General features: G+C 41.2%; 1 protein-coding gene across 1 annotated transcript; it reads right to left on the bottom strand.

Moving 5' to 3' along the window:
• Positions 1-26778: 26778 nt before the first annotated feature.
• LOC143975994 (teratocarcinoma-derived growth factor-like) lies at positions 26779-50013 on the bottom strand. The gene is made up of 6 exons (XM_077478520.1): positions 49897-50013; positions 44593-44642; positions 41279-41425; positions 32523-32637; positions 32311-32411; positions 26779-28434 (listed from the first exon to the last, which is right to left on the bottom strand). Exons 1-6 carry the CDS (start codon positions 49908-49910, stop codon positions 28322-28324), a joined length of 540 nt encoding a protein of 179 aa, XP_077334646.1. The 5' UTR covers positions 49911-50013; the 3' UTR covers positions 26779-28321.
• Positions 50014-72089: the final 22076 nt, after the last annotated feature.

Below are 72089 nucleotides of genomic sequence, written 5' to 3'. Positions count from 1 at the left end.
TCAGTGCTTACAGAGATAGTTGCTCCAGTTAAAAACTGGGGTTGAGCTTCAGCTTCAGGCCAAACACAAGTTTGACTCAAATCCAAGCCATTAGCATTTTGAGAAAATGGCAAACAAATTTGTTCGTTAATGTCTATAGCAATCAATAACTAACAATGTACGTCCTGGTCTTTAAACTAAGGTCAGGTGGCTTAGAAGGGCCAATCATCTTTAAGTCTTAAGTCTTAACTTAAGACTTAAATTCAGCTGGTTCAGCAGAGACAGACTGAATTTCGATCCATGTATGGGCACTGTGTTTGTATAGAAGTTGATCTAATGGTCAACTTTTGTACAACTGTCCTGCAAGATTTTCCCCCGCTTGATCAGTGCTGCAGGCTATAGCCTACAATGCTGCTCAGTGTACTCTAAAGCCCTTTACACACGATCGGACATTCCGATGGGAATTGTTGGTTGTCAGGCTAATGGCGGAAAATCCAACCGTGTGTATGCTCCATTGGACAATTGTTGTCTGACTTTCCGCCAACAAATGTTGGCTAGCATGTCTTCAAATTTTCCACCAACAAATGCGTGTTGTCGGATTTTCCGATTGTGTGTACACAAGTCCGTCGGACAAAAGTATAAAGCACAAACACCCATACTCGGAAGCAGAAGCGGTCGATCTTGTAAACTAGCGTTTGTAATGGAGGATTAATATTTGTGACGTGGCAAATTATGAAATCACCAAATGCAGCACACATTCTCTTCTTCTTTAAGGGGATAATAATGAAGCTGTTTTGCTGGTGATACTCATGGAGTTATTGAAAATGAATTTTCAAAGGCTTTTTTTTCTAGTGATATCAAAAAAAATATTATTATATATTTTTTTTTTTTATTTGTGCAAGTTACCACAACACCATTATCCCATAGTTTTTAAGATCAAAGATACAATTACGTTCGTGTCCCTTGTCAATTGTATTTTTTCAAATGTAACTACTCCCAAACTGTCATTCGAAGTAAAACACATAGCCAAGTTTTATTCTATAATTTTTTTATTGTGCATTAAAAAAAAATAGAAATGCTATCTGCCAATAGAACTTAACCAAAAAGTGCATTCTATGCATCCAAAAATATAGAAAATATACCAAATCAAATCATTATTCAACCAAAAAAATAATGTTAAGCAATAACTCCAAGGCCAATAATAAATAACACGTTATTTCCTCTGATTCCTCAACATGTCTGGTTGAAAAACGGCCGTTTAGAAACGAACTGAAAAGCATGAAGTGAAAAGCTCAAACTGAAAAGCGCTAAATGAAAACCGCAAAAAGAAAAGCGCAGATCAACACTCACCAAACTTCTACTTACACATATTTGGCAGAAGGAGCCCAAAGGGTGGGGCTAAAGGGCTAAAAAACATGTAGTATGTCTAGTACGTCACTACATTCGTAATTGTTGGCCAACATTTGTGTGACCGAGTGTATGCAAGACAAGTTTGAGCCAACGCCCTTTGGACAAAATTCCACGGTTTTGTTGTCGGAAAGTCAGATCGTGCGTATGAGGCATTAGAGTGGTAAAGTCCCACCATTGTCAGAATACAATATTTCCGGGAGGAGGATTCTTCTATCTACATCGAGTGTGTGGATGAGGGAATAGAGTTAGGTTTTATCATTATAGCCGCTGGTTGAACAACAAAAACTGTATTATCTATGAACTACTTTAGAGGAAATAGGGACAAATTACAGTGTTTTCAGGGAGAGTTTATTGCTGCCACCCTATACAATAATGCTGATGTTTACAGTCGGTTTGTGTTAGAGAGATTTAGAGTAGATACGGCATAATCACACAGTGTTTGTAGGGAGAGATAGTTGCTGTCTATGTAGTGATGAACAGTTCTTACCCAGTTCTGTAGTGAAAAATTATTTTCGACTTCCACAATTCTCAATTTTCCAGGATGCCCAGAAATAATCAGACTTACTAGTTCTAAAACAATTTTGCTAAAACAGTTCCTTGCGGTTTGAACTTTTATATAGAAAGACTCACAACAAATGGTAATTCTTTTCATATTCTCAGCAATATTGCACTACCTTTTTTTTTATGTTCTAGCACAGTCTAATAATAAGGACGACAGTTGCATTGATTGTAACATATTGCATATACACATTTTATTGTAATGTAGTCTCTTAGATATTTATATTTACTTGTGATTTAACTCACATGCAACATGTTCTTTGTAGACAATAGCAGGAATCATGGCTCCTGTTGTTACTTAAACTTGAAGCTGTAGTTTTCTATTTCCAGACGTCGTTCTGTCTTTATTAAGGAGTCAATAAAGATAAGGGAATAGGAAATAACCCTAATTTAACAAGCTGTTGTATCAGGAAAAATACTTAAGAGGAAAAAACATTCCAATATTTCAAGATGCACTTGCAAATGCTACAGACTTAATTCCAAAGGCCATACAATTACTGAAGCAGTTCAATTTCTATGCATTTATTTAATTTATTTATACAGCTTCAAAAATTCTGTGCATGAAACTATTTTAACCCTGTGCTAAAGAAGCTTATGTTTTCATTGCAGCCATACAGATATGCAAAGAGGCACAGTTATTCTCCCAGTATAATTTTGAAATACGGGTGCAAAAGAATAGATATGCACATAGTGTATGTGGTAGAAAATGCACCAAGGTTCCCCGTGTTGCAAGAACTATGTTGTTATGTATAAAATAAAATATATATGTGCTATATATAAATGTTGCTTGTGGAAATCTTCAATTAGCATTTAACACACAACCTGCGAAAATATATGACCAATGTTTGCATGCTCATGAATAATGACGCGTACATGCGACCGTTTTTTCCATCAGAATAAACTCTGATGGTTTTTCTGATGGAGTTCCGCTGAAACGGTCTTGCCTACACACGATCACACCAAAGTCCAATCGTCTAGAAGGCGGTGACGTAAAACACGTACGTCAGGACTAGAAAAGGGAAGTTCAAAAGCCAGTAGCCAATAGCTGCCCTTGCGTTGTTTTTGGTCTGTCAGAAACAGCATACAGGTGAACAGTTTAAAGATTAAAAAAACTGCTTTTACAGAAGATATAACCAAGCTGGATTTCTCCCGCTCAGTACTTATTTTCCATCACCAGATGTCCTCCATCTTCTGAATTCAGTGATATCATTCAGCCCACTTCCTCCGAGCACAGGCTGTGATGGACTTACCAACAGCCTGTGAATGGACAGTGAAGCCAATACAACACAGTGATAAACTCATCTATCTATCACTCTGCTTTCTTCAGCTATCATCATGCTTTTTGTCAGCACACAAACCGATTGGCTCCTGATGCTGCTTTTTCCTTTCGGAGTCTGAGCTCTGCACAGAGCCTGCATATCAATAAATTCAATTACACCGTTTGCATTTACAAAAAAGAATTTAAGGCCTCATACACACTGGACACCTTTCTGTCTCCCTAGACATCTTTCCTCCTAGCAAGGGCATTTTGACAGAAACAACACTTGACGCTTGTAAAAAAGTGTAATGCGTTTGGCATGTTTAGCTGCATCAAGCATTTGGGCATTAAAGTATATTAAAGTATAACTATTTTTTTTTTATTATGACTAGAGCAAGGGACTGTCAGATTTTGTCCCATTGTGGAGCATTCGCTTCCTGTCCCATAGCCAATTAAGGAAATTCCTTGGGGACCCCCAGGTCACCAGAACTAGTGTCCCCAGTGGAAGATTTCCCCTATATTACTTTTCTGGGGACAACGCAAAATTTGGGATTTTCTTTTACTTTCACCGGGGGGCACAGACAACAATAAAAACTGACAAGAATTCAAATCCCTCTGCATTCTATCCAAAACGAAAAAAAAAAAGTTTTGCCTTTAGTTATACTTTTAATTCATTTAATTTGCCAGGATAATAACTTATTATTAGGTGCTAAACGCACCTAGCATTAACATGCCATTAGATGCGTTCACTACGAGTTTAGACATGCCAAGAATTTTTTCTGGCAAAACTCTGCTTCTCCTGGATGCACTAGCAGGAGGGTTTTTTTCCTGTCTTTAAACGCGTCTGCCTTTAAACTCCTCTAAAAGCTTGGGTGTGTATGAACACATAGGTTAACATGCAAGGGTGTTTAGAGGCAGGTAAAAAAAAAATAAAAAGGTAAAAACGCCAGCTACCACTAGAGGAAGCTGGAAAAAAAACATCCAGTGTGTATGAGACCTAATGATGTATTATTAAATACAGAACTGCATTATTTTTTTTCTTTTATATCTGCCTAGAGTTTAGCTTTAACTTTGAAATGTGCTTGAAACAGTTGGTATCTTCATGATGTTGGTAAGTTTCCAGCATTCGTGTGGCTCTCCTTTGCTCCAGTTTTCTCCCACAATTCCTATTATGGAAATATAAAGTATTACTAAACCCAGGATCCTGCATTCACTATATCTGGTCTTCCACAGTACACAGAACATGAAAATGCAATTATCTTAGTCAATATCAACTGCCAAATACCTTTTCACATCAGCAGTATATAGTAGTCTTTTGACTTCTATCTGATGTCTGGCCGAGCACTGGTTAAAGCTTGTAGGAGGGGTTTCATTCTCCTCTCACTGTCCTATGAGGCTGCAGGATCCCTGACTTTCTGTCTGGACAGTGCTAATTGGCCCTGCGCTGATCACATGCTGCCCAAAAAAAAAACTGTAGATATAAAAGAGTGTAGATATAAGAGTTTATGACTTTCTCTGACACCTATTTGTTGCATGCCGGTATTCACATATATTCAGGCAACTAGAATTTTCAGAAGGCATCCAGGAAAGGTAGCCCCCATACTTTTCTCATGACAATTGCACTTGAAAAGAGTTGGGGATTCTGCAGATGCTGTAAAAATGAGCAGCCATCCATCCTGTTCATTAATCAGAGATAAAAAATAATTACAGCATTTGTATACAAATTAGATTTTTCTGAAGAGATCCAAATCAACTATGCATACCATAGGTTTATAAGAAGAAAAGCCTTAAAATTAACAAACAAAAAAAAAAAGAAAAGAAAAAAAAGAGAGAAAGAAAACGTAGCTCCTCACAGAGATAACTATATAGATCTCAAGATACGCTTGATTGAACAACACTGCAATACTATTAAATTGAATTTCCAATTAATCAATATCCACTAAAACAGGTCAAACACACAATATTGAATCAAGTCTTAAACCACATATATGAGTAAATCAAGATGCTAAGGTACCTCAGAAAATCTGAAATCCATTTTAATTAGCAAAACAATTTAGTGAAATATGGATTTTTGCCCCCTTTTTAAGTCTTTCCAATGGATTGGTTTGCAGTGGATTTAAGTCATCGCTATATGCATCAAAATTCCTTGTTGTGCTTCTGTACATATATACAATGTAGCAAAAACATGTTGCTCCTTTCCTTAGATGTCATTGTGTGGTTCAGTATAGATTTTGTGCCATGGGTTAATGAGGTAGAGAGCTATAGTCTGTTGCATAGTATAATTAAAACATGTAAAGCATTAAGAAAGTGATAACGTTCGTGTCAATAATTGTGGATATAACTGCATGAGGTAGTAGTGTTACAATCCCAATGAAAAATATACCTGTAAACTGAGACTAATCCTGAGTGTCTGGAAAAAAGGCTATGTATGTGTTAAGGAACCTGATTTCATACCACAAACATACCACACAATATTAATTTCTTAGGACTTGTTAACAGTGGGGAAATTGCCATATATTTGGCAGTTTTTCATGATGCAAAAAAAATACGTAAACAAATGAAAATTTCTATAGGGATGTCTTCTAAAGGACTCAATCCCACAAGATTTCGGCATTGTACTTGTTTGGAAAAAAATCGGTCATGCCACAGTTTTTAACAGTGTGGTTCCACTCAAATCTGCTCGAAGACATAGCCAAAGCCATGGAACAATCCATATCTAGAGAAATCCTATGCATGTTTGTGTGAGTGTAAAGCCTATGACACATAAGTGTCTTATAGAAACAGGTGAGTGTTTTTTTTTTGTTGCCCCTTATCTTATCACTGGTGGTGGCCTACTTCCTGAGGATGGCACACTACATTCTTGCTGATTGCTTACTCACTTTTCTTCCTGTAGACAGATTGCACCTGTCTACAGCTAGCTTCTTGACTAGGGCTCTGCCTGCTTCCTGTCTTGTACCACCTTCACCTCTTTCTCTTCATAACCACAACCTCAGCTACTACCCTGCACCTGTGTAATGCTAGCTGCTGACAGCAGCCAAGCTAAGTTTTGCATATCAGCTCCTCAGAGGTTCCCGATCTCAATCTTTCTGGCACTCCGAAGAAGCACTCCACAATCAAACTTCCATCTCAAGTGTTTCCTTAGGTCACCAGACCCTGTTACCTCTCCAGTGGTGTTTGGACTTGAGAGGCAAGGAAGGCACAATCACCACTTTGGTCTTCATATAGGTACTGTATGTGATAACACTTCTGGCTGGGGTGACCATGCCTTTTAAGAAGATATTTTTGGCAAGCAAAGTGGATTCATGCTTCACTTAATTTGCAGGACAAACTGTTGTGGGTGTTCATACCTCTCACTCAAATAATTCTCATAACACTTCCTAGACTAGAGTGCTGGTTTTTAGGTGACACAAGCCTGTGCAGTAGTCTTAGAGCTTATTCACACCATGGTGCACTAGTACACGCATGTTAATGGCCATTACGTTATGGCAGTCCATTCATTTGAAATAGTGCATGCCCCATTTTTGGCAACATATTGCACTGCATTTGATGCCAGTGTGTTATGCTGCTATGTAATGCATGTTTATCATATCACAGAAACCTATGCAGTGCTTGTTTCCATGCTTTGCGGTAATTAGCAAATTTCCACAATATGCTATGGTGTGAATGTGCCCTTACTGTTCTCGGACAGGTGTACACAAATCAGTTGACTGGCTGCTTTCTGCTACCATATGTGCTGCCATTAGTGATGGAGGAACGATTCGGCCTGAGCATCAGTTCGGGCCAAACATTTGCCCGTTTGACCATTCGCCGAGCACCCGAATTTGCAGGATGTTCGCTGGGTGTTCACCCCGACGAACACCCTGCAATGCACTGAGTACTGCACAGTGCATTCTGCGCCCTGATTGGACTAAGCTTTTCCCAATCAGGGCGCAGTGTGCACTGGTTGTTAAGGAGTGGGGCCAGGTAGCCCGCCACAGCATCCTTAACAACTGATGAGTCATCAGCTGTCAATGGATTTCCCCGCTGACAGCTAAACAATAAAAAGAAAGAAAAAAACGGCGTGGGGGCCCCCTCAGTCTAACAGGCCCTTTTATCGTCAATCACGTTGCCCGCCGACTCGAAAAAATAAATGAAAACGATTCCGCCTCCTGGGAGGCCTCCCACTGAATGCCTCCTCTGCGCTTTGACATTTCTTATATAGGTAAGGGATGGGCCCACTGGGTGACATCCTACCCCACCCATGTTGAGGGCATAGTGCCTGGTCTGGTTCAGGAGGGGGGCACTCGCTCATCTCCCCCTTTCCTGCCCTACCAAGCTGCATGCCCGGAAAAGGGTCCGGTATAGATTTTGGGGGGACCCTACAGAATTTTTTCAACAGTCAAAAAAAATTAATTTGTTAAAAAAACGAAAAACTACAAATACCTATCCGAAAACAGTGGTCTCAAGTTTTCTTTTCTCTAGACTGCATTGTGGGAGTCATTCTTTCTGTGCCAAGGCCACAGCATTCACACGTTTATGGGAAAACTCTAATGGGGGCACAAATGTACAAAGACAAATATATATGGGGAGATTTAATTTATATTTGTTCAACCTTTATTAAAGGTTCAAATTTATTTTGGCTGTGTTTACTTTGCTTTACTAAAGTTTTTCACTTTTGTTCAGAATCATATCACTCTGATTACAAAAAAGATCAACGTAAAACATATTCATTCATTTAAACTTTATTAACTAATTTAAAATAACTTATATTTTTAGCCTTCAAATATTTGTATTATTTTACAATATGGCCCTTGTGCTGAAAAGTTTGGAGGCCTCTGCTCTAAAGTAATCAAAAATGAAATGTGATTTGTGGTTGGTAGCTGAGGGACTCTGCAAGATTTTTTAAAATAACCATATTAATGCTTTCACTCGTGTTCTCTGTAAAAAGTCTTTAGCTACAATTGTAATAAAACAAGCAAACTGCGAAAATTAAAAATCACATGAAAAGGGATGTCTGTATTCAAAGCATAACACATATAAAATATTATAAGTTATGAAATAAAATACAAAAATAACCTCAGCAGAGATGCAAATTTTAGTCTCTTAAATGCAACCCAAAACCTAGCAATGGATCTACTAGAATACTGTATCAGCTACTAATTGCAAGGAGGGGGATAAACGGAGTCTGAGAAGTGTACTTGTGTCATCTCAGTGAAGACGCCAAGCTTCTCCAAAGCAATTTGCACTGAATCTGAGTGACTGATCAATAAATGTCAAGATAAGAAAAGCAATGCAATTGGATCAGCCACATTGATGATATAAGAAAGACAAGACAGTGCTGACCTCAGAATACAACACTCAATTGTTATCTTTAGTCTTGTGATAAAAAAAAAAAAAAATACCTGAAACTGGCAGGAAATCCAAACATGTCAGCATCCAGCTTATCCTTCAGCTACTCTCTTTTCAGTTTATTTTTATTTTAATTTGAAATCATCCTAGTCCTCTTTATTTCATGGTAACAAACTTATTTTAAAATTACATTTTTGACTGCTACTATTGAAAGGAGCAAATAATAACTACCAAGTACCCATCGAGAACTGTTCAAGCAACACAGATATTTATCATGTTGTCAGTGAAATGGTCCACGTCAAAGATTTTTTTTATCATGACACATTTCATCTAACACTGTTAGGTTTTATTTTTGTTTTCTTCTGATTGATATTAATCAGTCTTTTAAGAATATCTGTAGAATCTGGCACTGACTGAAACACATTTGATTGACCACTTTCATTATATAGATTTTTTTAAATATTTCTTCTCAAAGAAGCTAGCATAATTGAAAGTCTGAGTTCGCCTTTATAAAAAAATAATTAGCCATATAGCCATAATTGGCCATATAGACTAATATTTGTCAAATATTTTACAATGCATGGAGTTAATCGCTATGAGACGTTCATAGGTGTAGTTTCTATATACAGCTTTAGTTATGTTCAACATGTTTATGGCTGTGGAGGTTTTCCAGTTGCGTAGGATTAGTAAGCGTGTCTCTAACAATACGTGAGTTATTTGGTAAATGTTAGTTTATCCCATGTAATGTTGTAAAAGAAAAATATTCCTTCCATTTCTTGTTTGGCTGTTGAGTAGAATTGCCATAAGCATTTGCCTTAAGCATTTGAACGTCTCGTTATTCGGGAGGTGATATTGTTTCCTAATCTGTTCCACAGATTTATGTTGTGTATCGGTATAAAGGTCTGATATATGTGTAATTCCCTCATGCATCAGGTCTTTGACTATCAGCATTGGAATTTTTGATTCTAGAAGGGTCAAAGGCACTTTTATGTCCTGTATGTCCATGTGGTTCTGCCCCAATAGCAATCTCCATGCCTTTAATGATATTTGCATTAGGGGAGACATTTTGGATGTGTCCCATGGTGTCCATCTGTCACTCATAAGTAGTAACTTCAGATCTTTTGTCTGCGCTATTGTTTTTTCTATGTCCACCCACAGTGGTGCATCAATCTCATGGAACCAATATTTGATCTGGTCTAAACATACTGCCCATAGGTAGTCATATATGTCCACTAGTCCTGCCCCTCCTACTTTCCTGTGAGATGTGAGGTTATTTCGGGAACATCTGGCTTTTTTTCCACCTCAAATGTATCTCCAACTCAGAGTTGCTATACTTTTGATGTAGTGGTGTGGAATGTGGATCCGCATAGTGCGGCAACACTGGCAATTTGATGTATACTTTTTTTAGCCTTACTTATTCCTTGGGCTATCAGCAACACAGTTCTTCCTCAGCTGGATTGGTCATAGACTAGGGTTGTATGGCTCAACACAATACTACAGTGCTGCAGGGCAGATATGTAAGAGAGTCTGTTCTTTCTCTCATGTGAGTGGGTTAATGTTTACTGTTTGTTAATAAAGTGGACACATGTATTCCTTTCATTAGAACTCTGTGTTTTTTTCTGATTGGTGCACACCCCATTGGACTTATCTACATAGTGGATCCCTTTATCGGTGCTACTAACCACGGATTGTGTGTGCTAAAAGGACATATGTTGTCAAAATATAGGTTGATGCTGCCTTGTGTAATTTGAGAACAGTGATATTACTCATACTAAACAATGGGTTAATTTGGCACACTCTGGATATGGCTATACAATATAAACAGGGGTAGGAGTGGGGTCAAATGGAAAGGGCAATAATTCAAGTCCATAACAAAGTGTCCATGTGAGGATATTGAATGTGCTATTTCAGGAAGGCTGCCAGCTATCATAGCTTTAAGAGACTCTGGAAGATAAAACAAAACCAAAAGCAGTGTATTCTTAGTGTAGCAGTTCTGACATTTAATGAATTAAAATAATAATGGAAGCCCTCACAAACTAGCAGTTATTTCCAGCACAAAATAATGGAGTCATCCGCACTGTCACGGAAGCATTCCTGGTGTTGCTAGCTCTAGATAGCCAATGTGGCTGTCCATAATTCAGCCGCACTATTGGTTCCCAGTTCTCCTGGAAGTCTGGGACGGAGGTCAGTGATGCACGATGTACACTGCAGGGTGATATCACTTCCAGGTACAGGGTCAGCGGGAGGTACCCACATTCAGAGCATACGTGCTCCTTCCTCCAGGCTCTGCTGAGGACCATCGTTGAATTGGGTTTATATAAGCCACATTAACAAGGATGACAAAGCAGGTAACCATGAGAACATATAGACACAGGAGCACAATATGATTCCAAGAACTAAGAACAATACTTAGCAAACATAATATATATATATATATATATATATATATATATATATATATATATATTTTTTTTTTTTTTTTTAATAAAGCAAAAAATATAAAAAATATATATACTTTTTTTTAGAATAGCTTTTTTAAGTATTTACAAAGTGTATGCTTTGATTATTAGTATTGTATAATTAATCAGATAAGGACAAAAACTATAAAAATAAAAATGAAATTAGATGAATATAATTTATATTAAAGGTGTATATGTTAGTTATTTATTGATAGAGAGATTGTAATTCATCAATAATATAAATAGTGGGAAGGGGTGAAAACTGTAGTAGCCCTATTTATGAAACAGATACAGTTATAATAAAATATTCATTTCAATGTCTTCATTAAGGCCCCCAGGCGATAAGCTATCTAAAGTGTAGATGCAGTAGTTTTCCTTCTCGAATAACCGTTTATAACATTCAGCTTTGGGGAAATGATTGGGTATGGCCTCTATAACCCAAATGAAGATGACTGCTTGTAAAACTCCTTGAAATGCCTCAGAACACATATGTTTGTAGAAACCCTTTTCAACAAAATTACAACGCTCACCAAAAGTTTTACAAAGAGTACGTATAGTGCGATCTACATACAGCAGGCTGCATGGACAGGTCAAACAGTACACAACGTACTCTGATGAGCATGTAAAGAAATCCAGTATGATATACTGCTTTCCTTTACATTTGATGATATTTTTGCCTATGTGTCACTAGAGGTCGGTCAGTAAGTGTGGATTTTAAATGAGAATCCTCGTTCAATGTGGACCAGTGTTTTGAAAAGATCCTTTCCATATTCCTAAATTGGGTATGGACCTGTGTAACAAACCACACTAGTTGCGAATGTCCTTTGCTTTAGCTTCTCTATCCCTCTATACATCTGTGTGGCGATAATATTGAAAGGCATTTTCAACAATATCATCAGGATAGCCTTTTTCTTTAAATTTTGTCTTGAGTAGCTGACCATGAGTGTTGTAATCCTGTGTACGGGCACAGTTATGCTTGAGACAGCAGAACGGACTCCTCGGGATGTTATTCACCCAACGCGGATGGAGACAACTCTTATGATGCAAGTAAGAGTTGCCAGAGGTGGGTTTGGTGCAGTTCTGTGTGCAAATTGTGTTATGATGGAGCAGTTCCAGGTCCAAAAACACAAGCTTATTGCCATCAGATACTGAAATGACAAACCCATAGTATTCGTATTGCAATGTTCTAAGAATGCAAGGATAGAGGTTTCTGGACCATCCCAAATGATGACCATGACATCAATGTAACGTCCATAAAATACTAGGTGGGAGGCATAAGGGTTGTTCTGTCAGATATGAAGATGTTCTCAATAGCCCATAGTGAGATTCACATAGCTGGGGCAAAGTTTGCCCCCGTACCCGTGCCCTGGTTCTGAATATAAAAATCACCATTAGATTCAACATAGTTGTGTGTGAGATAATATTCCAAAATTTCCAAAAGAAAATGTACCTGGTGGGAATTGAGTTGTGGGTCCTCATTAAGTTAGTATTGTATAGCCTGTAACCCAACATTATGCGGAATGGAGGTGTAGAGGGAAACTACATCTAGTGAGAGCCAATGATAATCAAGCTCCCAACAGTATTGTTCTATCATATTCAATAGTTGGATACTATCCTTAACCACTTCAGCCCCGGAAAATTTGGCTGCTGAATGACCAAGCCATTTTTTGCAATTTGGCACTGCATCACTTTAGCTGACAATTGTGCAGTCATGCAGCACTGCACCCAAACAAAATTGACCTCCTTTTTTTCCCACAAATAGAGATTTCTTTTGGTGGCATTTGACCATGTCTGCTTTTTTTTTTTTTGCGCTATAAACAAAAAAAGAGCCCCAATTTTGAAAAAACAATATTTTGTACTTTTTGCTATAATAAATATTCATTTTTTTTAAAGCAAATTTTTTTCTCAGTTTAGGCAAATATGTATTCTTATACATATTTCTGGTAATAAAAATCGCAATACGAGTATATTGATTGTTTTTTACAAAATTTATAGCGTCTACAAAATAGGGGATAGATCTGTAGCATTTTTATTTATTTTTTACTAGCAATGGCGGCGATCTGCGTTTTTTTGTCATGACTGTGACATTATGGTGGACACCCAGACACTTCTGACACATTTTTGGGACACTATTGATGTTAGGCTAACTGGTCTGTAATTCCCAAGGATGTATTTTGGGCCCCTTTTAAATATTGGTGCTAGATTGGGTTTTCTCCAATCAGCTGGTACCATTCCAGTCAGTAGACTGTCAGTAAAAATTAGGAACAATGGTCTGGCAAATACTTGACTGAGTTGCCTAAGTACCCTCAGGTGCAAGCCATCTGGTCCCAGTGATTTATTAATGTTAAGTTTCCCCAAGTAATTTTAATTCTTTAATTTATCTGATCATGTTCTGTCCAAATCCGAGCAGTCACTTCTGGCACATGGTCTCACCTTTGCTCCCACAGCATCCCCCAATCCCTTCACTCTCTTTCTTGACCTCAATAGATTTATTAGGAATATAACTGTAAAACTTTAATACAACATTCAAGCCCAAAAGAATCTCAATGCTGAACCAGACCCCACCACCAGCCCCTTAGGCACCAGTCATCCAATAAAGGACCCTCCGAACCTCAAGGCTTCGGAAAAAAAGGGCTTTGGATCATCTGGAGCATCTGTATGCTGAGGATTCAGATGATTATGTTAAACTACTCACTCAGCACCTGTCTACATCCCTGCCCATTCAACATCCAAAATTTTAACCCAAATCTATATTCTACCCTACCTTTGCCAAAGGTCCCTATGTTCAAAGCTTTTATCAGGTGGTTTATGCGGATATCCTCGGCATGTGTCAGTAAACCTCCATACATACACAGCCATCATCCAATCTGACAGTGGCTGAAACCACAGCTCTTAAAACAACTCATAGACAATAGACAACTTATCATCAGATCAGCAGACAAAGGGGGAGATATAGTAATCCAAAATCATTTGGATTACCAGTTAGAATCCTCTATGCTCCTTTCAGATAGCGCCACACATATTGCAAACTTACCAGTGATTCATTGTACATTTTTCCTAAGGAAGCCCATAACCTTATCAATAGGGCTTCAACAATTTTTAAAAAGGCCTTATTTTTATCACCTCCCTAAGATTCATAAGGACCTAGTTAACCCACCTGGTAGACCGATTGTTTTGGCTATGGAAAGTTTTATGAGTTATTTTTCGATTTATATTGATCACTTCCTTCAGCCCATAGTACATAACCTTCCATTCTACATTAAGTATAGTAACCAACTATTAAATATGCTACAATAATACTTTTGGGAGCCCTCTTATTGTTGTCGCTTGTTAGATTTAGTTTCCCTCTACACCTCCATTCTGCATAATGTTGGATTACAGGCTATACAGTACTACCTAAATGAGAACCCACAACTCAATTCCTTCCAGGTACATTTTCTTTTGGAAATTTTGGAATATTGTATCACACACACACAACTATTTTGAATCTAATGGTGATTTTTATATTCAGACCCAGGGCACAGCTATGGGGAACTTATGCCCCCCACCTAGTATTTTATGGATGTGGTCATCATTTGGGATGGTCCAGAAACCTCTATCCCTGCATTCTTAGAACATTGCAATACTAAACACCATGGGTTTGTCATTGACCTCAGTATCTGATGACAAATTACAATAAGCTTGGGTTTTTGGACCTGGAACTGTTCCATAGCAAAATTTGCACACAGAACTACACCAAATCCCACTCTAACAACTCTTACTTGCATTATAAGAATTGTCACCATACGCGTTGGGTGCATAGCATCTCGAAGAGTCAGTTCTGCTGTTTCAAGCATAACTGAACCCGTACACAGGATTACCACACTCATGGTAAGCTACTCATGACAAAATAAAGAAAAAGGCTATCTTGATGATATTGTTGAAAATACCTTTCAACATTATCTCCACACAGATGTAAAGAGGGATAGAGAAGCTAAAGCAGAGGACAGTTCGCAACCAGTGTGGTTTGTCACACAGTTCCATACCTAATTTAGGAAGATGAAAAGGATCCTCTTAGGGGCGCATGCGCGCGATCGCGGAAGATGGCCGCTTAGTCTCCGCGCTCCGTGCCACCGGCCGCTAAATACTCGGTCCTCAGAGCACGTAGGCTACTCAGACACGCCGGACCGGCAGCCTCAGATTGCGGACAGCGGCGGGGACCCGCGGGAATGCATCGGTCGCACGGGGGAAAGCGGAGGTCTCCCAAACAGCGCAAGATGCAGCAAGCAGCAGGGACAGGCAAGATGGCGCCTGAGCCTCCGGAGCCAGACGACACCACGAGGCTCTCCGGGATGGGGGCAGCCTCTCCCCCTGACAGTCTGCAGCAGTTTCCCTCGGATCTGGTAAGCCCTGCACAACCTGCTTCCGAGGATATGCTAGCCAGATTCCGTTCTATAGTCAGTGATGAGATCTCAGCAGCCTCACGCAAGCTTTCCTCTGATCTCATGCGAGGCCTTAAGGAGCTAGGCCACCGCACGAACCAACTAGAGCAAAGGATGGACTTGTCCACCACAGTGCTGGAGGGCCATGAGGATGAACTTGAAAAGTTGCATGCGGAGCTGGAGGGATTAAAGGACAAGTTAGAGGACTCTGAGAACAGGGCCCGCAGGGATAATCTGAGAATCCGCGGTATCCCTGAGGCTGTTACAGACATCCAGGGTACAGCTACGGCTTTTTTTCAAGAACTTGCCCCTGAAATCCCCCTGGAGCGATTAGAGTTCGACCGTATACACAGATCCTTGGCTCCAAAGCCCTCGGAAGGCCCCCCCAGAGATGTTATTATAAAGCTGCATTTTTATCGCACTAAGGAAAGACTCCTACAGGCAGCGAGAGATCGCCAAGACCTCACTTTCCAAAATTATCCCCTACAGCTGTTCATGGATCTATCTCCGGTAACGATTGCTAAAAGACGACTTTTAAAACCCTACCTATTGATCTTGCAGAACCTGGGCATAAAATACAGGTGGGGGTTCCCCTTTAGATTGTCCTTCACCTATAGGGGACATCAAGTCCAAGCCTCCTCTGTCTCTGACCTGAGACGTCACTTTCAAGAGTTACAGCTAGACCTTCCACCATCTCAAGGGGACCCAGCTGCTCCATCCGCCCATGTCCGGCAAACACAGCCTTCCCGAAAGTCATCTCAAGCCTCCCTGCATGGATCTCAGGCCCTGCGATCGCTGCAAGCCCAACGCTACCAAGATGTCCCCACAGGCTGACGTTCTCCCCGTCCGAGTGCGGGTTATTATCCTTGTGAACGGTCTGCACGTTTTTTTTCAGTTTTTTTTTTGTTTTGTTGTTGTTTTGTCCCACTTTACCTGGAGTGGGTGAGGTACCGGTCCTGTCCCAAGCTCTAGCAGCTGTTCTGTGGGGACTTGATATCGGTATCGACATGTGCATATATATATAAATATATGTGTGTATGATTTTTTTTTTTTGGACTTTTCTAGTTGGCTGTGGCGGGCCTCCCCCGGCTCCCCTCCATGGTTTCCCGTGGGGGGGGGCCGGGGGTGGTCCGTCGGTCAATTGTACTGTTGTGTTGGTTTTAAGCTCATGTGCCCCTGCAGTTTATGGGGCTTTACCTTGTGTGACCTACTAGTTATCGAGCTTGTCTCGACCCGCTGGTGTTGTTTTAGTACCAGCATTCCATGTCTGACATTACCATAAGTATTCTGTTCTACTTACAGTCAATAGTTATGTAACTTAGTGCTCAAGTTCAATGTTTGTTTTATTGTAATTTTTTTAAGATAGACCGAGTGGGCTAGGTGGACTACTGCGCCCCCTAGAGTCGGTATTTGCGTGGGATTATGGTCCCTCTCAACTTCCGACTTCTTGGTAGGCCACCAGGCCTACGCTTACATGCGCAGTTGTGGTTCTTCTTATTTCTCTTCCGAGCTTTTTTAGATTCTTCTGTGCTTACTTTTTCTGGCTCTCTTAATATCTTTTCTTATGCTAATACTTCCTATTCTACTCTAACCCTTCTTCTTATTCCTGAGTCCATAGGGGATGCACGCGGAGCCTCTGATAAGCGGTTCTCTGCTTACTCGTCATGACCCTGCGTTGGCTGTCACTGAACGTCCAAGGTATGAATTCACCACCCAAGAGAGTTAAAGCGTTTAAATATCTCAGAAGGCAACGCGTTGATATCGCGTGTCTCCAAGAAACCCATTTTTCCTCTGCTTCACACCCTAACTATTTCGACTCCCAATATCCGCAGGTGTTTCAGGCCAATGGTCCGACCAAACAGAGGGGAGTTTTAATTGCCTTTCGCAAGACGGTCCCCTTTCGGTGCGACAAACAGATAGCAGATCCTGCAGGCAGATATCTTTTGCTTTTGGGTAGCATTCAAGATACGGAAGTTACTATCTTGACCTACTATGCTCCCAATTCTAATCCAGGTCCCTTCTTGTCACATATCTGCTCCCTCTTAGTGTCACATCAGAAGGGGACCCTATTGCTGGCGGGGGACTCCAATGTGGCCCTTAATCCCATATTAGACAAGTATCCATCCGATAAGAAGGCCATTCCCCCGCAGCTAAAATGTTTTCCTGTTCGTTACACACCCATGATTTGGTCGACCTCTGGCGTGAGTTACACCCGACAACCAAAGATTACACACATTATTCCCACCCGCATCATTTGCATTCCCGAATAGACCATGTTATAATGCATAGAAAACACCCCCCCCTAGTGGAATCTGTTTCTATTTTGGCAGCTCCCTGGACAGACCATGATCCCATTCTAGTGGTTTGTCGGTCCTTAATGCGTAATTCTCAACCCTCCCCTTGGGTTATGAATGACTCATTGTTATCTATACGAGACATCCATAATACCTTACTAGAGGCGTCATCTGAGTATTTCCGTTTTAATTCAACTTCAGTGTCCTCCCCAGTGACACTATGGGAGGCATATAAAGCGGTACTCAGGGGTCGTATTATTCAAATAGCGTCTAAACGCAAGCGGGAGAGGCAGGAGGCGCAGCGAAAGTTGGAGTCCCGTTTGGACTCCATTTCTGTGCTTTTTAAGCAAACTCCTTCTCTTGCTAATCGTAAGCTCCTAGACCAGGCCCGCATGGAACTAGACTTAAGTCTTACCGAACAAGCAGAACGCACTTTGCGCTGGTCTCGCCAACGCTGGTATATTAGGTCAAATAGACCCACTGCGGCCCTGGCTAGGAGGTTGCGAACGTTTAACCCTAAACTGGCCCCTATAACTCTGCGTACCAGACATAATAAGCTTACCAGTAATCCGGCACATATACTGGACGAATTTCGGTATAGACTCTCCTCCCTATACTCAGCCCACGATTCTAAGACAGAACAGGATAGGACGGAATTTCTCCAGCGAATGGCCCTGCCCACTTTAACAGAGGCCCAGATGACTCTTATGGACCGTGATATCCAGGAGACCGAGGTCAGAGAAAGTATTAAGGACCTCAAGGTCGGGAAGCGGCCAGGCCCGGATGGCTTCACGGCACTATATTATCGAAAAATGGTGGATGTAGTTGCGGCCCCCTTGGCGGCCATGTATAACTCCGTCAAGCAAGGGCAGAGCCTTTCATCAGACCTACTGACAGCTAATATAGTGATGTTGCCGAAGCCTGACCGCGACCATACTTCCTGGGCGAATTTCCGTCCTATATCTTTAATTAATATTGATATGAAAATCCTTACGAAAATTTTGGCCAACCGTTTAAATTCGTTTCTCCCTCGGCTCATTAAAAAGGACCAAGTAGGATTCGTTCCGATGAGACAGGCTGGAGATGCCATTCGTAGAATTATCCAATTACAGCATATTGCCCACAGTCAATCCATCGAAACCATGCTTTTGTCGCTGGATGTGAACAAGGCTTTCGATACGTTGTCTTGGCCATATCTTATGACCATTCTCCGCCATTACGGTTTCGGGGCCTCCTTCTTGCGTTGGTTGGCAGCCCTGTACGATGTTCCCCAAGCTAAGGTTAAATACTATGGGTTTGAATCCCATGTGTTCCCTATATGAAGGGGCACTCGTCAGGGCTGCCCGCTTTCGCCTCTTTTATTTGTATTGGCCATGGAGCCGCTGGCGGAGTCGATCCGTTCACATCCAGATATCAGAGGCGTGGAGGTAGCAGGTTTTCCGCATAAAATTTCGCTTTTTGCGGATGATATATTATTGACCATGACGTCACCTAGAATTTCGCTTCCCAATTTGTTTTCTCTCCTGGAGACATTTGCGTCCCTGTCCGGTCTACGTGTTAACCCCTCAAAGTCTAAAGCTATGTCAGTAAACCTTTCCCCATCGGAACTGTCAACCATAAAAGAAAGTTTCCCCTTTCAATGGCCTCCCTCACTACCCTACCTGGGAATTTGTATCACCCCCAAATATGATGGTTTGTACCAGTCTAATTCCCCCCCCCCCCTCTTTCGTAAGCTAGACACCCTGTTATCTTCTTGGTCTCATTACCCGATCTCCTGGTTCGGTAGAATCACTGCAATCCGTATGACTTATCTCCCAAAGTTGTTATATTTTTTTAGAGTTTTGCCCGTTCCAGTTCCCCCCCATATATTGCGTATCTATCAAACTTTTGAAATTTATTTGGGCTGCTTCTCGCCCCCGAATTATTAAGCAGATTATGTACGCGAGGCGGTCTGAAGGGGGTCTCTCGGTCCCCAACCTCCGAGCGTACTATATGGCGGCCAATCTTGCCCAAATCACTCGTTTCCATGACAACTATCAAATGCCTCTCTGGGCCACTATTGATCTGGTGGATTCGCACCCTATTCCCATTTCCTCTGTGCCATGGCTCCCTCCCTCGTAGCGGCCGACAGGCGTAGGGCCGTGTATGGCCCACTTGCTTCGCATCTGGGACTCGATAAAATATTTGACTGGGCTCATATCCCCTCACCTGCCTTTGCTACGCCTCTCCTATTGCCCATTATTCCCCCCTAGTAGAGACAATCCTGGTCAGTTTTCTTGGTGGGCCACTAATGGATTCACGGATGTCCATTCTTTGCTCACTCCCACGAGAGTAGTTACATTTGCTATGCTACGTTCTTCTCACGACATTCCCCTAAGGGAACATTACAGTTACCTACAATTCAAACATTTCATACAACAGCTCCTTCGGGCTCAGCCAACCCCGTACTCTCTAACTCCCTTCGAAAAGGTATGTAGGGCTACTCCTCATTCCCCGGGGACAATATCATTGATATATTCCTCCATTATTTCTACCAACAAACCCCCAACAACCAAATATCATCTCCAATGGGAAAAAGAATTAGGGACGCGGTTGGACCCGGCAGATTGGCAGATTATGACCACAAATCTCATGAAAAGTTCCAGGAATGTTCTCATATTAGAAAATGCATATAAGGTCTTTTATAGGTGGTACTACATGCCTGAGAGGGTGGCAAGATTCATTCCTTCACATTCCCCTAATTGTTTTAGGGGCTGCCCGGTACCAGGGTCCATGGCCCACATTTGGTGGACCTGCCCTAGAGCCTGCAGATTGTGGGTTCGGGTATACGCCCTGTTAAGAAATATGTTCCATACCAACCTGAGAAGAGACCCTTATGCAGCTCTATTATGTAAACCTATCCCGGAACTTCTCCGCCCAGAGCGTCAACTAGCCCAACACCTTTTTAATGCAACAAAATTGATCATTGCTAAGTCTTGGAAAACGCCCACACTCAGCTTCGAGGCAGTTAAAAACCGTATGAGCGACATCATGATAAATGAAAAACTTACCTCCTTGGCTTTCGATACCCATGACCAGTTTCTCAGAACCTGGGGGCCCTGGATATCCTCTGTCCAACCTTCCAGATTTAACAGCCAACTTTTGTCTATCTAGGGTCTCCGTGTGCACCCCCCGCTCCCTTTAGTGGAATGGACTCCTCCTCCCCTCCTCTGCTCTTTTCTTTTTACTCTTTCTGCTCTCTTTCTGTTTCCTACTTTCATTTATCTCTTCTTTTCTGCCTTAGTCTTTTTTTTTCTCTAAAGTCTTTGGCCGAGACCGAGCCAAGTTAATTCTGATGGTTATGGTGGACTGAAATATCCGAACCCGACGGGCTATATTGCACTTCTTAATTATCTTATTTTCCAATGTGTACTTATTATTTTTTTTTTATTTATTTTTTTTCATACGCTCTGTCTACATTGGATATATTTTTTTGCCAATGATTAAGTCATTCAGAATTGTTTAGGATTTTCATTTCCTCTTCATGAGCGTTATGTACACAGCTCACTATAGCCAACGTTTTGATGTCGGGTGTTTTTTGTTGTTTTGTTATTTCTATATAAATGATGCTGTTTGATGTCTACTGTAACCAGTAATTTTTTGTACACTTTTGTAATACTTCATTTGCAATAAAAACCTTTGTAAAAGAAAAGGATCCTCTTAAAACACTGGTCCATATTGAACAAGGATCCTCATCTAAAATCCACACTTACTGACCAACCTCTAATGACACATAGGCAAAAAGGTTTTCCATGTAAAGGAAAGCAATATATCATATTGGATTTCTTTACATGCTCATCAGAGTATTTTATGTACTGTTTGACCTGTCCATGGGGCCTGTTATATGTAGGTCGCACCATAAGTACTCTTTGTAAAAGGTTCATTTCAAGGAGTTTCACAAGCAGTCATCTTCAGGGCTACGCATTTGGGTTATAGAGGCCATACCCAATTATTTCCCCAAAGCTGAACATTATAAACAGTTATAGTCCTTAAGGCCTGGGGGCCTTAATGAATGCATTGAAATCAATATTTTATTATAACCGCATTGGTTTTATAAATAAGGCCGCTACAGTTTTCACCCTTTCAAATTATTTATATTATTCATGAATTACAATCCCTCTATAAACATATACACGTTTAATATAAATTATATTCATCTAATACATTTTTTATCCTCATCTGATTATACAACACTAATAATCAAAGCATATATATATATATATATATATATATATAGTTTAACACAATACAAATATATCTCTTAACATATTCCTCTTGAAAATCTAGTTGAATTATTTCATTATGTATTTCGGTCCCATATGGGTATCCTGTTTTGGAGCGTATACATCAATATATAAATATTAAAGCAAACTTAAACATTTTCCAAAACACTTAACTTTTTATAGATGTATAATTGTATATCAAGGACTTTACATTCATTGTAAGTATTGTAGCTGATCAATTCATTAATTTATATATCCATCAATTTTATTAGTAGTTTTATTCACATTTATATTTAATTGTTTGATACGCATTGTTCTTAGGTTTTGAAATCGTATTGTGCTCATGTGTCTATATGTTCCCATGGTTACCTGCCTTGTCAGTCACTTGGTATCCTTGCAAGAAAGGGGGTTAAGTTTGCGCTGTTGCCGATTGGAGACAGAAAAATATTGTCCACTAAAAATTAGATTTTTCAAAATAAGACTAGCTAGCTTGAGAAAGGTGCCCGCCTGTTCCACACAGAGCACATGCGCCAAAATGACGTCGATATTCGTAGTGATGTCACCCCGCTGGATGACTGTCATCCTGAGTTGACTGGAGCCAAGCCTTGTCTCCAGCCCACAAAAGCTGGAATTAGGATATCTTGCTGGACGGGACTGTATTCTCATTTATGAACGGATTCTATTACATCAAGTCATCATGATGGATAGACGCCACTATCGAGGAATTTATGTGCTTAACCTCTTATCTTTATGTAAGTGGACAAATGCTTATGTGTATCTATTAAAACTAACTGATCCTGACCCAGAGGTGCTTCTGTTTGTCTTTTGCTTGGTATCCTTGCAAATGTGGCTTTTATAAACCTAATTCAAAGATGGCCCCCAGCAGAGCCTGGAGGAAGGAGCACGCATGCGCTGAATGAGCGCACTTTCCGCTGACCCTGTACCCGGAAGTGACATCAACCTGCAGTGTCCCTGTACATCGTGCATTGCTGATCTCCATCTCATTCTTCCGGGAGCACTGGATTACAGACAGCCACATCATCTATCTAGAGCTAGCAACACCAGACATGCTTCCAGGACAGCGCGGATGACCCCATTATTTTATGCTGGAAATAACCGCTCATTTGTGAATGCTTCCATTATTATTTTAATTCATGAAATGTCAGAAATGCTACAATTAGAAGGTGCTGCTTTTGTCTATTTCACATACAAGGACTTTATAGCTTCCACATTTGGCTTTTCCTATATCCCAGGACTTTGTGCACTTTTACTTTGGTTGTTGACCATTTTTAGAAGTCCTACTACAATGGTGAATGAAACGTGATCTAGCGAATACTGTAGCCTGTTGGGCAAGAATTCCAAAAGTCAAAGCAGATCTAGTATTTCTGCTAAACAATGCTGTTGCTACAGCCGAAAATCATGCCGTTCTGTAACACCATATAAAGCTTTAAGGCACCCCTAACCATAATTTAAATGTAATTTAAAGAATTTGTGCATTAAGCCTACTCAGGCTTAAGTAAGTTACCCAAGGCTGCCACGGGCATTGCATATGTTATCCCAGTGGGTCAAGCAAGCAGGCACCAGCTGTGTGACAGCCTGGGTTACATATGCACAGGTCGTTTGACCCAGCACAAAATGACAGGAATTTGCCTGGATGTACTTTGTGCCACAGATAGCTGTGGCAGCTGCAGATGTGTCATGAATGTGTACAGGCTCAGAGGTTGCAGCTTGCCAATCAGAGGTGGCAAAAAACAGCTGCAGGAATCAGCAGATTCATGCTACTGTCATTCACACTGTTTGAATAGCCTGTATGACTTTAGCTCTTCAAACTCAACAGCCAGAAGAAAATCTCAGAGCTCTGATCTATGCCATACTTGGATTTCCCAGATGTTTTCATCACTTTCTATAACTCAGTTATACTTTAATGAAAAAATAAAACACAACTAAAGACTTCTCTTTTTTTGTTTTTAGTTTTGGATGGAGTGGAGGAATTTTATTTCTGTCTGTGCAGCCTTCCCTGGTAGAGAGATTCTCTCTCAAAAATTGTCCAGTTTACTATCACCACTGAGAGTGAAAGTAAATCCCAAATTTTGGGTTGACACCAGAAGAGGAATAGAGGAGAAATCTTTCAGTGGGGACACTGGTTCTGTTGCCAACCAGGGATTGCCTAACTTTGAAGGTATTTTCTCTTCACCTGCCCCATAGGAAGGGAGAGGAAACTCCCCAAACTGGCGAACATGTCAAAAAACCTGACAGAAGTTATAACTTTCTCTTACGCTATCCATAAATGGAAAAAAAAAAAAGGTTTTGCCTTTACAATTTTAATGAACACTTTGCACCCTGCTATTTTATTTCTCTTGTACCAGTTTAGAAACACCTAATGTTTGTTTACATTAAAATGTCGACTACTAAAGCTGACCATGAATGGATTGAAATTTGGTCAGTTCAGCATGGACCAGCAAAATTTCGATTCATTTGTGGCTACTGCAACTAAACAGAAAATTGATCTACCAATCAATTTCAGTTCAACCACCCTGCTAGAAAAAAAAAAAAAGCCACTCAATCAGCGACTGCAGCCAATTACTGCATGCTGATCTGTGTATTGTGATAGCAGGGGAATCCGCTACAGTCAGAATACAATAGCGCAGTGGGGAGGATTTCCCCCATTTACTTCAAATGTGTGTATGGAGGAATCCATTACGTTTTTGTTGTTGTTTAGCTCACTGGTTGAATGGAAAAAAAAAAAAAAAAACAACAAAAAACAAACAGTGTATGGGCAGCCTAAGATCTGCTCTGAAACATTACAGTGCAAATAACTTGATTTGCACAAATTGATTGCATTGTACAATGTCTTTCTATACCTTAAAACTCATTGGATAAAACATTGTAAGGCAACATGATCTACTGTATAACACCTGTACCATTTATTTCATTTTATAAAGAAATATAATTTAACTGTATGATGATATAATAACTAATATTTACTGAAATTTGGAAAACTGATAGGAGGTGATAAAAAGTTCTTAACGTGCTTCTATATTTATCACGTTTATAGTCTATTTTTATATATGTGTATTTTTAGAAGTCAAACCCATTGTTTCTCCCAGTTGACTGTTTGTGCACATTTATGCATATCAGTGTATGTGCATGTACTAAATATAAATACATGAACATGGCTTTTATTCATATATCCTTGCATAATGACTATTTTTTTATATTACAATGTACCCTGATGAAAGGGGGTGGGGGGGGGGAGTAATATGTGGCCCAAATGCATTGGCTCTTGTATCCAGTTAATGTTTAGAATAAAACCTTACTTTGAATTGAGATTTAAGTGTCACACTAAAATATTCCAATATCTTATTCTGAAGTTATTGTGGTAGTTCCTCAGAAGCCTCTTGCATATTACTCAGATGCCTCACAGAGGCGCTATTAGGTAAATTACAGTTTGAAAAAGTTGTGCTAACCGATAACTGGCCTTTACAGCAAGGAGCACATGGAAGTGCAACCTATGTAAAAAAAAAAAAAAAAAAAAAAAAAACACCTTAAACAGCCAGCCTGCAACAAATCAAAATTGACCCTAACAGTTCACGTGAAAAACGAAGGGTTTCATTTGTACACATTTGTGAATATATGCGTATGCTGCAGCGGCCACGTCACTGCACCCCAGTGTACTGCAGGTTTAAACTTTATAATTTGAGAGTCTTCACATTTGGAGCACACATATAATAATGGATAATTTAAGGGCAGGTATGCCTAGCGGGATCCTACGCCTCAAAAAGGCACAAGGACATGGTATTCAGTGTGCCAGTAGCAAAGGGTCACCTACAATTATCTTAAGGATCTAGTACCATCAATCCACTACTTTATGCACCCATGGGCTGTGTTTTTTTGAGTAGCTTTTTCTTCACTTGATGTCTTGAAACACCAGAAAATGAAATGAAACCTCTCCAAAGAAAATCCTCTTTTGGACAGCTGTCACTCGAACAAGCATCACCTTTTTATAATGTCCCCCTATTACTGTTTCAGGGACAACTCCTTGGATTTTCGTCCCAGTGAGAAGGGTTAATTGTACAAATCTCTAAAGGGTAGGTACACAGACCACATTAAAAACCTAAAAAAGGTTCTAACCCTACATTTTCATATTTTTACTTTTAGCATAGTCAAAAAAAAAAAAAAAAAATTATGAACAACATTAGGGAGGTGTGCATAAAGTGAAACATAAAAAACAAAGCTCAAGGTCCCCCCAGCAATTTCATACCAGACTGTTAATCTGAGCCTGCAGCCCACTAAACCATACCAAGCTACATGCCCTCAACATGGGAGATCCCCCCCCCCCCCCCACCAAACCGACGAATGATCGATCCTGCTGCAACGTAAATCTGAATGACAGTTTCCTGAGATTTCATCTATGTAAGGGAAGGGGTGGGGGAGGGTAGTGACATTATTGCCTAAATAACAGTGGCCATATTGAGGTAGTGATGTCACTGCTGTCCCTGCCCTTTTGCTTATGTGGCAAGGATTTCTAGTGACATAAGTGGTACCGAGTACTGCTTCCTTGGGAACCAGTGAGTGCGGGAAGCGGTCATATATAGGACAGTAGAAACATCACTATAGGATTTTCAGATGCAGAACAATCCGTTTGTTCATTCCTCTGAGGTAAATTATGCCATAATGGCCAACTTATCTTCATTATCTATGGTACCTTTAGGATATCCCAAATATCCTCTATTACAAAATAGTGGAGATAAAATTAACATACATCATACCATGGCTTTATTTTTGCGAATCCAGCACCACACAAACTGAAACTGTAAAAGGAGTACTTTATTGTAAACTTACAGTATATAAAAACAGAATATTTGCTTGCAAAAACGTTATTTTTGGAGGTTATGACAGAAAATATGAATACAATTTCCAAAGTGAAGGATAATTACCTTCTTAGGGCAAAATTTACTATATACTCCCTACTTTTTAAGAAAACTGTATTTAGTCATCTCCTTCCTATTACAGTTGACTGATATCTCACTAATGCGATCAAATGTCATGGTCCATAGACACTCAAGGCAGAGGGTGGAAAGGCTGAACAATACTATTGCCAGAACTATGCCTGTATATCTAGGACCAATGACTAGAAGAGAAATGAAAATCCTGTTGATTCTGCTAGCAGTTTAGTTTCTAGGTATACAAGTACAAAGTGGGTGAACTGTACAGAAATCCATAGAGGTTTTAATTTTCTACCCTTCCACCATGGGTTGAAGGAAAGAAAAAAACGACTTGATTCCTCCATCAACATAGTGCTATTGTGATCTGCCAGATGGGTGGCAGGGTACAGGGGAGCTTTCCCAGCTGGGAGAAAACAGTTACTGCTAGCAGTAATTACATGTAAAAATCTGATTGGCTGGTTGTACCCAAATTAATCAATAGATTGACATGGATACAATCACCCTGCTCATACATGGATTGAATCTTGACCAGTCCAGGCTGAACCAGCTATGGCCCACATGGCTATGCAGAAGTCTGGCTCTGCACCTCCTGTTTGGTTAAGTGAATGACTTTAGCCAAAATTAATCCATTGCAGGACTACCCATTTCACCTTTTTGACCAAAATTAGGCTAAAATCTAGCCATATGCACCGCTTTTGAGAAATTATCTTTAGAAAATATCACATGGCTTTGTTTTATAAAAAGTTAAATTGATAATGTCATTGCTGACCTAAAGATGGCATGGCTTTGCAGTTAAAGCCATCTTGCTGACAACTGCCATTTTCTTTTTTCTAGGTGCACCAAAAAAGTTTTTTTTATTTATTTATTTTTTTATTGAGAGATGCCAGCATGGAATAAAAAAAAAAAAAAAACAACAAAAACAAAAAACAAACAAACACTTTTTGAAAGGCTAAGGTTCCTCTTTTCCTCAATATCTATTCTATTCTTGGCATGAGAACATGTCCAGGAAAGTTAAAAAAGGAAAAATTTAAACAAAGCAAAAACTATCAATTTTGTTCATACCTACTCCTGCTCAGGTAACAGCTGTTAACAGTGTGATTTTTCCTACAGTTCATGTTTCTCGGACAACTGTCACCAGACGGTAAGTGAGAATGAATCATCCCCAGTGGGGACAAACAGCAATCAAAATAAAATGCCTTTTTAAAAAATATAGGTTTTCAGGGTACACATAAATGCAAAATTTGCAAGTACAATACAGTATCCTTTCATTAAAAATGTTATTTAAAAATAGAAATACGTAAAACACTTGTCATGGAAAAGTGTAAGATTACATTTTTTTCAATAAATATGTTAAAATGTCTATATATCATTATACAGTTATTTTACAAACATGGGAAGAGAACGTTTCAATGAAGTAACGGAATAGTTGCCATAACCAGAAAAACAAGGAGAGATATTGGCGACATTGTAAGTCCTCCAGACTGTACCATTTTGACATCTTCATGATATTCATTTGCATCTATGGAAAAAAAAATAGAAAAAAAAGTAAAAAATTACTTCACAGTTCAGTTTCTGTAGCCAAATTGAGAAAAAAAAAAAAAAAAGAAAAAAAGAAAGCATAGGCTTAAAATACAAAAGGATATGCAATGACTGTTGGCATTTGTACAAAATAATGAAACCGTTGATTGCTGATGGGTATATAAGGCAGGAAACCCTATAGAATTGCAAATTACAGATACTTAGCAAACAGGACAAAAGTCTTTTTTTTTTTTTTTTTTTTTACAGGGAATTGGGGCACTTTATGCGAATGAAAGGTGTTCAGTGTGTGCAGCTGATTTCTGAAGCTCCCTTTGTAGTCATAAAGGACGTTTGATAAGACAACTAGTGCCTTGTCATTTTCCTGCTATGAAAAGGGCATAAAATGCATGACAGCAGTGATTGCCTCCATATGCTCCTATTTTCTCACATAATCTAGTTTATCTGTCCATCTTAACCCCATCTGCAAGGTGACAAATGGAATCCAAGAAAACTCATACCAGAATGACATTTTATTGCTTGCAAAATTCAGGTGCAGAGCCAGCTTGTGTCAGAGGCAGGGCAATTTCACTGTGTAGCCAACATTTTTTTTTTTATTGTTCCTTTGTTTTGGATCTTATTCGACAGGCTTCACTGATTTTGAAGCCAATATTTCTGTATTTAAAATTAAGGGAATTGCTAATGAAAAAAAAGATCTTGTTATGGCCATTGGTCAAATGATCACCACATATCTTTAAAAATCTTTGATTTATTAAAGTCTCCAACTACAATTTTTTTTTTTTATCAATCCAGCAATGCTGGGATATGTTTTTTTCCGATGTTATAGCTCATTCAACATTTATTCAGTGTTGCCAGTCTTCAGTATTTTTACTGGCAGCAAGAAACCCCCCCCCCCCCCCCCGACAATAAATGCCAGTGACTGGTAAAGGCTGCCAGTAACAAAATATGGCTGCAACGCTCAGGTCATGCATGCGCAGTTCCAGTCCGAAGCTGGCTGAGACCATCCGAGTGCCTGCTACACAGTGTGTACGGGTGACGGGTCTGGCAGAGGTGGTGCCTAAACATGTTATGTGATGTCATGGTGCAAGTGAGCCAAAACGGAGCAGACAGAGCCTCGTGTGCGGGACAGAAGCGTCAGTGCTGTTCGGACTAAAGGAACCACCTGGCATGGAAAGAGACCGTCACTGTGACTCAGGAGGGACATGTGTCGGTGAGGCGTCATCTGCAATGCTACACGCTGCTATCGGTGTCACGTGAAAGATAAATTTCATGTGTGTGTGCCTGCCCATTCTAATTTCTTACCCTGCCGAGTCCCTTCCCTGAGCTACTTACTATATTGAAAATAAAAATAAGAAAAATGTGTTTTTTGCCTCAATTGCTACCTTAAAATCACATTGCCAATTCCAGATTGTACTTGTTTGTAGCCTAAATGCTGACATTTGCACTTAGAACTAATTTGGAAATGCCATTAAAAACTTGGCTGTGCCAGAAACTTTTAGGTGTTGTGTAAGTAAATTTTGATCATTCTAGGTGGGCAACACTGCACCGATTTCATACCCGCACCACCACTTTGATCCAAATTGTGCAAAAACATTTGTCTCCAGGAAAATGTGGGGGGGGGGGGGGTTAAGCACTCCTTTTAACGTTTTTTTACTGCCGACAACAAAAAATAATAAAAAAAAAAGGGAAAGAAGGCAGAACATACTTTCAAAAACATTGCTAAATGTAAAAACGGTTCATGTAAAGGAGCTAGTGGCTGTGTCATAAATTGAGAGGGTAATCAGAATTTGGATATTAAAGTTGCACTAAAAGCACCATGATAGGTCTACAGACATGTCATAAAGCCCTCACCTCTGTAGTAACATTTTTTATTTTTCTTGGTTTTTGCAACCTTTAAAATCCCCATTTTATCCAAGTATTTTCAATCAGCTGTATTTCCATGTTTCACAGATACCAACACTGTAGTTTATGATAGAGGAAGAGATACTGGTGTGCACTATGTATTCATAATGTGGTCACCTGCAAATTATGATGGAGCCACCATTGTCACAGGGTGTGAGAACACATACTCACATATGTTTAACAATGAAGGCCCCCCCCTCCTTAACGTATTCCACTGAAATCCCTAGTAGCTAGCACGTTGAGAAGTACATGGTGCATCAAGAAAAGGATTTCAATGAATAGATCACATAGTGGTGACATAGGTGATCCATGATAGCCAATGTTATGAACACATTCCTGAAGCGAGATCTCTCTCTCTCTTTGCCAGTGTGTAAGCTGGCCAGCCTTTCACTCCATAGTGATGCTAAACAATGGATATGGATTGGAGAGGCAGGAAAGGAGGAAAGCCGGCAGTGCTGCAGGAGAAAGGGGCACACAGGAGGGCCTGGACAGCAAATGAAAGGGACACATGTGGTATAACCAATCCCCCTGCAGTGCAGCCGGAGGGAGGGAGAGAGAAGAAGCTGGCAACACTGCACAGAAGAGGATTGCTGCCTTTAAAAAGACAGTACAGTCGGCCCTTCTGCTCAGTAGGTGCCTGCCCCCCCTTTTGAACTGATGGGGCCCGGGCCCAGTGCAGAAGGGCTGGCTGTATGGCCTTATCAGCAAGCAACCCTTTATACAGTAGATAGACAAAACAGAAGCTGATGGGTGATTAAGGCTATATTCTCACCTGAACGTAACATTTTTAGGCAGAAAGTCCTACATTTTTGCCGCAAATTTGTACAGGTCAAAAATGTCACCAATGTAAAAAGCAGAAAAACGCCTGTAATCTGCCCAAAAAGAAGCATGTGTACTTTTTGGAGCTTCAGCCATTTTGCTTCAGATGGCAGAATGCTCAGATGTGAACTGGGGCCATTTAAATGAATGGGATTTTGCAAACTTTTGAGATGAGCGTTTTACGAGCTGAAAACACTCAGGTGTGAATGCAGCCTAAATCCTATTTTATCAACCACAACTTACTGGTTTTTGTAAACAGTATCTTCTGACCACCTATGCAATGACCTAAGGATACTAGCCATACATCAACGATAATCACGACCATCTCCAACTGTTTTTTGGCTAGATATCATAATATTCTCATGTCTGACCAACTGAGATTGGCTCGTGGGAGAGATACGCAAGAACAGTCCAATTACTGTCACCCTCACAGAATCCTCTCCTACTTATGTCATGGCACAGACATAAGTACCAGGTCAACCTTCAGGAAAAGACATCTGACAGTCACCTTATACCTGTCATATTAAAAATGGCTGATAAAGGAACGGGTTGTACAGCAAAGAAAAGAAAAGAAAAAAATAAAAAAAAAAACACCCCTCAAATATCTTAGCCTCTGTGCAGTGAGTACTAAAGTATAATTTTGAAAAAAGCATTAGCAGCCCATTAGATATTTTTTTTTTTTTTTCTGTTAACAGTTATTTTAGCTGAATTTATCATCATAGGTATATTCTCAAAATAATAGGATTAGCACTCAGTAAGCTACAAGACACTGCTGCTGTCAGGAATCATTTCAGTCTCATTCTTGTAAACCTATCTCGTATGTTTTTCATGTCAGCGTTGCTTATCAAAGACTAACATGTTCCAACTAAGCACACATTGGATCAGTTGGATTTTCTGAAATGACAAAAACAGAAGACAATCATTTCCATTAAGCAGAGAAGATCGCCACAGGCGCTGTTTAATTCCAGCAGCTTATTGCTACATCTACCCAAGAAACATATACTTATTTGTACACGTTATTTTTATGGTATATAAATGCCTATACCTTAAACAGAGCTTTTGTTACACAAATAGATTACAAATCAGTGACAATTTTTCTTGGCTGCTTATAATTGAAAACTTCTATATGTAGACGTACCACAGTCCGCGGATGGAAAACAATACATAGTTCCATAAAAACATCTGCATAAAGCGCACTTTCTTGCCAGCCAATGTCCATTAGCTACAGAGCCACAATGCCTGCATGGGAGAAAAGAGAGCAATGATCAATTCAATCTTTCCAATTTAAGAAAAAAAAAAAAAAAAAAAAAGTGGAAGGAAGGCTTTAGATATAGTTAGCTCAACACTTACTCGTTCCTTGAGTCAAACTCACAATACCTTCCAGTGAAATGCTTAGGGCAAGCGCAGAAACTGCCTAGTATACAAGTCCCTCCATTCTTACAGCAGTGCTTGTCCAGTGTACTGGCTGAAAAAAAAAATATATATATAAATAAATAAAAAAAGAAGAGGGAAGACATTTTGTATGACCCATAAAACCATCAGATACTATAAATGAATCATAAATATATACAGTAAAATATTGATTGGGCAGTGCCATGCATGTCTACCCATTTTTACACAAACTTTAGATCACTTCCCCCCCTCCCCCCCAGCAGAAAATGGGTAATATCTGGGACATAAAATGGGCAACTTGAGACCTTAGCAGATGCCTCTGGCTCAATGTTTGCTCAAGTCTACTGTAGTGGTTATTGTATTGTTCAGTAGTTGGAACATACTATGTAGTATGAATGTAAAAATGTATGTGAAAGTGAGGAAAGGTTATCGTTATGTCCTCCACATGTAGAACGGTTAAAGTAGCCACATTCCTTTGATTATTCCATTTGTGCATGCACAAATCAGCCATCAAATTATATCTCTAACCAAAGATTGTCCTACAAACAATTGTGCATGTTCTGACTTTTGAAAATGGAAAGGGTGTGTCCCAAGTGAAGTAGAATGTAGGGCATAGACAATAGAAAATCAGCTAAGAAAATCCATCTTGGCTGATCACTTTACCATCAAGGGCTAATTTACAATTGCTTCAAAACAAGGCTTTGGACACACTTTGTTAAAGCTCTCTGAAAGTCAGTCAAGGTTCCTGTCACTAAATAAGATTGTTAGCTCACAGTCCTGTTTCCACCTTGCTATTGCTTGGTGCTTCAATGAGGCTTCATGGCTTTGAAGAAGCATTTTTGAAGCAAAGTAAAAGATAACTACGTTATTTAGTGACATGAGCTTTGATTAGCATTCAGAGAGCTTTAACAAAGCGTGTCCAAAACCTTGTTGAAGCAAGTGTAAATGAGCCCCAAGAGTGCCATCGAGCAGTGGTAAGAGTAGTCTTAACCACTTCAGCCCCAGAAGGATTTACCCCTTAACGACCAGAGCTTTTTTAATTTATTTTTTGCAATACCCCACTGTGTCGCTTTAACCACTTTCAGACCGGACCAATTTGCTGGTCAAAGACAAGACCACTTTTTGCGATTCGGCACTGCGTCGCTTTAACTGACAATTGCGCGGTCGTGCGACGTGGCTCCCAAACAAAATTGACATCCTTTTTTTCCCCCACAAATAGAGCTTTTTGGTGGTATTTGATCACCCCTGCGGTTTTTATTTTTTGCGTTATAAACAAAAATAGAGCGACAATTTAGAAAAAAAACGCATTATTTTTTACTTTTTGTTATAATAAATATCCCCCAAAAATATATAAAAAAACATTTTTTTCCCTCAGTTTAGGCCAATACGTATTCTTCTACATATTTTTGGTAAAAAATAAAAAATAAGCGATTATTGATTGGTTTGCGCAAAAGTTATAGGGATAGTTTTATAGCATTTTTATTAATAATTTTTTTTTTTTTTTTTACTAGTAATGCGACATTATGGCAGACACATCGGACATTTTTGACACATTTTTGGGACCATTGTCATTTATACAGTAATCACTGCTATATAAATGCAGTGATTCCTGTGTAAATGACACTGGCAGTGAAAGGGTTAACCAGTGGGTGGCAGTGTAGGGGTTAAGTGTTCCTAGGGGAGTGTTACTTAACTGTGGGGGGGTTGGGCTTTCATTTAGTGTACACTGATCTCTGCTCCAATCACATGGAGCAGAGATCAGCGTCACTAGTTGCTAGGCAGAATAGACAAATGTTGTTTACACAGCATTTGCTCTATTCGGCCGCTCCGTGAGACGATCGTGGGGATGCCCGCGGCGATCGAGTCCGCGGGTCCCGCGACCGGACTCACGGGGGTCCCGTCCAGCGCGGGAGCGTGGCGGCGTACCCCCGATGGCAGGGCGGCATCGAATATTGGATGTACCTGTACGCCAATATGCCTGCCCGTGCCATTCTGTCGATGTACATCGGCGTGCGCTGGTCGGGAAGTGGTTAAACTGACAATTACACGGCCAAGCAACACTGTACCCAAACAAAAATTTACGTCTTTTTTTCCCCCCCTCACAAATAGAGTTTTATTTTGGTGATATTTTATCACCTTTGAAGTTTTTAGTTTAGAAAAAAAAAATCTGCTATAATACATATAAAAAATAATGCATTAAAAAGCAGATCAATAGGTCTCCAGCAAGTGCCAACCTACCAGGTGGTCAATGGTGAGCAAGCACATCCACATGGATATGATGTAAGGCGCTTGGAACCAGGGGAACACCAGGAAGAGCCAGCAGAAACAACAGACTGAGCGTGTATATCACATGGATAAGAACCACTGGATAGCAGGAAAGATCTGCTGACTCTTCCTGGTGTTCTCCTAGTCAACTTCCTGGTTCCAAGCACCTTAAATCACATCCATGCAGAGGGGCTCCCTCACCATTGACCACCTGGAAGGTTGCCACTTGCTGGAGACCTATTGATCTGCTTTTTAAATGTGAGTGCATCTTTATTTTTTTCCATTTCATCAATATGTTTTATTAAATGCTACAATTGGGGAGTGGTGCTTCTCCCCCCACCTTTTTTTTCCTGTTTATCCATCTATACATTTGCAGGGGACAAAAGCAAAATGAACAATGTAATATTTGCCCAACTACCTGGAAGGTTGCCACCTGCTGGAGACCTATGGATATGCTTTTTAAAGTCATAAAAAGGGGAGTGCAGATTTATTGTTTTTCATTTTACCAATGGGTTTTAAGTAAATTGACACTTCTCTCTTTTTTTCTGTTTATACACGTTTTGCTGGTGGGAGCTTCCCCAGATCCTGCTTGGAAGAGGGATTGCGGATGTTGCCATAGTGTGAACTTTATGCCACAGTGACTTTTAAGGACTAAAAAAGACTTTCGTTCGCTTATCATTCCTATATTATATATATATATATATATATATATATATATATATATATATATATATATATATATATATATATATATATATATATATATATATATATATATATATATATTAATATTACACTTCTAAAATTAAGATGCAGGCAATTAGAAAATGGACTAAGCAATTCAATATTTCAGAAGCATAAAATACCATGGTCCATTAACCACTAGATGTGTTGCCCACCCAGATCCCTACCAACATTATCATACCGATGTAGTATAATGGGGTTGATTGGTAAATAAATGTAGCCCTGGAATTTGTTTTTCATCCCTGAAAACATGAAATTGTGGGGCACGTGCACTGACAACATGAAAAGCTTGCAACACAGGCACCATATGCCTGCAACGGACTCATTTGGAATCACATTTGATTTTTATAGTAAAGAAAACTGCTCTTCATACACCTTCATGCCCTCCACTTTAATGCACACCTTACTATCAAGTTCTTATTAGCCAATGCCTAGGGCAGCAGGATAAGACAAACCTCTATAACAACGGCTTTAAATGGCAAACTTTTCAAAATGGTATTCGCTTTGGGTAGTCACACAGAAACACAGTAAATGATAATTGCTTGTTTCTCTTCCTTATTAAATGCTTTATGTGGCTGCACTGATGACTCTTTATTTCCAGACATTTTTACAAACAGCCTTAGGCAAATGATTTAGGCTATTAATTATCAAACATTTCACTATGGGATATGGAAAATGAGAAACGAATATGTCATACATTTTAATCTACCTCTGAATATAATTAGTTGCATTTGACCTAAACCAATGTGTAATAAATACTTTGTATGTACATAGGAATTAGCAGCAAAAATAAAAAGTGGTATGCTTTTCTATTATCTACCCATATAGATAAACACAGAATTAAGCAACAAAAGCAATCAGACCCCTTTAATCTTTTCTAATGATTAATCTGAATTCCAGACTTAGTTAAATATATATTTTTTTGTATTACATATACGGAATCTGTTTTTCCTTCAAAAAGTATACACACAAAAGAGTGATGAGGAGAGAGATAGATGGATAGATATATAGAGAAAGAAAGAGAAAGACTTCAGCACAACATATGTGATCTTAGCGCTGCACCTCTCAGTAATAATGCTGCTGTATAGGAGATTACAAGAGGATGATATCAACTAAAAAAGCAGGCAATACATTGAAGTACATTTAAAGGCTATTCCTTGTTGTTGCTTGCCGTCCACCCACCGTCAAACAATGGAGGGGTGGTGCGGCTCTCATTTTGGGTGGACGTCATATGAAGTAGACCAGTATGGCCACTCACTCCCCAATCTCTGTAAAGAGATGCAGCTCTTTAAGCATGTGATTGGACACAACCAGTCACATGTAAACACGGAGATGCCGGTAATCGCTCTCATCACCTCACACTGACAGAGTGTGGCGAGGATAGACGATCAGCATCATCTCCTCCCAGGGGACCTCAAGACATGTAATCAGGGCACTGATCATCAGTGCCCTAATTACAATACCACGCCATTAGTGACAGCAAGCAGTGCCCACCAGTACAACCAATCAGTGCTGGCTATCGGTGCCACCCATCAGTGTGGCATATTAGTGCCTCATCAGTGCCACACCATCAGTCAAGGAGAAAAAAAACGACTTTAGAAAACTTACTGACATACTAAGAAAACCTTTTTTTTCCCCCTCAAAATGTTCGATTTAAAAAAAAAAAAAAAAAAAAAAAAAAAAAAACGCAGCAGTGATTTAAATACCACCAAAAGAAAGCTCTATTTTTGTGAAGAAAACGATAACAATTTTACATTGTTAAAGTGCAGCATGGCCATGCAATTGTCAAAGTGTTAAAGTGCTGACAGCTGAAAATTGGCCTGGGCAGGATGGGGGTGAAGGTGCCCTGTAGGCAAGTGGTTAAATAATGGTGGCAGACATGCTGTATGTTATGTGAGCTCAAATGCTCTCAATCGCTTTGTCCTGGTGGGAGGGTTTCAGCAGTGCTTGAATAGTATTTCCCTTATGATGTGCAAGCTCCTGCTGAAGCCTCTACTGTTAAGCCCCTTTCACACACACACACACACACACACACACACACGGACCGTTCTTCCCTTTTCAGCCATCCGTTGACAAATGAAAAAACAGACATCAATACATTCCTATGGAAAAAACAAAACAAACAGATGATCATCTATTTTCATCCGCTTCCATCAACATCCATTTTTTTTGAACAGATGAAAGCTCTATTTTTTTTCACCCATCAAAAAAATGGATCAGACGAAAAATGGATGTTAATTGACAAATTATCAGTTTTTCCCTCAGTTTTTGCATTGGTATTAGATAAAAATAAAAAAATAAATAAAAAAAAAAAACTGATGAAAAATGGATGAACTGAATGACCCTTAGGCACATCCCTATGTTTCATTGTAGTTTAAGTACTGAAGTTGGCACAAAGCTGAACTGATTTCAATAGCACTGGTACAGTATTGTCACCCGTCCTTAGGAAGTGTGGGACTTATGGTTTTGCTGACAGGATCAACAGCTTAATAGTGGACAATGCTTGAAACCATGGGCAAACTTAATGAGTACAGTTAGAGGATCTGCAGCTTTTAAACATATTTAATTGTGTTGATTTCCCATTGCTCTGTTTAATGGGCACAGAACAGCATTAACTGGAGAAATGTGGGATCAACCACTAACAGGTACTGTCACTGTTTTCCCTTAAAGTTGTGGCTAGTAGTGATGGGCTTAGTCATGTTCAGATCAAACCCACCAGGAAGCCGTCACTGCCCACTGCCAATCATAGGCAGTGAGGCATTTCCTGACCAGAAGAGGCAGCATGTGTATGTGCAGCTGCTGGTCAGGAAATGCTTTACTGCCTATGATTGGCAGTGTGTAGTGCCGGCTTTATGGCGGGTTCGCTCTGAAAATGCCCAAGCTCATTCTTAGTGGCTAATAGTATCTATATATACACAGTGCTTTGAAAAAAGTATTCATACCCCTTGACATTTTCCAGATTTCATCATGTTACAATCAAAATTGTAAATTTATTTTTATAGGAATTTGTGTGATAGACCAACACAAAAAGCCACGTAATGTATTTATTGGCAATAACATGCACTTTTTTTTTTTCCAGGGTGAAAATCGGGTGCAAATATTATTATTATTATTATTATTATTATTATTAAGTATTACACGCCAATAATTTAATTTTTGCTGCCTCAGAAGGGACGGGGGGGGGGGCAGGACGAGCTCCATCAGAATACATACAGTGAGAATCTCCTGTTTACTTGACGGCCTCTGTAATAGGAAGTCTCGTCTCTTGGACCACTGTTCTGTCTAGCAGTGGCGAGGCTGCTGCTGCATTGATGGGCACTGACCCTTAATGTGCTTCAAAGTTCCTTATTAAAAAAATTTCCAGAAGTTTCCCTCTTAAAATTAATGCGCGTGTTATACGCCAATAAATATAGTAATTGTGAAGTGGAAGGGAATGATAAATGGTTTTCCACATTTTTTGCAAATATGTGAAAACTATGGGGTGCATTTGTAGTCAGCCCCCTGAGCCAATACTTTATAGAACCACATTTCGCTGCAATTACAGCTGCAAGTCTTTTTAGATATGTCTCTAACAGCTGTGGAAAATGTCAAGGGGTATGAATACCCTTTCAAGGCACTGAACCTCAAAAAAGGACAGGTACTCATTTTCGGATACATAATAAACATGCCCCCCCCCCCACACCCCCTCTGCCCCACCTTATAACAGTAGCATGAACTCAGATACAAATATAGTTCTTCACTGTTGGGGATATGAAGCATTTTTTTCTCCATGACAGCACTGGAGAGAGGCGTTTTTTTCCCTCTAGCACAGGAAATAATGACTTGCCTATTAACCTACAGACAGGATACTATTTCCTTCTAGTGCAGGGATCTTCAAATTGCAGCCAGAGAGCAGGATGTGGCCCTTTGGTAGCCTTTATCCAATCCTTGGGTAGGATTCCTTCCCGTGATGTGAGGCATCTTCCTCCCACCGACCCAAAGTATGGGGCACTGTTCCTCCCACTGACACAAAATATAGGCCACTATTCCTCCCACCGACACCAATAATGTATTTTGTTTTACTGCTACTGACCACCAAGCCTATGGCATTGCTTACTCCTACTGGTTATAGTCCTGCCCCCCCTAATATTTGAAGGCCAGTAAACTGGCCCTTTGTTTGGAGACCCCTGTTCTAGTAAATGTGAGGTAGTAAAATAGACAGTCTCCCAACAGCTGCCAAGGAGCTCAGGATACCTCTAGCCCAGCAGTGAAGAACAGCTTGAGCAGCTAAGAGGTTTTTAAACCTGAACTCCAGGGAAGAAAATTTTTCATTGAAAAATGTTTCTCAACTTTTTATGAGCAGACATGCACCTATCCTTTACCTAGTATATAAAAAAAAAAAAAAAAAAAAAAAAAATCAAGTCTTGCTTATCTTATGCTTCCCACATTGCTTTTATATACATTTAATGTGATCACATTGTATTATCACATCTGTTTTTATGCAAGATTTGAATAAAGTTTTTATCCATTTTTGACCTGCACCATCTGAGTATTTTCCATTTTTTATATTTCCTACATTGCACTGGATTCTTGCTGACCTATTCCATTGCACGGCATTGGATTCCTGTTGAGTTATTCCACAGCAAGAGCATCGGCTTGGCCAGTTGTTGTCCCTCCGGATGGCCGCCTTTCAGTCCTGATTGCCTAAATTTGGGTTGGTTCCGTCTCCTCTTGCGCTAGTGGTTTTAGTGCTACAAGCTCACATGATACACTGCCATATGGTATTTGTATCCAACAAATCTGGTAAGAGTGTTTCATGTTTCCATCTGATTTCTACTCCTGAAGTTTTGAGATCCATTCAAGATCTATTTTGATTGCACCATTTTGGCAATTAAGTTATTCATCACTTTATTGGACTATTTAATTTGTGGGACTCTGTTATATTATTATATACATATTTCTGTGGGTGATGCCCTACAATGATTTTGCATGCACACAGATTTGTTTATGTACACTACTTTTACTTTGAACGGTTTTGTTTTCACCTTCGCATTTTTTTATTTCCGATTTCATTTATTGTCACCGTTTGAGTACACTGATAATTTTTGTTTTAATTAGCGCTACACTAATTTAACTTTTGGATTTAATTTGAGTGTTAGCTGCTTTTGTTCACAATTTTTGGTTTAGCGCAGTACTTTCCCCACCTTATTATTTTGCACATATACAAACACTTCTTTAAAGTAATAAAAATGAAAACATATGAGCTATAGATTATATTTTCTATCTCTATAGCAAATGATAAAGACATAGCTCTATTAAGTGTTCTCTCTTTATACTAAAAATCAAGCAAAGTTTTATCCAGTCATTAAGATCACAGAAAGAATGGATGGATGGTCAAAGAGTAATGCAGAGGTGAACAGTAGAGTAGATGCAGAAATCAAACTTATTTTCCTAATATACAATCTTAATGGCTTATGCAAGCCGATTTTACTAACCACTTTATACCTCATCTTTTAAAAAGACAGTTTTAATATGCGATATGTTATTTATTTCAGAATGTTTTTTGACATCAGAGGCTTGAATCGGCATGAATTAATGAAGTTGTCTCACCGTGGGGACTTCATCTGTGTGTTTTGATTTATCACAGTGTGGATACATGTCCTACACAATTCTTAGGAGATTGACAAGAAAACGTAAGTGGCAGTCATTGCCAGAGCGTGACTTACTTTTTGTGAGCCCAATAAATGGAATCTTCTCTCTAAAGCTTTTCTGCTTCTGAATCTCAGTATGGTTAAGTTGTCTCACAGGCTTCTGTGAATGTGTTTCCAGTGACAGCAAGGATCCAGCAGCTTTCATGGTTCCATTCTGAATTGCTAGTTTTCAGCAAAAACATTATTGAAATGAATTACATTTTTTTTTACATTTGGATGTTTTAGAGAATAAGATGGTGTAGAACGCATAGGAGAATTTGCAATAATTTGTGTCAGTTTACCACAAAATCATAAGATGTATATTAGGTGAAGCACGTATCCTATGTTATAAAAAAAAAAAAAAAAAAAAAAAAAAAAAAAAAAAAACACATTTACCTAAATACATATCCAGCTTCTTTAAAAGATGTGTTAAAAATTCCCTCAATAGCTCTGGCTGCAATGCTTACCTCCACTCTAATGCTATCCCCCACAGAATCAGTTTACCGGGTTGAAATGATGCCCAGTGAAGAAGCGGTGTTGAGCTTTTAAGTAATCTTGAATGTGACCTCCATTTTTTTTGATGGAATGCCCTTCAATATTTTTGGTATTGTATTAAAACTAGAAATTTGTGGATGAGCCATTAGCAGGAGCTCTCAGTGGCTTGACTCAGTCTACATTATTAACCACTTGGTTCCCACACTACATCTATTGACGTCATGGGGTTTCGGTGGTTATATCTAAATGATGCCTGAGGCCATAGACATCATTCAGATTACCGTTTTCAGCCGGCGATTCCCTACACCATAAGAACAATCATAGCGGCTGTTCCGCCGCTTGATCGTTCTTACGGGCGGCGGGGGGGACGCCCCCCCTCCCGCCGCCCTCCGGTGCTTCTACCGACTCAACGTTTCCATCGGTGAGTCGGTCACAGGATCCGCCGGCCCCAGCAAGTAATCATAGAGATTTCCGGTGGACTAGATTGTCCCCGGAGTCTCTATGATCGTTCGGAGGCCGGGCACGATGTTATGACATCACGCTCGGCCTCGGTATTCAAATTAACGGCGCCGATCTGGCTAGGAAGCCATGATCGGTTTTTTTTTAATTCTTCCCAGCCTAGAGGTGAGATGGGGTCTTATTGACCCCATAGTTCACTGTAAATAGGTCCGATCGTGCCATATTCCTATTACAAGGGATGTTTACATTCCTTGTAATAGGAATAAAAGTCAATTTTTTTTTTTAAGTGTAAAATAAAAAAAAATTTTTTTTAAAGCGCCCCTTTCCCGTGAGCTCGCACACAGAAGCTAACGCATACATAAGTCCCGCCCACACATGAAAACTGTGTTCAAACCACACATGTGAGGTATCGCCGCGAACGTTAGAGCGAGAGCAATAATTCTAGCCCTAGACCTCCTCTGTAACCCAAAATATGTAACCAGTAAAAAAATTTAAAGCGTCGCCTATGGGGATTTTTAAATACCAAAGTTTGGCGCCATTCCACGAGCGCGTGCAATTTTGAAGCGCAACATGTTGGGTATCTATTTACTCGGCGTATCCTCCTCTTTCACATTATGCAAAAAATTGGGCTAACTTTACTGTTTGTTTTTAAGCATGAAACAGTTTTTTTCAGAAAAAAACACGTTCGAAAAATTGCTGCGCAAATACCGTGCGAGATAAAAAGTTACAATGACCGCCATTGTATTCTCTAGGGTCTTTGCTAAAAAAACATATATAATGTTTGGGGGTTCTATGTAATTTTGTAGCAAAAAAATTTGGAATTTTACATGTAGGAGAGAAATGTCAGAATTGGCCTGGGTCCGAAGTGGTTAAAAAAAAATAAAAAATCCAGGAGCTATTTCTGATGCTTTCTTGTGGTAACAGATCAACCTTTCTCCCATACTGCCAGTGATTTTAGAGAGGTTAGGGTATCGGTTTTAGAACTGGGTAAGCAATGGAAGCCCACGCTTCCTTTTTCAGTAAGGGTTTACGATAGAACTCCTAATCCGAATCTGGGGGTTGAGGGCTTGCTTGGGACACATAGGGGGTTAATTTACGAAAGGCAAATCCACTTTGTACTGTAAGTGCACTTGGAAGTGCAGTTGTTCTAAATCTAAGCCCTTGTACACACGGTCAGAAAATCCGATGGACAATGTCCGATCGGACCGTGTTGTTTCCTTTGGAATATCCGACAGACAAAGTTAGAGAGCTTGGCTATAAAATTTTCTGACAACATGATCCAATCGGACCTCGTCCGAGCGTTTGTAGAGAAGTGCCACACATGCTCAGATCAAATTACGAGACCAAAGTTATTGGCTACTAGCCTGAACGTAGTGTCGTCGTAACGAATGAACGCCATCACGTTCTGAACGATCGGATTTTCCGACAACTTTGTCCTACCGTGTGTATGCAACACCAGTTTTGGACAAAATCCGTCGGAAAAAAATCAGACGGATTTTGTTGTCGGAATTTCCGACTGTGTATACAAGGGCTAAGGGGTAGATCTGAAATGAGTAGAAGCTCTGCAGATTTTATCATCCAATCATGTGCAAGCTAAAATGCTGTTTTCTATTTCCCTTGCATGTCCCCCTCATATCTACAGCGACTTTACTCTCAAGCGCACTTGTAGTGCAAAGTGGATTTTCCTTTAGTAAATAACTCCCATATTGTGCATTACCAGTAAATCATTATGGGTCTAGTTGCATGGCATTAATAAAAATATCATGTGCTTATTATACTGTGTTCCTAAAGAAGAAAAAAGTGCTACAAACACATGTAATGAGTGCAGATGGCCTTCCTATGTGTACATATAATTAAAATTTAAAAACTAAAAAAGTCGAAAAAAAATTAATGCATTGTTTTAGGGCCTAGGTAAAGAGGCTTGTCAATGAATTTTGAATGATCTCAGAGGCTTGTGAAACTGATGCCATCAAAACAAGCACAAGTGAATTTGACCTGCAGTTGACGTCCCTCTAATCTACAACTGACCAGCTTTAAGCAGGTCTTCCATTCCATAATCTTGTATGGAAATGCAAATCTCACTTAAAGTTAGCAATATACAAATATACTCTAAGTTAGATATCACTACACTTTGCCCTTGAAATAAAAACGTGCTGTTGCAACAGATTCTAAAACAGAAAAAAAAAAAAAAGTTTTCCTTCCAAAAACTGCATGTATTTAGCAAAGATTGACTAGTCACACTGAACATAAATTTGATTTAATGAGTTTTGTCTGAAGATTATGCATCATTATTATTGACATCAATTTAACCTTTCTTCCATAAGATAGACTGACTTATTTCCTGGGCAACTTTAGAAGTTGAATCATGTTTTCATACAGGTAAACAATATACTCACCAATTCCCATGTGAATGGTAGAAAGTAGCTGAAAAGCCAGGTAGAACAGCCTAGTGAATACAAAAAGAACATCGTTAATTAACTTTCATGTTCAAGTGTGAAAGGTAAGCATTTGAATACATTAATCTGACATTTCAAATAGCAAAGTTCAGACGTCGAAGTGGTTGTGCAGGGATTTAATTAATGTTACCAAGTTAAACAAGACTCTAGAAGTGGCCTGTTTAGGGATGCTAATTAATATGATGTTAGAAACACATGAAAAAAGTGTATTTCCAGTGTTCATTCTTGTGTTTAGCTGGTCATATGTCTTAGAGCAAACCAATAATGGTGATCGGTCTTTACCAGACATAACAATGGTTAAAAAATAATTACCACCGTAGTGTCCTTTAAAATATTGTGCTACACATCACTGGTTCTAAGGAAAAGAGCCAACCTTATTTCTCTTCCAATTTTAAACGGAGGAAACGTTTGCCAATGAACTGCTACCATCAGGGAAAAACAAGGAGGATCACTTAATTACCACCCCTCAATCTGCAGCACACACACACACACACACCTTTATTAAACCCTTGTGCTGCTTTGTTCTGCCAATGGGACTGGGGAAAGAAATCCCTGTAAAAGCATCATATTGACTTGCTGGAGCTTAGTCAGGGCTATAGGCTCCTTTCCTGGCCTCATGTAGCATCACTGAGCCAGACACTTGGCATCTATTGCTGTGATGAGGGGGGGGGGGGGGGGAAGTCAGATGTACCACCCTTCCTAGAAGTACTAGGTAATTTATCCTAGTCCCAGTGGTCAAACTGAGTGACACAGGAGTAAGGAAGTGTAAGCACATGTTTACTTCTATATTTCCGAGTTAAAGACCCGAAACTAGCAAATATATTGAAATATCGCCTTTGAATGGCATGGGGAAAGTTAGGTCGTCTTGTTAGAACCCATTTCAATTTTTTCTCAGTGTTAAAACTTGCTCACATTTTGAAAATTGGTGCATTGGGGTGCCATTCATGAATGGCAGTGCAATGCAGAAGCATATGTAATGTCCGTTATATTAATGTGTGTTCTGGCACATATTACTGCAACGGCTTATTTTTTTTGAACTTTTTTTTTTTGCAGTCATATGTCTCCATTAAATAGCTTCACCTTTCTCCATGTCCTCATGATTATTGTCCATGAAACAGACAGAAAATGTGAGGAATTTCTACATTTTAAAGTTATCCCCAGAAATAAGGGGGGGGGGGGGGGGCTATACATCCTCTTCGTACCTCTCCAAAACTTTTATATCAATTTTTGTTGAGAATTCTGAATGAATCCCTGGATGTGAAAGCAAAGATGTTTTTTATTTTTCATTTTCAAGGCAGTAGCATTTCACACAGCTTGGCTGGTCTGTACTAAAATACTTCAAGTTCAGGTTAAACATACACCATTTCCTGCTTCATTTTATATAGCGTATCAACACAGACCCACAAAGCTGGGACAAATCATGTTTTGGTAACTTTCTGCATAAAATCTGGTACAATGAACAAGGGGAGCACACTTCCAACGCTCAATCAATTGTTGCCAGTCACTATTGTATCCATTTCTTCTGTTAACATGTCTAAATAAGTATGCAAACTAAGAAAATATGACAGAATAATCTAAACATATTACTACAAATGATCTGTGTAGCACACTATAGTGAACACTATGTGGACTGCAACAGGTCAAGCCAAATAAAATGACATTATGTTGCTCGTTTTGGTTTGGGAGTGGTTTCTCCATTTTTGCCATGGTCAGATTTTGATACTGCAACAGAATAGTGTAGCGTTTACGGTCTCCTTCCAAACGTCAAGTATAGAAACAATATGAATGTAAGCTCTTGTCCTATGACCACCCTTTCTTCACTATCCGCTACACCAAACAGGTCAAGTATAGGAGTGTTATGGGTTGGAGTAAAATTTGGAAATGTAAAGTTGAATGTTGCCAAGATCACTGTACTCTTTTGGGAGGAAGGGGTGGTTTTCCACATTTTAAAATGTCAATTAAAGCAGCACAAAACCCTGGATTTCTCCCCGTCTATCCATCCAATGGTGCTTGACCTCTTTTGGACAGTGCTCCACTCCAGCCCTTTATGGCTAGAAATCAGAAGTAGCATATTACAAGCTTATTCTGTGTGTTTTTTTTTTTTTTTTTTATTTGCTGACTCTAGGTCACTACAAACTAGCGATTGCAATAATAGGGATGACATATTGGATCAGACACTTAAAATGTCTAATAGTATCCTGATCTCTTTAATGAAGCTCTGGTGTGCAGAATAAACTGGACCATTGACATTAAAGACAGCTGTCGCTTGCAGAAAAAGCGCTGTGATCAATCATTCTTCCTACAGAAAATAGGGCAATACTCGCTCTACTGAAGTGTCAAGATTCTTTTTTTGAAGTCAAGAGAAAAAAAAAAGTGGCATCATTGCTACCGAAAGCTCCAGGAAATAGAACTAGAAAGGATAGTGGGATACGTGTAATCTGTTAATTATACTCAACTTTGAGCTGTCCTTTGAGTTAGGACTGTACAGAAGTGCAACGGTAGCATCAGCTCAATGCTTTTGGTCTGTGTGCACCCTACTTTAAGTCCCTGCAATTTTATGAATGGAATTAGTCACTGCAAATGGCATCGCAATAGAGTTTCATTCAGTTTTATTTCAATAATTAAAAAAAAAAAAAAAAACACCAGGGGTAAAAAAGCATTCAAGTGTTTCTAAAGTCACTTTTGTTTGTTATTTAAAATAATATGCATGTTATACTTACCTACTCTGTGCAATGGCCGCACAGAGAAGCCCCGCGCCTCCTCTTCTGAGGTCCTCCTCGCTCCTTTTCTTCTCCGTCTACCAACACCTTGCTATGAGGGCAGTCCTGCGCCCATAGGCACACAGTACAGCTTGGCCCCATCCCCCACACCTTCCTAACACTATTTGATTGACAGCAGCGGGAGCCATTAGCTCCCACTGCTGCCTCAGTCCCTGTGAGTAGGGATGAGCTCAGGCGTGTTCACATAGTCCACGTGCAGAGCCCGCCAGGAAGTCGGCGCAGCGCTGCGCTAATCACAGGCAGTGAGACATTGCCCCGATGCACGGCTGCAGAGATCAGGCAATGTCTCACTGCCTGTGATTAGTGCAGCACCGACTTCCTGGCAGGCTCTGCACGTGTACCATGCCTGAGCTCATCCTTACCTGTGAGTAGAGGGAGAAAGGGGAGAAAAGATACAGCCAGGTACAGCACTAGATTGATTGAGGTAAGTATTTAGGGAGAAGGGGGAGCAAATCAAGTTGTAAAATATTTTTTACCTTCATGCATGAAGGTAAAAAATGTTTTAGCCTTTGAACCACTTTAAAAGTGTATGTCACGTTAGAACTATAGTTTCCCTCACCTCCTACCCTACTGACAACCTTTAACCAAACAGGAAGCAAGCTGACCTCTGCAACAGCTATTTTTGTCTGTGTTGTTGTTGGGAAATTCCTGTCACTTCCTGTCTGCTAAAACATTGCCTGCAGGACAGGAAGTGAGGGAAAAACCTCTCTCTTTCAAAGCATGACAATGCACTAAAAACCCAATAGGGGGTCCTAACCCTACCCACTTTATCTAAAACTAAGAAACAGCTGGAGGACAACAGGTTGAGCATGCATGCTTTAAAGTAACAATATGTCTGCACGCTTACACTACATGGCTTTTTGGAGCATGTCCAGATCTGACTGGTTCCTATACAAAACATGGAAACATTCCTCTGATGTATCTTTTCTACGTGGAGGCCTTTAGGAAACATGGAGGGGGAGGGGGGGTGGTATTTACGAAAGGCAAATTCACTTTACACTACAAGTGCAAACTTCAAGTGCAAAGTGCACTTGAAAATGCAGCTGCTGTAAATCTGAAATGAGGGGAAGCTCTGCTGATTATCCAACCATGTGCAATTTTTTTTTATTTTCCTTGCATGTCCACCTTGGATCTACAGCGACTGCAATTTCAAATTCACTTTGCCTTTAGAAAATAACCCCCATAGTTCCTAAATCAGGAATCTTCTGAGCCCATTAAAATTGTTGGCAGCGTGCAGGGCGGCAACATGTGTTGCATTAAAGCAACTCATTAAAAATAATGCGCTGCCATTCAACCAAGGGACCAGAAAATTGGACACATCACAAACCTGTAACCCAACATAGTACAGCACGCTAGAATACATTGCTGTGCCTTGTACAGCATAGGAGTTGCCATAGCTAAGGATGAGCTTAGGCATGTTCGCATGCTCCACGTGCAGAGCCTGCCAGGAAGTCGGCCCAGCTCATCCCTAGCCTTAGCACACTGGGGTGCTATTCCAAATGAACAGCACATAAATGCATGTAATTGTGTTACAGCAACACAGAAATTTAAAGTGGCCCTTAAGCAATTGTATTTGTAAACTATATTCCATGCACAAAAGATGACATGGTAAAGCTTTGCAAGGATTTTTTTTTTGTTGTGGTTTAAATCCCTTTGCGAATATGCTGCATATCTGACGTACTGAGAATAATTAAAATATCATATTAAACAAACCTTTTGTAAAAAAATAAATAAAACCCACACACCTTTTGCAACCAGGGCAAAGTGAACTATAGAAAAAGCGCTACTCTCCCCCCCCCTTCATTTTGGATAAAGCAGGAGGATTTTAAATAGGGATGAGTTCAGGCGTGTTCTCATGGACCACGTGCTGAGCAAATCCCTAGTTATAAAACAGATAGGGAGAGATAGATACACATTTTTTTCTTCGCCATCTGTGTCCCATTTTGGAGATTTCCCGTCACTTCCTGTCCCATAGCCAAACAGGAAGTGAGCGAAAATCCCTGAAAAATTAAAGGAAAATTTTTTTGAGGACCCCCCAGGTCATCAGAACTAGTGTCTCCATTGAAAGATTTCTCCTCTCTTACTTTTCTGGGGACAACCCAAGATTTGGAATTTTACTTTTAATGGTAAACAGGACAAATAGAGAGGGTGAATATCCTTAACGGGGGCACAGACAGCAATAAGATTGTATAGGTGTTTAAATTCCTTTCCACTCTATCCAAATATAAAAAGGAAACAGATTTTGCCTTTAGGTATACCTTTTAAGCTACCAGAAAAAAAAAATGCAAATATCTCATTGATGGCCTATGGACAACAACAGTGCTCTAGTTTAAATATAAAATCCATTGATCAAGGGATTTGGGCCCACTTTGATTTTTCAGTACCAAAAGAAACAGGGTGATATATATATATTTTTACAATGTTTAAAATAAGCTACAGATACAAGAATAAAATAGGAGCTTACCTGTTGGAGGACATCCTGCAAATGAACACCTAACGATACTAAAGGGAATGTCTGCAGTAACCTGCAAATGAAGGCGGTTTGTCTTTAACATTTCAATCAGTGAGTTATTCAAATTCAATCAGACTGAGACCCACTTTGGGGCACACCCAGGAAACTAAGGATTAGTACAAATGAATGCTTTATTGATATTCAAGGAAAAACAGGGAGTTCATTATAATAAATGGAAATAGCAGAGGCAGCTAGACTAGAGATAATGAATTTCACTCCAGTTCAATGCTGTTTTCTTACTAATCATGTCATTTTCTATAAATACATTTTGCAAATAAGAAAGATTTGCCCAGTAAGTAACAAGTCATATAGCTCTAGGAGCTCACCTTTTCACAAATGTGAAGCAAAAGACAGCTTAAAATAAACTGATGAAATATTCCTTGTTCTAATACGCTTAGGTCATGTAGACATTTGGCTTCCTTAAAATAGATGTTATGAACGTTGGCTAGCATTATTTATTTTGCTGTTCATACATACATCTTTTGTATACTTAGCGCATTCCACTTTTCAATATCGCTTCTTTGTTTTATGATCCCTTTTCTTGATTTACATCACAAGTACGAGAATTGATTGCCAGGGAAGCTCTGTAACTATGACTTATCAGCTGTTTATGTAAAATGCATCCAGAACAAAAAATATAGGAAAATCTAGCTATGCAGCATGACCTAAAACACACTGCAACTACGTTGTGGTGAAATTCCATTGCCTTTCAATGGGACGTCAATTTGCATACGGGGTGGGGGAGGGGGTGTACCTGCTTTTCAGCTCCAAAAAAATAACACATTTATGTTTTTTGGTCAGTGGAGGAATGTCAAGGATCAAATATAAATAGGTGAATAAGCCTGAATCCATGCAATCTTTATGTCATATAATGTACTTGGTTGGTGTTACCTTAAAAGACAAAAAACGTTGCATAAAGACACTTATGCCGTGTACACACAAGCAGTATTATGGTCAGAAAAAGCACCATTTTCCAGATGCAATTCCAATGGGATTTTGCTCAAGCTGTCTTGCATACACATGGTCACACCAAATTCCGACCTTCAAGAACACGGTGACATACAACACGTACGACGGGACTAGAAAAAGGAATTTCAATAGCCAGTAGCCAATAGCTTCCGTCTCGTAGTTGAATCTGAACATGCGTGAGTTTTTGCTTTTCCGAATTGCATACACACGATTGGAATTTCCTGCTCTCAATCTTAAGCTGGCAGAAATTCGGGCAGCAAAATTCTGATGGAGCATACACACGGTCGCATTTCCCAACAAAAAGCTCTCATCTGTCTTTTGCTGGCCGAAATTCTGAACATGTGTACGTGGCATAAGACTACATTGAATCAGATTATAGATTAATTTCTCCCTCGCTACCTAAAATTGAATTCCCTCCATCTACTAACTGTCACTGTATGAGAATAAAAAAAGCATACTTACTAGGCCGTGGAGTCTGACATTTTCTACTTGCAGCATTGCCCCCACACCACCATTTTGGGACTCTCAAGACTTCCTGATATGCACTGCAAGATTCTACACCACTGCAGACATCTCCAAGTATTTTGGATCTGGCTGAGACCTATGAGACCTAAGAGAGTTCCTTGCATGTGCAGACCAGCTGTAGGTCTCCATTAGGTCCAAAAACCCTGCAAGAGAGATGCACCATGTCTGCCACTTGAGTACTATCTCTTTCATTTGGGTCTATTGGTGGCTACCAATTTAAAGTCCATTATCACTCTTGTTTTTTGTATCTATATTTGGATGTGGTGAAGTCATATCTCAATAATTTTCCACCATGTCTGCCACACATCCCAGTGGGCAGCAGGAGTGGTGGACATCACCATTTAAAAAAGGTACTTCCCTTTAACAAAATGTAATTTTGTATGAGGAGAGAGGAGGAGGAAAGTGGGACAAAGTTCATTTGATGGGTAAAGGTCCACTAAAGGCAGATTTCTTAGTTTTTTTTTTAGAGTGGTGAGGGGTTAGAACTGCTGTCAGGTTCTTATTGCTGTTTTTGTCCCCATTCTCTCTGATCACAAAAGACTGCCGTGATTAAATTGAGGATCAATCCAACATTCCGAGTTGCCACCAGAACAGGAGTAAAAATCTTTCTATAAGGACACTTTATCATAAATTATAGTGGTTTTAATTTTAATTTACTTTACCCAAAATAAAAATTGCCTGATACAAAAGTTTGAAAAGTCACAAGAAAGGCTTACTTGCATACTTCTTATAGGTGTACTAAAATGTGCAGGTGCGAAGGTCAATGAGACAGCCAGCCAGGCAAACTAGCAATTCCCAAATAAGAAGTTTCTGGTGACAGTTTTTGTTTAAAGGAGAAGTCCTTCCTGAGCTTGTTTGGCTTTGCTTCCCTTATGGATCACAGGAGTGCAATCTGTTTTGCACTCCTGTGACCTGTTTTCAGCAGAACGCGGGCTGAAGTCCGCTGTCGGCTGACGTCACAGAAATCAGTCCACGCACCATGTCAACCCGACAAAGTCTGGATCCGCTATGTGCCTGGACTGACACCCGTCTCAACCTCTCAGTGAACCAGTAAGCGCCTGAGACGGACGCTCCCCACCCCTCCACAGCTCAGCACTCCAGTGATCATGGAGGAGCTGTGAGAACTGAGCCATCGTGATGTTCGATCGCTCAGTTCTCAGTGTAGAGGTGTCGGGAGACAGATACAGCATCAGACCAATGCTGCATCCAGTCCACCTAGGTAAGTATGCTACTGAAAAAATAAATAAATCCCTTACTTCTCTTTTAAGCTAAACAATGTTTTTTCTGATTACAGATGTCAATCTCAGTGTCAAAAATTGCTATGGTGACAAAATGAAATCCATATTATATGTACAATTGAGGTGAGATGGGTTGCTCTCAGAGCTTTTATGCTTTTTATTATTGAAGAAGTTTTGCTGAAATGCTAATAAATGCAGCTCATACTTATATAACTAATTTCAGATCCCCTTTCAACTTGGTCAACCTGACTCTTTGTAATAACAATTTGCTTTTGAATTTCCAACTCATTAGGTTTCAGTTACACAAGTTATTATTATTATAATTTTTTTTTTCATTTTTTATTTTTTTTGCTGTGCTCAATATAGGACTGAAGACAGCCTTTTAGAAGTAGTATTATTTTGCACCATGTTTAAGCTGGCCATAGATGGTACAATTTTCTTTCCTGCAACCATGGGCGAATATTGATAGCGGCTATAGCCACTGGCAATAAATACATGAAAAATCCAACATGCTGGATGTACCCAAGTTAATTGATCAACTTGGGTACAATCACCCTGCCCATACAATTTGCATGAAAATTTGAGCTGGTGTTTGCTTTCTTTATTCAATGCACAATGCATATTTCAGTTATAAACTACTATAACCTATCCTGATGGAAAATATGGAAAAAAATATCCCATCAGGGCAATAGCACAAGCAAGACCCAGTTTATTACCACTATAAGGTGATTCAAGCCCTATAAGTGCACTTGCAAAGTTAAATGTTTACCAAGAAAAGCAGTAGGTCAAGCCTCAAAAAGTTGTATGTATAGAAGCCTTTAAATATACAATACTGTATATATTTAATATTAATTTTGTCCACACATCACATGTAACACAATAAGTCCAGCCATAGACAGTAAGTATCAATTTTCCCATCAACATGGTCAGTGTTGACAAGGGAAGGAATGCCCCCCTCCAAACCAATGTATTCTCCCAGCGGGGGGGGGGGGGGGGTGTTGGGTGGCGGGTAGTGACTATAAGTTTTATTTTTTACAACCCAGTGGTCAGAGTGTAGTGAGCCTCATAACAACAATTTGATAACCCACTTCTGCATCCCCAAGATTATCACTCCTCACAGTGACATTTCTTGGCACTTTGTATTGGTGACCAGTAGCCTGCATTGAACTCTTCATAATAGATTGAAGGTCAGTGGTGGCCTTATAGCCAATGATAAAAGCTCCCTTTACATTGATGGTCAGTGGTGTCTCAATATCACTCCATAAAAGATCCTGTAATTGGAGGATTGATCATGTACTTTCAAGCTACACAATTTGTGCCATGCAGATTACATAAAATGCTATTAGATGAGATTTTACACTTTAAATTATCTTCCAAGACAAATTCAGAAAATATTTTCTATTGGTGACAAACTGCATTAGATAAATAGAAAACAGAAGACGGCTCTGCTTAATGTAACCTATGTAGATTATGACAACATTAGTGATCTCCGATTGCAAAGACTATAGAGTTCCCTGGATACGATGTTCACTTTCTGTGATAAGAATATTCTGCTATAAATAGGTCTAATAGTACAGTGGTCATCAACCCTGTCCTCAGGGCCCACTAACAGGCCAGGTTTGCAATATAACTGAAATACATCACAGGTGATATCATTTGCTGCTCAGTGATTGCAGTATTCTAGTCTGCATCTCTCCCCAAGGTAATACATAAAATCTGGCCTGTTAGTGGGCCCTGAGGACAGGGTTGATGACCACTGTAATAATACATCCTTTACTCCCGAGGAGTTTTTGGATGCCCTGTATGAACACACTTGAACGTATTTTAGGTCAATATCTATCTAGGGAAGCCAGGAGGACAGCCCTGAGACCTTCGCCTTTAAAAATAATTCAGGACTAGTGACTTCCCTAATGCCCCATATCAGATTATCTGCTGATTTTTTCCTTCAGGTTTACCAAAACCATGTAGTGCAAGGGCCTGCCTGATTGCATACAAATTGAAACTCCTAAGGTCTGACCTCATATTATATGGTTTTGGTAAATCTGAAGGAAAAACTCAGCAGAAAAACTGATAGTGTGTATGGGGCTTAAAGCCCCGTACATACGAGCAGAATTTCCTTCGGAAAAATCTTGGAGGGTTTTTCTGGCAGAATTCTGCTCAAGCTTGGTTTGCATACACACGGTCACACAAAAATTCTCTGAACTTTCAACTGTCAAGAACGTGGTGGTGTACAACACTACAACAGGCTGAGAAAATGAAGTTCAATGCTTTCAAGCACGCGTTGAATTGTTTCTGAGCATGCGTGGAATTGCATACAGACGAACGGAATTTCCGATCGGAACTTTTTCCGATGGAAAAATAGAGAACCTGCTCTCAATCTTTTGCTGGCAGAAATTCAAAGCAAAAGTCCGATGGAGCATACACACAGTCGGAATTTCCGACCAAAAGCTCTCATCGGACTTTTGCTGGCTGAATTTCCCCTCCTGTGTACAGGGCATAATTCTATCCACATGTTCCTTTCAACGGGATCACACAAGCATTGGACAGAGAAGGTAACTTCTAAAAAGATAAGCATAGTGTTTTGAAAAGGTATTTTGACCTGTAATGTTTATAAGACAGAACTCTTATTTGTCTAACAAAGTTAGAAATGATCTAATCGTTATAATACCGCAAAAAATTTATAATCATTAGGAAAACTGCTGTGTACAGAAGTGTGATTTTACCATCTAGGCATATTTACCATTTAGTTTTATTATATAGTACACAAATTCCAAGAATTAAATCGTTTTTCAAGGTTTTGTGAATGGTAAAGAATTCAACTTTTCTTTTCTAATATCATCTATAAATTATAATTTATAATTTCAACAGCATTTGATTTGAAGAACACTTTATTGCTGAAAATTTAGCAAAAAGCAAAAGGTTTATACTCCCTGACAACCCTGTTGCTAAACATGGTTCCACATATGACTTTAAAAGGCCAAAGGTTAAAACTGTAATAAACCCAAAAGCAAACATTTATTATATTGCAGCTTACCAATTGTTATATGTGATGGCTGCATTTGTTTTCTCTTTTAGACTTTCTTTCCTTTATTTTCACGTGGTGATCTGCAGTGGCGGCTGGTGCACAAAGTTTTTGGGAGGGGGTAAACAAACTGAAAAATTCTGAAAAACACTGAAAAAAACCCCATCAATTGCAGCCTCACTGTGCCATCAATTGCAGCCCTCTGTGCCCATCATATGCAGCCTCTGTGCCCATCGTATGCAGCCTCTGTGCCCATCGTATGCAACCTCTGTGCCCACCATATGCAGCTTCTGTGCCCACCATATGCAGCTTCTGTGCCCACCATATGCAGCTTCTGTGACCACCATATGCAGCCACTGTGACCGCCCCCCGCTCGGCCACCATCAGACCAGCAGTTACCCCATCCAGGTGATGGCAACGAGCTGTGGGATGGGCAGGCGACGACTCCTGCATCCTCCATGGTTCCTGTGCGTCTCCTCCTCCATTCTTCGGGGCACGTGGAGGAGGTCCGGCAGTTACCAGCTGCTGGATCCTCTCCTTCTGTGTCTCAGTGTGGGCAGCAGCGGTGGTGGAGGAGTCTAATCCTCCAGCTTCCTCCCCTGTGTCTCTTCCACCATTGGCTTTGGCCAATCAAGAAGCAGGCCTCACTGATCTGCCTCCTGATTGGTGGGGAGGCACTGTGTTGTAAAAAATAGTGAAAATGAATTCGCTATGGTCACACAACAGGGTGGGTTAAGGCACACTCTCTAAGCCCCGAGCCCACCCTTTTTTGAAGCCTATTAGAGCCTCAGGCTCCAATCAGGGGCTTAAAAAAACACCCCCTCCCATGCTGCCATAGGAGTCCATGAGTCCTGAAAGGGGCCAGGCGCATGGATAGGGAGGCATTGGCTGCAGGGATTGGGGGGCTACCCCTGGTGATCTGGCCAGTAACACATTTTTTCAACAGAACGAGCTGTCCTGTAGATGTAACTATTAGAAGGTTGAGACAAACCATATAACACTGACAGGGGTGCTTACAATGATCAGTTATTTATTTATGTAAAACTTTTATAACAAAAGGAACAAAACTGTTTGCTGTAAGTTCTTATAAGGTGTTAGCAAGAGTTTGCCTTGAATTTGCGGGGGGAACAGGGGCGGTGGTGAGGGTCTGGTATTAGGTCACCTTTATAATTTTTCTGTTAAACTTCTGGGCCTCCTTTGGTTTAGGGGTACAGTCAGAAACCTCTTTTTTTTTTCACTAGCAAATGATTACTTGCAGGAATGAACAATTATGGCATCTGTTAATACAGTGTGTTTGCACTGCTGCTAGATCCTGTTTGTCTATTGTCCATTTATGTTCATATGCAAGTAGTTAAAGCTAAACTCCAGGCAACCCAAAAACGATTTTATTTATTTTGTGATCCCTATCATAAATCAACTGTCAGTCATTGAATGTTCAATTTATAAAACTCTTAACGTGTCTAAAATGTTAACATGTGATGTATTGCAGCCACCCATCACTTCAGTTCCCACAGTTGAATGTCCCAGCCATTGCTGATAGCACATCGGAAGCAGAGGCATATCAAAGGCAGATACTGCCAACATCACAGTATCCTTAGGCTGGCCATACATGGTTGAATTTTTTAATAATTTGCTTTTGAAAAATCTTAAATTTTGTGCTTTTTGTGATCCAGTGGTGCCACCATTGATTTCAAAATTCGACCAACTAAGCCTTCAATTTCACCTCATGTTGCTACAGAATTTTTTTTTTTCATGGCTGGGAATCTTCTTTTCTTTTTGGGAATTTTCTTTTCTGCACATACGCATTTCTTTTGCGATTACATTTCTTACACGATTCTCCCATCATTGATTAGAAAATCGTTTGTTCTTCAAAAAATTTCCAACATGCCCGATTGTCACGATGCCCGATTCCAACATGCCCGATGTCACTGCGACCAATCATTACCAGGTGGTGCTTGGTGAGTCTAATTGTAGCCAGTGGTGTGTGTTAATTAAGTACAGATATGGCCTTTGTTTGGCGATTGCATAGTAGTTAATATAGCCGACAACTTACGTGATGATTGGCCGCAGTGACACTGCACCCATGATATAAGGCGTGTGGTGTATAAAGATGGTAGCGCCTCAGATGATGGCCGTATGACGAAACTTGGAAGGCAGGACTAACTTGTTATGTAACACGTCACATCCAGTACTTCCGGTTTTTGCAACAAGATCTGTGGAATGCACACTCATTACTAGGAGAGCGGCGTCTTTCCGTGATTCGTTTGGAGAGTGTCAGAGCAGGGGAGCTCTCGCTTTTTTAAAAAAGCATTTACTTTTTAAACTAAATAAAGAAGCATTATAGAGTTACGCTATAGAGATTCTCTTTGTTTTTTATGCAAAAATATACGTGTGGATGCCTGGCTGCAGGGCCGCCATCAAGGGGGTACAGCCAATACACATGTACCGGGCCCGAGTGTCTGCAGGGGCCCGGCGGCAACCAGGAAGTGTGCAGGAGAGAAGAGCCGGAGGAAATATAATGCAGGTCTGCAGGAGAGAAGCAACCTTAGGCTAAGCATAGTAAACTGGCACAGCTGGGACTCGGGAGATGGTATGAGGGAGGGACTCAACAGCCTTTCAATTGCTCATTGGATGAGGAGGCATCAGGAGGTGGGCTGCTCCGCCTCCTGCTGCCTCCTTAGCCAATAGGTACACAGAGTGCACTGTCCATCACTAAAGAGACTCCAGATTTCTGTCTTGGTGGGAGGGACAGAATTCCTCTGTAAAGAAGCTGCTACAGAGATTGAGGTAAGTGAAAAAAAAAATGTTTCCCTGAAGCTGCTAGAAGAAATGTACAGTGCACAGCCTGTGCTCCCTTATTAATACCAATCACTGTATTGCCAGACCTATTGCTGTCCTTTTAGCACAGTGAAAGTAACATTACACATGTGTAGCATAGGTGTCAGCTTATGTCACCATGTTAAAAGGACAGCAATATGGGTAGCATTACAGTGATTGTTATTCGTTTAGGTTCACTAAACTAGCCAATGCTCTGAAAAGCAATCCATGCAATCCATACTGTCTGTGTTAATGGGGGAATGGAACAATTGTTTTCCTGCAATCCGTGGGACACAGATGGGGGGAAAAAATCATAATTTGGCCAAAATGGGGAAAAAAGTGCTTGCTTTATATATAATTTTGTATGATACAAAACCAGAACATCTAACAGGGTTATGTCATTGCATCAGATTTCTGTCTTGATGTCACCAGAACAGGAAAAGAGGAAATCTCCCTGTGGGAATATAGCCAGCAATTTGTATATATTTTATATATATATATATATATATATATATATATATATATATATATATATATAATAAATATTATAATTTGGACATTGTAAGGCAATAATTGCAAGCTATTTCCCCACAGTGAAATTCCCCCACTTCCTGTTCTGGTGACACTAAGACAGAAAGTGAGGGGAAATCTCATGCAATGATATAACCCTATTAGATGTTCTACTTATGTATAAAAAGTATATATAAAGCAAGCACTTTTTTTTTCCATAAAAGACCATACAACAGAACAAAATATTAGAACGCACATATGTAAAAAATACATTTACCTCCTGCAAGACTATTTAAAACACATAGACATTTTCAAAAAATATGGGGATTTGGTCACACCATATTGCTATATAGTGCTTAAGCGCACTTACTGCGACAAAGTACCCCATGGTTATACTGCGACAAAGTACCCCATGGTAAGTGGGTCCTATGCTATCCATAGACTGGGAGATCCTGCTTCTCTGAACCATGGGATCATTAGTGTCCACCTGTGTCATAGGTGGAGACCTCTATTTCTCCTATATAGAGGAGTGTATGGCTCCCATGGTTCAGAGCAGCAGGATCTCCCAGTCTATGGATAGCTTAGGACCCAATAACTATGGGGTACTTTGTTGCAGTAAGTGGGTTTTGCATGTGTGCACTATAATATTTAGTTCTGGAGGAGAATAAGGATATGGGATGGTGGACATGGGACTGGAGGAGGATAAGGACATGGGACTGGAGGAGAAGGTGATGGGACTGGAGGAGGACATGGGATGGAGGAGATGGGACTGGAGGAGGAGGAGGATGTGGGATGGAGGAGATGAGACTGGAGGAGGTGGAGGATGTGGGATGAAGGAGATGGGACTGGAGGAGGATGTGGGATGAAGGAGATTGGACTGGAGGAGGACATGGGATGGAGGAGATGGGACTGCAGGATTAGGAGGATGTGGGATGCAGGAGATGGGACTGGAGGAGGAGGATGTGGGATGGAGGAGATGGGACTGGAGGAGGAGGAGAATGTGGGATGAAGGAGATGGGACAGGAGGAGGATGAGGATGTGGGATGAAGGAGATGGGACAGGAGGAGGAGGAGAAGGGTGTGGGATGAAGGAGATGGGACTGGAGGAGGAGGAGAAGGATGTGACATGAAGGAGATAGGATTGGAGGAGGTTGTGTGATGGGGGAGATGGGACTGGAGGAAGAGAATGTGGGATGGAGATGATGGGACTGGAGGAGGAGAAGAAGGACATGGGATCAGGGAGATGAGACTGAAAGAGGAGGACATGGGATGGGACTCAGTGGGATTGTCAGTGGGCGGGCCCTATGGAATGTTGATGGTCAGGTCCGGGGGGGGGGGGGGGGGGGCCCAGGTCTAAAACTGTGTAAGGGGCCCCAAAATTTCTGATGGCGTCCCTGCCTGGCTGGAGATCACGCTTTAGGAGTTTTACCCCCCTTTTTTCCTGCAGCTGTATACGGGGCCTTTTCTGATATAGTGAAGGGAGGATTCCAGCAGAGGTTAGTGAAAGCACAAGAGGGGAGCACAATCATCATCACCAGCACTTTTTTATCGTATGAACTGTCACTATTTGGATGAAGCACTTTTTTTTTGGCATAATTCGCATTCTGATTTTTTATTGAAGTATTGGGAGCATTTAAATTGTGTGTTATTATACGAGTATATCATCTTCAGATTTAGCGTGGATTGTATTAGTTTTAATCATAGCACCAGTCTTTGCCTTCATTCTGGTAGCACTAGTCGCGGCACAGCATATTATTTTTCTGTTTGGTAATTTCATTATTGCTGACAGCTATTTTTATTTTTATTTTTACTGATTGATGTTTTTATGAACACTGAGTTCTGGTAGCACATGTCACTTTAGCTTAAATTTTGAGGTAGCACATGTCACTTTATATAAAATAACCAGGGTCTCCTATCCCCTGTTGGATACCACATAATTTCTCTTTGTGGCTTAGACTAGCAGGAATGACTCAGAATGCAGAAGTAATATCCTGAAATAAAGAATCAACACACTAAAACAAATATAGCCAATCTTCTGAAATAACTTTCAGAAAATACAAATTGATTCAGAAAAACGAATATAGGAAACAAATCCAAATATACGAAACAAATTCTCAAAATGAATCATAACATAACGAATATGATGAAACTAAATTATTATTACACTCCTGACTCTTACTTTTCTCCAAGTGGTCTTGAAAGCAAGCCACTTGCTATGGAAGCACTTGTGTGGGCTCAATCCTTAGATGGGCTGTGTGCATTTATAGACTGGCTATGTGCATCTATAGACACACAACACTACCTGGCCCAGCCCCCAGCCCCCACTCCCCCCTTCACAAGATTTGACTGACAACAGCAGGAGCCCAAAGCTCCCACTGCTGTCAAGTCTCTTGTGAGAAGAGACAGGGGAGAAGAGCTGCTGCAGATGAGTACAGCGCTGGATGGAGATCGGGCTCAGGTAAGTGTTTAAGGGGGAAACTTTTGAAAGATTTGTTTACCTTAATACAGAGAAAACATTAAGGAAACAACCTTTCACCTTTTTTATTATTATTATTATACAGAATTTATATAGCACCAACAGGTTGAGCAGTGCTTTACAACATGAGGGCAGACAGTACAGTTACAATACAAATCAATACAGGAGGGATCAGAGGACCCTGGTCATTACCTTTACAACTACTTTAAAGCTAACCTGTGCAAAAGGCCCACTTTAATGTTGCCCTGCCCAGCAACACAAACATTCCCTTTACTCCCCCACTGCTCTGTTCTGCAGCAAGGAAAAAGGCCGACCTCTGTCAGCTCTGAGTCGCTTTTGCGACACAGGGTAAAAGTATACCACTTTTAGGAGGGCTGCATGAGGAGCAAAAGTAACTTCCAGGACTACACTTGATGGGAAAATGTCTCCTTGCACATCATTCTCTAGAAGATGCCTACCAATCTATAACTACCCTGAGAACATTAAGACCCCTCTCACACTGAGGCGTTTTTCAGGCGCTAAAGGGCTAAAAATAGCGCCTGAAAAATGCCTCCCCTACAGCTGTTTAAAAGGCCCCAATCTTTCCCCTTTTCCCTCAATATTGATTGTGTTTCTCCCACAGCAAAATGTTTTTCTTTTTTCTCTGACCAGAAGACCTAGAAAGTTGGATGGTGCCCCTGTGAGCCAGGTTTAGGAACACTGGTGAGGGCCGCACTAACCTGCATGCCTTAGAGCTTCTCACAGGACACTTCATTCTGCTGTGCAGGCGGTCGGGCACAGTGTGGTGTTTCCCCACCAGTGTACACTGCTCAGCAGCGTGGCTCTCCTCAAGATTGCCCCCCACATGCAGCGAGCTCCATGCTGCAAAGGGCCGGCCGGTGACGCCAGCAGCAATGAGGCTAGGAACCAGTGTGTGCCAAGAGGGGGCATGGTGTGACACAGAAGAGGCATACAGTGCAGAGAAACACTGGACCCATGTGGCTGCGGGAGTAGATGTTTTTTTTGATAAGCTGCGAAGGAGTGTGAAGCCAGCCAGACCCACCTCATGGAGAAGGAGGATAGAAAAGCAGCACAGGTGGCAACAGGCAAGAGCAAGCCAGAGTATGGTAAGTGCCTTTTTGCTTTATGGGAGGGCAACACCAGCAGGCTTTTTAGTAGTCCTAGGTAGACTCCCATGCTCTCCTGTGGGGGAGTGGGTCTGCGGCCAAGAGAAGGGGGGCACGAAGTGTGATGTTTGGCTGTTTTGCTCTTCTTTTGTAGATTTCCCAAGCAGAACTCAAGAGGTCTCTGACAAACCACCCTCTAGCACTAACTCCACTAAAAAAAATTGGTAATTGTGAGGAAAGACTGTCTAAGTTTCACACCAAGCCTTTTTGTTACAGGCGTATTAACAAACTGGCTGGGAAAGAGGCCCCAGGGTTAATTAAGGATTTCCTTAAATCTGGAGGAAATGTTAGCCACTATTTAGTCCTTTCATACCTCTGTAGTCTCACCCCCAGGTAACAGAACCAGAGGAGCCCACCCCTTAGAGGGGTCCTTCCTCTTAAAGGAGCGTAACTCTCCAAGCTGAAGGAATATTAAAGTGGATGTAAACCCGAAAGAAAAAATTGTCTGGCACAATATAGAGCATGGGATTTCAGATCAGCTGTGTCCAGTCTTGCCACAAAGAGTTAATTCAGCTCTGAGCAATCCTCGTCTTTTTTTCAGTGAAATAAAATGGACAAACTGTGAAAACGTTGTCCGTTCTTCCCTCTTGCTGTGATTGACAGGTGATTTACATATCTTGTGCACTAGCCTATGTGGCAGCACGCAGGTAAAATCACCTGGTTGTATTCAGGATGGGAAATATGTGTGTCCTAGATTCAGGCTTTATACAGACTTTTACAATTAGAGGGGAAGAGTTAATGAGCCCAGCTGTAGTAAGTGGGCTCATTAAGACCTCTACAAAAAAACCCAGCATGCATAGGGAGATGCTCCATCCTGGAACCAGTTTTTGTGTATAGACTGGGGAGTCTGAGATCTGTTCTGTGCGGTGAGTTAACGCCTGTGTGGCAAACCCCTACAATAGAGACAGGGACTGGGGCAGCACAAGGCTGCACCCAGTTGTTAGACAGGGAGTCTACGTGTGTAGTTAGAGGTCAAGCTGACCAGGATTTATTTTCTTGTTTTATTTTGTTTGGCTGTTATATGTATCACTGCATGTAGCCTAAATAAACCGGATCTTTTATTTTTTGCACCTACACCGCTGTCTGCTGTGCCTGACTTTGTGTTGTGAACCCATCCAGGGGGTCACACACACCCGCTACCGAGCGAACCCCCTCACAGTTGGTGGAGAATTTTGGCAGTTTTTTTTTTGTTTTTGTTAAGGCCAGCATGGAGGAGATACTGAGACAGCTGGCTCTAGCAAATGCAAACCAGCAGCAAATAAATGCAGGTTTACAAAAGAGCCTTGCAGCTCAACAACAAGCCCAGCAGCAGGCAAATGCAAATCAGCAGCAGACAAATGCAACTTTGCAGCAGAGTTTGGAAGCCCAGCAGCAGGTAAATGCAAATCAGCAGCAGACAAATGCAACTTTGCAGCAGAGTTTGGAAGCTCAGCAACAAGCCCAGCAGCGATCTGAAGCCCGCTTCATAGACCTGTTGCAGAAGCAAGAGCAGAATTTTCAACAGAAAATAGAGACATTAATACAGCAACGTCCGCAGACCAATGAAGCAAGTGGTTACAATAATACCGCATCCTTTGGTGTGAGCCGTTTACTGACAAAAATGACTGGAGAGGATGATCCGGAGGTGTTTTTGACCACATTTGAAAGGACTGCTGAAAGGGAAAAGTGGCCTAAGGAGCAATGGGCTGGACTGGTGGCCCCTCTGTTAACTGGGGAATCGCAGAAAGCTTATTATGACCTAGAGCCTGACCAAGCAAAAGACTATGTGGTGCTAAAAGCAGAAATATTGGCACGGCTGGGTGTCACCCTGGCAGTCCGGGCTCAGCGTGTGCATAACTGGACTTTTCAGGTTGGAAAACCCCCCAGGTCTCAAATGTATGACCTCATTCACCTGAGCAGGAAGTGGCTGCAGCCAGAGACTTTGACCGCACCGAACATTGTGGAACGTGTTGTTATGGATCGTTTCCTGAGAGCTCTTCCTACTGCCATCCAAAAATGGGTAAGCCATGGAGACCCAGAAAATGCAGATAAACTTGTGGATCTGGTTGAGAGGTACTTGGCTACAGAGAACTTGACCACCTCTTCCAGGGACTCACGGACTTTCCCCCCTAAGACCAGATCATCCCCAGTGGCGGGTAAGATGACTCCAAGGGGTGAGGGTGGAGAGAGTGAGAGGGTGGGAGTTCTACCTAAGGTCTGGCGGGAGCAGCCCAGGAAGCCCATGCTGCAAGAGGCAGCGAAAAAAATTATTTGCTACCGCTGCCGGCAAGAGGGACATATTGCAGCCAATTGCCCAGTTGTGGATGAGCCTATGCAATGTGACTTTATAAGGGAGAGACGTCAGTCGCTGTTTGCGACAGTTGCATGCACTGCCATTCGGGGACCTGAGAAACATTTATGTAAAATGTGTATTAATGGTAGACATGTTGATGTGTTGCTAGATTCAGGTAGCCTGGTAACATTGATAAAAGCTGAATTAGTTACTACAGAGGTCTCTGGGAAGAACAGGGTGGCTGTTATTTGTGTGCATGGGGACACCCGAGAGTATCCTGTAACTTCAGTGTTTTTTGAGACCCCCAAAGGTAACCTCTCTCATCAGGTGGGGTTAGTGTCTCAGTTACCACATGATGCTATTGTGGGAAGGGATTTTCCAAAATTCTGGGAACTCTGGGATTGTCCTGAGGCCCCCATTGGTGCCCCTATAAACCAGGAAGATGACCAGAATTCCTCTGGGAGTGGTGAGGACTCTCCTGAATTTCCCTTGTCGGTATTGGCGGGGGAAACTCGAGAAACTGGGGAGGAGCCAACATCCTCAGATGAAAACATGCCGTCTGTGGAGTTTTCGGATCTTGAGGTTCACAGGGAAAATTTTGCCACAGAACAGTTAAAAGACCCCACCCTAATAAAGGCACGGGAAAATGTGGTGAAAATAGATGGCGAGTTAGTGAACCCAGATAAGACTTGCCCTTATCCTTACTTCACTATGGAAAGGGACCTGCTATATCGAGTGGCTCAAAGGGCAGAAGAAACCATTGAGCAACTTGTAGTGCCCAAACCTTACAGGAAGTTGGTGTTAGAATTGGCTCATGGACACATTCTGGGAGGTCATCTGGGGACAGAGAAAACCAGAGAGAGGGTATTGCAGAGATTCTATTGGCCTGGGGTCATGAAGGAAATAGAAAAGTATTGTTCCTCCTGCCCTGTGTGTCAGAAGTCGGCACCTATGCCACATTTCCGTAACCCACTGGTACCTCTTCCTATTATTGAGGTCCCCTTTGAGAGGATCGCAATGGATTTGGTAGGTCCGATAATGAAGTCTGCTAGGGGGCATCAGTACATTTTGGTTATATTGGACTATGCCACCCGCTATCCGGAAGCAATTCCTCTCCGAAATACCTCGGCCAAAACCATAGCCAAAGAGCTATCCCTTGTTTTTAGCCGCGTGGGTATTTGTAAGGAACTGCTTACGGACCAAGGTACACCCTTTATGTCCCGGGTTATGAAAGAATTATGCAAGTTGTACAAAGTGAAGCAATTGCGTACATCTGTGTATCACCCCCAAACAGATGGGTTGGTTGAAAGATTCAACAAAACCCTAAAACAAATGTTAAAGAAGGTGGTGGATAGAGATGGAAAGAATTGGGATTGTCTAATACCCTATCTGATGTTTGCCATTAGGGAGGTACCCCAATCCTCTACGGGTTTCTCACCCTTCGAGTTGCTCTATGGGAGACACCCAAGAGGGCTGCTGGATATCGCCAAGGAAACTTGGGAAAATGAGAGTTCTCCTCACAGGAGTGTGATTGAGCATGTCGCCCTGATGCAAGATAGAATTGCACAGGTAATGCCAATTGTAAAAGGAACATTTAACCCAAGCGCAGTTAGCACAGCAGAGAGTGTACAACCGTGGGGCCAAGACACGTACTTTTTCCCCGGGGGATAGGGTCTTGGTGCTAGTCCCTACGGTTGAAAGCAAATTTCTGGCCAAATGGCAAGGTCCATATGAAGTATTTGAAAAAATTAGTGAGGTGAACTACAGGGTTAGACAGCCAGGAAGGCGAAAGCCGGAGCAGATCTATCACGTCAATCTGCTGAAAGCCTGGAGGGATAGGGAATCCCTAGTCGCAGAGACTTTGTCACAAGTACAGCCTGATTGCTTAGTTCCTGAGGTTGGAATAGCAGACACCTTATCGAAACCCCAACAACAGGAGGTTAAAGAGTTTGTACTTCGTAACAAAGAGATTTTCTCTGAGCTTCCGGGACAAACATCTGGCGTAGAGCATGACATTATCACCCCGCCAGGAGAAAGGGTAAAACTAAAACCTTATAGAATACCAGAGGCCCGACGGGAGGCAATACGTGGGGAGGTTCAAAGGATGCTGGAATTGGGTGTGATAGAGGAGTCCCAGAGTGACTGGTCCAGTCCTATTGTACTAGTGCCCAAACCTGATGGGAGCTGGCGGTTTTGTAACGATTTTAGACAATTAAATAAAGTTACAAAATTTGACACCTACCCCATGCCACGTATAGATGAGTTGATTGACCGGTTGGGAACAGCCCGATATATGACAACTCTTGATCTCACCAAAGGGTATTGGCAAATTCCCCTGGCCGAGTCGGCCAAGGAGAAAACTGCGTTTGTAACCCCAGATGGGGCATTCCAATATAAGAGAATGCCGTTTGGGTTACAGAATGCACCGGCAACATTCCAGCGGAAAATGGATAAGATTCTGAGGCCCCATCAGAAATATGCTGCAGCTTACCTGGATGATGTGATTATCCATAGCACAGACTGGGTCTCACATTTGCCAAAAGTACAAGCAGTCCTAGACTCTATCCGGGAAGCTGGGTTTACGGCCAATCCAAAGAAGTGTACCATTGGACAGGAGGAGGCCAAATATCTTGGGTACACTATTGGGAGGGGGGTGATAAAACCCCAAGTCAATAAAGTCGAGGCCATACAGAATTGGCCACGTCCCAACAGCAAGAAACAGGTACGAGCCTTTCTGGGAATCGCTGGCTATTATCGACGATTCATTCCCCATTTTGCTTCTCAGGCTGTGCCCCTCACCAACCTGACAAAAGGGAAAGAGTCGGTTATGGTTAAATGGTCCCCAGAGGCTGAGGAAGCATTTCAGTCCTTAAAAACAGCCTTATGTAGCCAGCCAGTGTTGTACTCACCAGACTTCTCTAAGGACTTTGTTGTACAAACTGATGCATCAGACGTTGGGTTAGGAGCAGTGTTATCCCAGGTCTGGAACGGGGAAGAGCACCCAGTCATTTACCTCAGCAGGAAGTTAAAGTCCCATGAGGTAAATTACTCCACGATTGAGAAGGAATGTTTAGCAGTGAAGTGGGCTCTAGATTCCCTTCGGTACTATCTGCTAGGTAGGCACTTTGACCTGGTGACTGATCACGCTCCTTTAAAGTGGATGGCTCAAAACAAGGAGACCAATAGAAGGGTAAATAGGTGGTTCCTGGCCCTACAGGAATTTAATTTTACAGTTAAGCATCGCCCTGGTGTTAAAATGGGGAATGTGGATGCTTTGTCTCGGATACATGCGTGTCTGGCTGCTTGTGTTACAACCCCAAGGTTGAAACAAGAGGGGGGGGGGGGGGTATGTGGCAGCACGCAGGTAAAATCACCTGGTTGTATTCAGGATGGGAAATATGTGTGTCCTAGATTCAGGCTTTATACAGACTTTTACAATTAGAGGGGAAGAGTTAATGAGCCCAGCTGTAGTAAGTGGGCTCATTAAGACCTCTACAAAAAACCCCAGCATGCTTAGGGAGATGCTCCATCCTGGAACCAGTTTTGTGTGTATAGACTGGGGAGTCTGAGATCTGTTCTGTGCGGTGAGTTAAGGCCTGTGTGGCAAACCCCTACAATAGAGACAGGGACTGGGGCAGCACAAGGCTGCACCCAGTTGTTAGACAGGGAGTCTACGTGTGTAGTTAGAGGTCAAGCTGACCAGGATTTATTTTCTTGTTTTATTTTGTTTGGCTGTTATATGTATCACTGCATGTAGCCTAAATAAACCGGATCTTTTATTTTTTGCACCTACACCGCTGTCTGCTGTGCCTGACTTTGTGTTGTGAACCCATCCAGGGGGTCACACACACCCGCTACCGAGCGAACCCCCTCACACCTAAGACATGCATTATTTTTTAATTCCCACCCCCACTCCTTTCTTCAGCAGCTCTGCAAGGATTCGCTGATCCACACCTCAGCATGATTTGGCATGCTGAAGTCATGTGGGGACTTTCCTGGGTTTTGACTGGATGTTAGTGATTAGGGATGAGCCGAACACCCCCCGGTTCGGTTCGCACCAGAACTTTCGAATGGACCCCAAATTCGTACGAACTTTAGAATCCCATTGAAGTCTATGGGACTCGAACGTTCGAAATTAAAAGTGCTAATTTTAACGGCTAATATGCAAGATGCTCTCCTAAAAAGGGTTTGGGGACCTGGCTCCTGCCCCAGGGGACATGGGTCAATGCCTAAAATGTTTTTAAAAATGGCCGTTTTGGCGGGAGCACTGATTTTAATGACGATTAAAGTGAAAAAAAAGTGAAATATTCCTTTAAATATCGTGCCTGGGGGGTGTCTGTAGTATGCCTGGGAAGTGCCACGTGTTTCCCGTGTTTAGAACAGTCCCTGCACAAAATGCCATTTAACGGAAATAACATCATTTAAAACTGCTTGCGGTTTTAATGTTATATCTGGTTCCTGCAATATGATTGAAAATCATTGAGAAAAAAGGCATGGGTAGCCCTCTCTGCCCATTACCAGCCCCTTTGGGTCGTGTACGCATATTAAGGGGAACCCCGTACCCATATTAAAAAAAGGAAATGCGTGTGGCCCCCAGGCCCTATATACTCACAACAGCAGTATACAGGCGGTGCAAACAAGACAGGGACTGTGTAGGTTTGTTGTGTTAAGTTGAATCTGTTTGTAATTTTCAACTGGTACATTTTTAAAGTGTAGCTCCAGTCAAAAAAACAATTTTTAAGCTTTTTGGAAAACATAGGGAAGGGTTCTCACCCCTGTATAATTTGTTTTGTCGTCCATCTTTTTTCATCTCACTTGCTGTTGTCTCCTTCCGTCTGCAAGTAAGAGATGTTTGTAAGTTGGATGTTTGAAAGTAGGGGCCTGCCCTATATGCTCTGCAGAAATGGCGGAACAAGGTGTTGGTTTTGCCACAACATTGTAAGCCCTCAAAGTGACTCTTGGTGGGCGCTGGAGCGCCCTGCTGTGAACGATTATATCAAGAATTGTAATTACATGCCATTGTTGAACAGTGGTAGAAAAATTTACCTTTGGTGGTTGTGGTGCTGGTGCCACAACACTATAAGCCCTCACAGTTACTCTGGGTGGGCACGGGAACGGGCCCTCCTGCGAAATATTATATCAAGAATTGTAATTACATGTCCCTGTTAAACAGGGGCAGAAAAATTGGGCCTTAGGCACTGGTGCTGGTGCCACGACACTGCAACCTCTCCCATATACTCTAGTTTTAGTGCAGGAATTAGCCCTGCTGCAAAGCATTGCATCAAAAATTGTAATTAAACGACCCTGTTAAACAGGGGCAGAAAAATTGGGCCTTAGGCACTGGTGCTGGTGCCACCACACTGCAACCTCTCCCATATACTCTAGTTGTAGTGCAGGAATTAGCCTCCTCCTCTTCCTGCCTCTGTTCTGCCTCAAGTGCCCTGTCCGTTATTCCACGCAGCGTATGCTCCAAGAGGTGGACAAGAGGTACAGTGTCACTGATGCATGCACTGTCACTGCTCACCATCCTTGTGGCCTCCTCAAACGGTGACAGGACAGTGCATGCATCCCTGATCATGCCCCACTGGCGTGGTGAGAAAAAACCAAGCTCCCCTGACCCTGTCCTGCCGTAGTCGCACAGGTACTCATTGGTGGCCCTCTACTCTGTGTGCAGCCGCTGCAGCATGGCCAACGTTGAGTTCCACCTGGTGGGCATGTCACATATAAGGCGGTTTTTGGGCAGGTTCAACTCCTTTTGGAGCTCAGCCAGCCGAGCACAGGCATTAAATGATCGGCGGAAATGCACACAGACTTTCCTGGCCTGCTTCAGGACATCCTGTAAGCCTGGGTACCTGCCCAAGAACCGCTGCACCACCAGGTTAAGGACGTGAGCTACACAGGGCACATGGGTCAGTTGTCCCTGTCGGAGGGTGGAGAGGAGGTTGGTGCCATTGTCGCAAACCACCATTCCTGGCTTAAGCTGGCGTGGCGTCAACCACCTCTCGGCCTGCCCCTGCAGAGCTGACAAAACATCCGCCCCAGTGTGCCTCCTGTCCCCCAAACAAACCAGCGCAAGCACGGCATGGCATTGTTTTGCCTGCGTACTTGCGTAGCCCCTGGAACGCCTACGGAGCACCGCTGGTTCTGAGGACAGAGCACTGGAAGAGGCCATGGAGGAAGAAGAAGAGGAGGGGGTGGAGGAGAGAGGTGTGTCACAACCAATAGTAGAATTTTGGAGGCGTGGTGGCGGAACAACCTCCAATACTACTGCACCTTGTCCTGCATCCTTCCCATATGCCAGAAGAGTGACCCAATGGGCCGTGAAAGACAGGTAACATCCCTGTCCATGCCTGCTGGACCATGAGTCAGTGGTAATATGCACCTTACCGCTGACCGCCCTGTTCAGCGAGGTAAGGACATTGCCTTCCACATGCCGGTAGAGAGCCGGATTCGCCTTCCGTGAGAAAAAGTGGCGTTTGGGGACCTGCCACTGAGGAACCGCACATTGTACAAACTCACGGAAGGGGGCTGAGTCTACCAACTGAAAAGGCAGCAGTTGAAGTGCTAGCAATTTAGCCAAGCTAGCATTCAACCGCTGGGCATGTGGATGGCTGGGAGTGAACTTCTTTCACCGGTCCAGCAGCTGGGGCAGGGACATTTGCCTGCTACACGTGGGTGTACTGCTAGCAGAGTGCCTGGAAGCACTTGGCTGTGAAACACCTAATTATACACCTTCATTCCTCTCAGAGCAGGTTTCAGAGAGGACTGAAGGTTTAGTGGGGTTGGAGATCCCAGCTGATGAGGAGCAAGGAGAGGTCCGCTTTGTTTTTTGGTATGGGTCTTTGAGGTACGCTTGCCAACGAGCTGCATGGCAGGTCAACATATGTCTGCTCAAGCATGTGGTGCCCAAGCGGCTGATGTTTTGGCCATGCGAGATACGCTTGAGACATATGTTGCAAATAGCAGCGGTGCGATCTGATGCACTCATCTCAAAAAAAACAAAGAACTTTTAGAATAACGTGCAGAGGCAGTGCCCTGCACAGGCGGGGCTCTGCGGTGTGATTCAGTCGGTGTGCTGCCCCTAAGCTGGCCCCCGGAGGGCATCCTGCCTCGTTGGACATGTGCCTCCTACTCCTCCTCCTCCTCCCTCC

Source organism: Lithobates pipiens, unplaced genomic scaffold (genome assembly GCF_037356315.1).
Source record: "Lithobates pipiens isolate NorthernLeopardFrog02 unplaced genomic scaffold, aLitPip1_a1.2 Scaffold_13, whole genome shotgun sequence".
Lineage (NCBI taxonomy): Eukaryota > Metazoa > Chordata > Amphibia > Anura > Ranidae > Lithobates > Lithobates pipiens.
This window is presented reverse-complemented; position numbering and strand designations above follow the sequence as displayed.

Excerpts from the sequence above, each read along its gene's own strand:
- LOC143975994 (XM_077478520.1), bottom strand. Across the intron at positions 41,426-44,592 it reads TACCATTCACATGGGAATTG|CAATTCAGAATGGAACCATG; the intron begins GTGAGTATATTG and ends GCTGAAAACTAG. Across the intron at positions 32,412-32,522 it reads GAGTTTGACTCAAGGAACGA|GCATTGTGGCTCTGTAGCTA; the intron begins GTAAGTGTTGAG and ends TCTCCCATGCAG.